Source organism: Balaenoptera ricei, chromosome 4 (assembly GCF_028023285.1).
Source record: "Balaenoptera ricei isolate mBalRic1 chromosome 4, mBalRic1.hap2, whole genome shotgun sequence".
Lineage (NCBI taxonomy): Eukaryota > Metazoa > Chordata > Mammalia > Artiodactyla > Balaenopteridae > Balaenoptera > Balaenoptera ricei.
The window spans coordinates 142,180,416-142,252,504 of NC_082642.1; the positions used below are offsets into that span (position 1 = coordinate 142,180,416).

General features: G+C 36.3%; 1 protein-coding gene and 1 non-coding gene across 2 annotated transcripts; one reads left to right on the plus strand and one right to left on the minus strand.

The window, feature by feature from the left end:
• The first annotated feature begins 27,956 nt into the window (after nt 1-27,956).
• Nucleotides 27,957-28,113, plus strand: LOC132365519 (large ribosomal subunit protein eL39-like). Its single transcript, XM_059922233.1, has one exon. The coding sequence runs from the start codon at nt 27,957-27,959 to the stop codon at nt 28,110-28,112; it is 156 nt and encodes a 51-aa protein (XP_059778216.1). The 3' UTR covers nt 28,113.
• Nucleotides 28,114-43,309: 15,196 nt separating this feature from the next.
• Nucleotides 43,310-43,416, minus strand: LOC132365662 (U6 spliceosomal RNA). The gene has a single exon (XR_009503185.1). It is a non-coding gene; the product is annotated as a U6 spliceosomal RNA (small nuclear RNA).
• Between the last annotated feature and the right edge of the window lie 28,673 nt (nt 43,417-72,089).

Genomic DNA, 72,089 nt, shown 5'->3' on the forward strand with positions numbered 1-72,089 from the left:
GTTCTGTTTCTCTGTGTACTTATGACTTAAACGGTGAGTTCAAAGATTCAGAAAATTAAAATAGAGGAAGACTTCTATAAGAAATATCCAAGGGTTTAGTAGTTTTTTCCTTCAGCTGACTTTTAAAAGATTTTTTCCCAGAAGTACATATTATGAGATGACTTCTTTTGTTCCATGTTTAGATGAACGAAAGCCTTCATTCAATAAAGCTGGAATAAACATCTTAGTAAAGCGAACAACAGATAAGCAAAATACCTTAACAATGTTAGAAAAACATTTCCTGCTGTGAAATAAGATTCATATTTTATGGCAAGACAAGAAAAATTTAAACAAAATATTGCCTCTGCCCTTTGGCTTCCTCTCTCATCACACTGTGCATTGTGTATCTGCATTAGGCATTGACCAAACCTTCCCCTTAGACAGAAATACCTGCTCAATCATAAAGAGCAACATTCTCCCAGCACCAACAAGACAACTCCTTAAAAGATAACTTTCCTTCTTGATCTTGCAAGGGTTCATATGGCACTTAGATCTGGATTAGGCAAATTGTCAATAATACGTCATTTGATGTAAAACCCTCCATCTCAAAAAACTTATATAACTGTGCTTTAACTTCTAACAGGCAGAACAGTTCTCAGAGCTTTCTGAGATACTCCTCCCAGGGTATAATCCTCAAATTTGGCTTGAATAAAATTTTCCATTTCTTCCTTAGATCGACTGATTAATTTTCCATGGACACTGCAGAATCCAAAAAGAGCTATACCCTGAAGCATTGTACTGAGTTTGGAGATATCTCCTTGATACAGAGCAGGACCCTGTGGGGCTCCTGGGCACAAAAACCTTTCTGTGTCCTCCATTTCTTGATTTAAAGAAATAGGCTTCGTTCAGCCTCCATGACCTTCCCTGAGTTCCAAGGGGCAGGTTCAAACAGTTGCTAATCAGGGAAGAGAGGGGATGTGGAGACAAGGGATGGGAAGTTAAAAGAAATAATAGTACAGCCTTGGGACAGGGTCCTGGCTCCCCATCAAGGGATACACATAATAATATCTTTGAGCTGTTTTGCTGATACTGAAACCCCCATCAGGTGGAAGAAACTAACGGTATGGTGCCCACAAGCACATGGACCCCAGACTGGCTGGAACCAGAAGGTTGATGATGCCGACTCCCACTTACCTCACCACCAACCAATCAAAAGAATGTCCAGGAGCTGATCACACCCTCTTTGAACCATTATTATAAATCTCCTCACTACCCCCTCCAGGTTGAGACACGCAGTTTTGAGGGCATTAGGCTGCTGTGACCCTCCCCCCCCCACCCTTTGCCTGGCAAAGCAATAAAGCTATTCTTTTCTACTTCACCCAAAACTCTGTCTCCTAGAATTAATTCGGTGTCAGAGTGCAGGGGCTGGACTCGGCTTCAACCTCACTTGAAGTTTAGATATTTTCAGTGTTCCACAATCAATTCACAGCTTTTGTGTCAGTAGATAGAAATTGGCTCTGGACCCAGTTGTATGAGTTCAGCATCCTTTTCTAGTGTACTGTATTTCCCTGACAGAATCAGAGAAAGGAAAGAACAGACAACACTTCTGATTAAAGTGTCATAAAAGCAGATTTTTATCTCAGTCTCCATTTCACTTTAAATTATGACTAAATAAGGTGATACAAAGTTTTGATGAGTGAAAGGCTTGGCCTCTTGTCATGGCAGGTAGGAACATGTCCTTTCCTTAGGTTCAGTTACATGACTATGTTATCAGAAAAAAGAACAGTCTTATAAAGAAACTTCTTTGATTTTCTAATTTGTCTATCTGAATAGAGCATCAATTTGTCTAACTGAATACTGCATTGTTAGTCTTGGTAAAACTAGACTTTTTTTCTTGGTATCAGATTGTTTTCTGAATCCAAATGGTCAGTACTAAATAATCCTATACCACTTAAGGACCAACTTATTTATAAAACTTGCAACTAATTGATTTTGGAAGGCCCACTTCAAGGCACCATAATCCATGTTCAATGTGTTAAGCAAGACAAACATTGGACCTGCCAAGGTCATAGCTCCTGGTCCTTGACCACAGTTTCCACACAAGGATTAGCCCTGGCTTTTCCTTTAGCATCTTTGGCCATGGATTACACCTGCCCTATCCAACCAGTGAATGGCACACTGGAGAGCATCTGGCTCAAGGACATACAAGGCTGTAGTGAGATCAAAAATGTTCACCCTCAAAAAGATATGTCCACATCCTAACTTCTGGAACCTCTGAATGTGACCTTATTTGGAAATAGGGTCTTTAGAGACATAATTAAAGATCTCAAGATGAGATGATCCAGGATTATCCAAGTGGAGCTTAAATTCTATGACAAGAGTCCTTATAAGAGACAAGAGAGAAGACATAGACCCAGAGGAGAAAGCCATGTGAAGACAGAGGCAAAGACTGACGTGATATAGCCACAAGCCCAGAACTACCTGGAGCCATCAGAAAGTGGAAATGGAAGGATTCTTTTCTAGAATCTTTGGAGGGATGGCAGCCCTGCCAACACTTTGATTTTGAACTCCTGGCTTTCAGAACTGTGAGAGAATAAATTTCTTCTGTTTTAAGCCTCCAATTTTATAGCAGTGTGTTAACAGGAGCCCTAGAAAACCAATACCAAAATGCAATCCGGAAAGTGGCTAAAAAGGTAACCCTCAATAAACACTCAACCCTACAGGGACATTGGTGATTAAATTATCCCAACAGGTCTTTCTCTGAGAGTTTGGGAATAAAATATGGAAAAGAGTCAAGATGCTCATAACTGGAGGAAAACTGAGAAGAAACACAAAGAGAAGAAGAGACAGAGAGAGAAGTTGAGTCGGGTTTGTGGAGAAACATAAAAGGAAGGGTGGAGTGAGGTGAAGAAAAATAAGCTCAGGGCACTGTCCTCCTCACAGCTTGCTGTGAGAAGCAGTTGTTACAATTCTCATTTCTAAGCATAACCTCCCACAGTTTTTAACCAAACAATTCGTACTAACACAAACATTCTCAGAAAGCAATATGGGGTTTGGCTGTGGTCAAAGTTTGTCAGTGGAGCTAACTAAACTTAAACATATCAAGTCATAATCAGCCCTGCTTTGTTCTCTAGAGCAGGACCGTGATGCTTCAAACTAGGCTTTACCAAGTTCAAGCGCATATGTAAAGCTGCTTAGAATTTCTTACAGCTACATGTGTGCCGAGGTAGGGTGGTCTGCCACCCCACCTAGTGAGAATACCAGTGAGTTATCTCAGCTCCATAAAGGCCCATGAGCAGAACCTCCTGCAGGTTGTAGAGTTCAAAGAACATCTGCTTATCAAAAGTGACCCCTCCTCAAAAAATTTAAAATTAAATTATAGCAGCTTTGTCCAGGAAATTATATTTCAGAAGATAATCCAGTATTAGTCATCTAATCTTTTTGGTTTTTCAAGGTCAATTTTAATTCAAATTTAATGATCAGCAGACTATACTCATTAGCTAGCCATTTTACTAAATTACATTTTCTTTTATGCTATTTTCCAAAAAATGGTAAGAAAATTCAAAAGAAAAGGCCATATGGAGAATACTTCAGGATAAGTTAAAATTGTTGAATATTATTTTTCCCCCATAGGTAAAGGCCTACATAAGTAATACCTAACAGAATTTGGTAGCAAAACAAATCTCCCCTTTCTTGAAGAAAGATCATGTTTACTCTTAATAAATCATGAAAATTACGTTTTTTTGTCATGTTTTCTCATTTTATCTTGGTTATCAGGAGGCCTGGATTTCAAGGTAATAACTATACTCACTATTTGAGTGTATTTCAAAGGGGCAGTACTTCAAGAGGGTATAGTGGTTATAAACACAGATTTTAGAATCTGTCATAGCTATGTTTAAATCCTGACTCTGCCATCTGACAGTTGCATGACCATGGGAAGGTCACTTAAGCTCTCTGAGCCTCAGTTTTCCCATCTATGAAGTGGAGACAAAAACAATACTTACTTCAAATGATTCTTGTGACGATTAAATGAGATTACATATAAAATACTTAGAAGTGGATCTGACACTTGTATCTCCATACCCCATTTATGTCTCTATTTTTGCCTTAATACCTTTATTCCAGATTACTTTTTATTCTGTTTGTAAAAAAGTAAAATATGAATATAACTATTAAATATAGGAAGGGAATACTTGATTTTTTTTTTTAAAAAAGGAACCCAAACAGTTTAAATAGGTTCATAAGAGTAATTGTAGAGTTGAAACAACTGTGCACTGAATTTCTGAGCTTTCTTTATATTCCCCTTTTGAAATATCTCTATTCATGTTTAGGTAAGTTAGAACAAATGCAGACAAAATGTGGCATTTGGGACCACCAAGTGATGTCTGGTCAAAAAGGTGACCCCTTTGGCAATTTCTCATTATTGATAGAGATGGGAATTAATCTTAGTAGTCAGTCAGAGGGGTGATATTTTCAGTGTGCACCGAAGTGCTGGTCTACTTCCCTTTGCTCCAGCATAAATCTCATTCTTAGAGAAAACTACAGCATGCTTACTCCAAATAGAGGAAGCATGAATTCAAAAGGTAAAGCAAACTTAGAGTGACGTGGAGATGCATTGCTAAAGAAGATGCAGTCGTGCATCAAACCTTAGTAAATCTAAATAATGATGCTTTGAACCAGGTTAGCAGACATCTAGCACACATGAATATTTGCGAATTACTAAAGAAAAGTACTAGCAAAAAAAACCAAACATTAGGAGGCAAACAATAGAAATATTTATGACATAAGAATGGTCTTCCATTCTAAAATACAACACTACATCAAATCGTGTTAGAACTAGGAAAAGTTTTGGGAAATTTTTAAAGCTTCATTTTTAGCTATCTTTTTAATTTCTTTAATTCAACATGGTGTGAAGAGCCAAAGATCCTGTTGTGTTAACATCTCTTCTAACAAAACTTCTAGCTCAAGAAGAAAATAAGAGTTGAGGGCTTCCCTGGTGGCGCAGTGGTTGAGAATCTGCCTGCCAATGCAGGGCACACGGGTTCAAGCCCTGGTCTGGGAGGATCCCACATGCCGCGGAGCAACTAAGCCCGTGAGCCACAATTACTGAGTCTGCGCGTCTGGAGCCTGTGCTCCGCAACAAGAGAGGCCGCGATAGTGAGAGGCCTGCGCACCACGATGAAGAGTGGCCCCCACTTGCCGCAACTAGAGAAAGCCCTCGCACAGAAAAAAAGACCCAACACAGCCATAAATAAATAAATAAATAAATTTATTTAAAAAAAAAAATAATAACAGTTGAAGAATTTAGAAATGCAGCGTGTCAAAGTCTTCAAATTCAGAATCTATAGGCATATGCAAATCTTTTTATGCCAGATAATTATTTCAGTATTAGCTGTATTGTCAATTAACTATACCTGTCAAGTACTCTGTTCTGTTGTCCTATCAAAATCTTTACTCAGGGTTTGTTCTGTTGATTGATACAGAAAGGTTATTAACAGTATTTATAAATTTACAAATATGAAGAGTAATTGATTTGTAACTCACAAAATTAAGCTTATATCCCAAAATCTCCTAAGCAAGGGCCACAAATTCTGATTTCCTTCTTTAATCCTATGAGCAGAGATTTTCATTATGTCTGGTGTCTTATAGATTAAAATAAAATGGCATAAATTCTATCTGGTTGCATTGGTCATTGCCTTTTTCCATATGTTAGTCACCATAACTTAGGTCAGAGTGGTAAAGAATCTTTCCTTAGTGTTCTTCCATTTGATTCAAAGTAAAAATCAAGGATTCCACCAAAAATATTCAATTATTCATGCAATGTGTATTTATTACATGTCTAATATATATTAAGTTCTTATAAATTTTATCTCATGAACAGTGCTTCCTCCGTCACTCTTCGCTTGGGAATTTGTATAGTGGAACAGTAAATTGGCATGACAGAAATTTTACTGATTTTCATATCAAGAGTTTCTCTAAACATAGAAAAAAATCACTGAGTGTAGTAGGCTGAAAAATGGCCTCCCAAAGACAACACAATCTTCAGAATCTGTGAATGTATTACCTTCTTGGCTAAAAAGGCTTCACAGATGTGACAAAGTTAAGGATCTTAAAATGGGGAGATTATCTAATTTTAATTAGATAATCTTTACATTCCTTTCCAGCTTTAACATTCCTTTCCAGCTTTAACATTCTGTGATTCTATTGAAGTTAGATATTAATATATGTAAATCCAGAATCTCTTAAGTTTATCTCTATATGGAACGTATTTAATAATGTGTGATTGTTGCATCAACTCAGGATCCCACTTTCTCTTCTGAAGAACATGGAACATAAAAACCTTTTGAAAACTACCTTCTCAAAGTATTGTTACCCTAAACATATAGGCATCGCCAACTGTGTTTACATTCTGAAATCATGTGTCTGTGTAAATAGACTCCATATGGTTTAATCTCTTAAGAAATATGGTTTCTTATATCACATTTGTGAAAGATCAATATAAGAATTTCTTCACTTGACATAGTATATTTCTGTATTTTTTCCAAATTATAAAGAATTCTATCTTATTTTTGTAGGATAAACCCTCAAGTAACTCAAAACCCTCGATGTGCTATATTACTTCACACACACACACACACACGCATACTCACACCCATGTGCATAGCAAAACCAAATTAAGAACTAAGCAAAACACTTCCACAAAATACCAGGAATCAGCACATATTTAGCTTCAGCTCATTATCTCAAATATACCAGTGACTGTAGTGAAAATCCATCTAAGGCCATAGAAGATCCTCAACCATAAAATGAAAAACATCAAGTAGTTTATGCACCAAATCTTCTAGGTTAGAAAAGTGAAATAAAATTCTCTGTAGTTTTTTTCAGATAAAGTCAAAACTATAAAAATATTTTATGACTAATCAGAAAACTCAAGAAACACAACCTCTAAATTTCTAAACACTCTGGCACAGAACTTGAAATATACAAATGCATTTAAGTTTGTATATTAATATTAAATTACATACAATTTAAAGTAAAAATGAGCTATTTGTTCAGAAGGACAAAACTTCCAGCAATAAAAGACCAAAAACAATTCTAGTTGAATCACTCATTGATATATTATTAAACCAAGGGCTCTTTTCTATATAACTGAGTGTTGTCAAGATCAAGTGACATTTTTCAGAGTTCAGCTGAGAATGATTTTGAATAACTTTTAAAGGGCCCTGGTGAAGCACCATAGGATAGTCTATGAGTTATTCAGCATTTGGACATGATCATGAATGTATTTACTGTCACATTGTCATGATCTCTTTAAAAATATTTTCAAAACATCTTGAGAGGTCTCAAAGGAACCATTTGAGGAAAGCTGTACTCCAAGCTATAGTTCTGTGGATGTGTGTACAGTTATTCTGAGACAAAGTGACCCTCAGCCATTAAAAAGAGAAATTTACCTGAGCAATGACCAGTAGTAGGTTTGCACATTATTTTCAATCAGCAATTTTTCTTGAAACGCTGTCACTGGAAAGGCTATGAAGCACAGCCCCTTTGATAGATTCTGTCATGAAGATAGAGAACACTTATTCCTCCAGGCAGAACATGCTAAAGGAGAATTGTGTGTAACTATAGCAAATCGCTGGTGGGAGAGAGTATTTTTGCAATGACTCAATGTTAGTGCAAACAAGAAAGACATATTTGTTCAAACGAGAAATAAATAACTGAGTCTGGTTTTATATTCTACTAAAATACAGTAAAAACTAAAATGTTGCCAGCATGAGACTATTTTAATTAAATAAATAAGATTAATTCTATGTACAAGAAACATTTAAACATATTTTATCAACCATCTAACCATATTCATACTCTCACTGTAGAAAGCAAATAAAATACCACTGTTTACCAAAAAGTTGCTACAGGTTATCTATCACTCAGATATCAAATTTTCAAAAATGTGAATCAGCTTCTCTTTTAAACTTATTAAATTTAGAACTTTCTGAACTGCACGTTCAGGTTGATGAGGAATTATGACATCTTCAGAAAGAATGACTAAAGCGTTTTGATATCAGAGGCTTGTCTTAAGTTTAAATAACATCTCACTTACAACTCCTAGATCAGTTCCAGGTCTAGAAGGTGAGTTCTCAGCAATACATGCTAATTAACTGGTTGATGTCATTAAAGGAAATTTTCAAGATGATTTGTAAAAAATCCTTAGACTGGAAAAAATTTTGAAACTTACTTCCCTCCCCTAAGTTCCATCCATCTTTAGAGATTTCTCTTGCAAAATCAGTTGTTTCTTTTAACAGAATATCTCTAAAAAACAAGTTACAATAGTATAAAACATGAACATGCAAACATAAGTTCTGCAGATGTTAAGGTTCATGTGACTCTATATAAAAGATGATGCTACAGCACCTATATACTAAGGGGGTTGCTACGTAACAAGACACAGCAGTAGTTGCCAAGAGTGTGTGTAGAGCAACTATGCTTATTTTGGTTTCTAGCAGTTTCTTTTTGTTGCAAGAGGTATATTTTCTCCTTTAAATTTTGCAGTTAAAAAAGACAGTGCTGGGGTGATAAGCCACGTCTGTCTGCTTGGGTGGAAATTGGAAATTGTTTTGGGGACAGTCTCCTCCTTAATATCAGAAGGAACCACCTGGGTAAGCACAATGAGTCAGGTGTTCGTAATATAGTCATTATTCATGGGGATGTCTTGAACCAATGCCAGGAGAAAGTCTTGTCAGCTCTTGAGATTGCTAGTTTAGACCCTAGGCAACATAATACTCTCATGTGGGTAGCATGCGTAGTGATTGAAGGAACAGATGCTTTCCAGAATCAGGAATTCAGGGACAGAATAAAAGAAGTAGGATTTGTTTGGGGATAGAAAATTTCATTTATTTATCTGAGTCTGAGGGTTGGAGCCTGGACTGCAAGGAATGACAAAATGGTTGAAAGGAGCTCCTGAAAGAGATAAGCATGGCTGCAGCATGGTAGAGGTGGAAAGGAAAAGGAGGAGGTAAGGGGAATCCAGAAGAAATCAGGAACCCTGTAAAGGAGAATGGGTACACTCAAAGGAGCAGTGATAACTGTTAACATTTTTTTCTTGCTTATCTTTATAATATTTTGCATTGCAATCCCATTCTGCTTGTTCGGGTTTCTTTTTGAATGCTACATGGCAGTTTTAGCTTTCTTAGCTTTTTGCTTTGAGGAATGGTGTCTCTGAGTATGTTACCAGGGAGGGTGGAGGTTCTGACCCTGCATGTGACATAACAGTGTACAGAGGATCATTTCCTAGAGAGAAGATTATGAGAGGGCAAACTCTGATTACCAGAGTGTTCAGAACAGGAATCTTAAAAAAGAGATGACAAGTAGCCACTTAGGCTGGATTTATTGGACATGTAAGGATCCCTGGGCTATTCAAACTTATAGCCAAGGACAGGGTCCCACAAAGGCAAGGATTTACTGCCATCAGGAGGAAGATGACCCAGGCTGTGTTACATGTTGGCTGCATTAAAAAGGAAAAGGTGATCACCAAAGACATGAGAATTTGGGGGCATTCAGGTTTCATCGTGGAAAGATGTTAACATTAGACAGAGCGAAACTCAGGCAACCATTTGTCCCCAGAGTCCTTCCATCATTTCCAGAATTTCCCAGAAATGTAAGTATCAGAGTCCCCTGTTCCTGCCGGAATTACTTTACTAAAGAACAATGAAAACCATTCACTTAATGTATAAATTCATTTATTTACTGACCAACACTCTAATTCAAAATACCATTTTGAATTTGTATTAGAAAAATTATGAATGGAGAAAAACTTTTAAAGCAAACTACCAATTTAAAACTTTGTGGTTGTACTTGTTTTTGAGTTTTCATAATGTTGTGAACTTTTTTTCTTTTCTTTTTTTCTTTTCTCAGAGTTAATATCAACATTAACAAATGACTTGATTTGAACTCCCACTGAAAGTGACTGACAGCTCAGGAAACATCCTCGGGTAAAGATAAGAAATTTCCTTTGTCTTACACAGAAACATGTAACTGTATGCCATTTATGTTTCTTATTGTTTTGGACTTAAAAAAAAATCCCTCTTTTACTCTGTGATTCTGCCTGGTAGCTCAGCTTTAGGTTCCAAATCCCTTTTTTCTTGACATTTTCACTGGTTCATGCTTCCCTGTAATGGGCAAGGAATATGAATAAAACTGAGAATGTGAGAACAATAGAAACCTGGGAATAAGCCATTGATAGCAAATCATGTTCTTATATATCAATGAAACAGTAAAGAGGTATGTTTCCAGGAAGGCAGGTTGTTATTTCTATTCAGTCTCAGAGAATGTCAAGTCACCTCAAAGAATAATTTTCCTTTAATAAACTGGAAAAAAACATAACCCACAATGCTTTTGATTTCTTTTGTTTACAAATTTCCTTATCCAGTAAACCATTGATTAGATGCTAATAAAGTGTTTAAAAACTTTCAATATGATTTGCTAATTAAGAGGCCAATCATCATGAAATATATACATACTTGTATACGCATATATATATATATATCTGTCTCTCATGTAACAGTGCATTTTAATATGGTTTCATTGAATATTTTGAAATGTACTATGTTTAATAGCCTTACCAAGGTAAAATTTGAAAACTGTTTCTGTATCACTGTTTAACTCCTTCATCTCCTCTTCATGTAGTAAGGAAATAACACACCCTCTTACTCTGTAAGAAAATACCAGAATAAATCCACTTAAAATATCTATATTTTTAACAATTTGGACTCTGCTTTGATTTCCTTTGCTTCAAAATGCTTATATTTTAAATTCTTTAAGGATCACGAAAAGAAAGATGCAATTTTACATCAATAGACTCTATACCTTGTTTGTTTGTTTGTCTGTTTGTTAGTTTGGGCCACACCCACGGTTTAGTTCCCCAACCAGGGATCAAACCCAGGCTCCCTGCAGTGGAAACACTGAGTTTAACCACTGGACCACCAGAGAATTCCCATTGTTTGTTTTTAATAGAACTATAGTTGATTTACAATGTTTCAGGTGTATAGCAAAGTGATTCAGTTATATATACATATATATATATTATTTTGCAGATTCTTTTCCATTATTGGTTATTACAAGATATTGAATATAATTCCCTGTGTTCTACAGTACGTCCATGTTGTTTATCTATTTTATATACTGTAGTGTGCATCTGTTAATCCCAAATTCCTAATTTATCCCCCCCACCTCACTTTCCCCTTTGGTAACCATAGTTTGTTACCTTGCTTGATTTTATTGTATTGACTTAAAAATTCACAGCAAATACAAAAGAACTAAAAATGTTAGCACTTGAGGGTAACAGGAAGTTTATCAGCAGTGATTTGCTATCTCTGTAAGTCTTTCCCCCATACTTTCCTGGCTAGCAGAGCAGCAGTATGGATCAAATGACCACTTCTGCCCTTTACTTCGTCATGCCCTGAAGGCGGTGACTCTATCCTCAGCCTGATCAAGTCTCTATTCGAAATTTCATTATCCTTGAGAATAATTTACCTACAAATTGACGCGTGATTTTTTTCTATTAAAAGAAGAAACATTTTAAGGAAGGCTTTGATTTAAAGAAAAAAAAAAAAAGAGGGTATTTGATAAGAATTCTTTTTCCTGTCCCTAAATAAGACTGAGGGGAAGTAAAGGCTGGCGCTGTGGCAGCCAAATTACAATTATGAGGGAACAAGCTTGAGGTTAAAACTGAAGTTCTGAGGACAGGTGAGCCTTTGGTAATATTGCTAAGCAGTTGAACTAACCAGCCCTGCAACTGTTCTCTCCCGGGCCTCATGTTCTGTAAGATAATAAACTCCACTTAGGCTATGTTAGACTTTTTTTCTGTTATTTGAAATGAACATCCTTGTGGAGACTTATATACATAAACATGTAAATGTACATAGAAACACATATAAATACAAATAAATGAAAAATATATAGTATTTATGTATAGACAAAATAAACATATATATAGTATATATTTCTCATGATTTAAAGGAAACCATATCTGGTTATGAATTGTATCGCTCCACTTCAAACTGTGATTAGAACAATTTACCAATGTTTGAAGCAAAGGTATCAAACGCAAATGTGCAGATAAATTTACTTTCTACCTTAAAGTTTAGCTCAAAAGCATATTTGTTGACCAAATCCCTGTTAGTGAACTGAAATATTCTGCAGACCACATTGAACTTCAGGTAGCACAGCTCAAAGTAAATGTTTGACTACACTGAAATACCAACTATACAGCTCCTATATAATTTGTAATGTCCTTCTGTTTCTGTTATAGTAGTTGTTTTTCTTTTTTTTTAAGTACAACATATTTCAAAATTGTCCTCTTCCTTCTGGGGTGTTTTCAGTGCAGTTCCATGTGTACATTGAAAATCAAGTGCGAGGAGAAAAATACGTGTGATTCAAAATTTTCCTGAAGATATACTTTAAATGATTAATGTACAATCATATTTATTAGACTCAAATACATGTTTTATATGTTCTAATAGTTTAACAATATCTTTTTAACTTTTTTCTTGGCAAAATTATAGGATATAGGAAATGATTTTACACTGAAATGAAAAGTTCAGAAGGGTTATTGATCTTTTTACATCACATCACAATCACATGGATTGTGGACCGGAAAAACTACTGGCAATCAAGAGCAAGTTCAGAGTAATCTAAGAAAATAGAAGTTGGTCTAAGTCTGCAAATGGAGAGAGTCAGAATTCCCGAAGAGGACTCTTAGATGTAACACCCTTGGAATGCAATTCCAGGAGCCATTAAACTTATAGACCTGACCCAGATGAGCACTCTTTGGAGGGTCAGTTCCATACACTGCAGCTTTGCCAATCCTTACTTTTAGTAGAGAGAGTTTTGCAGTTTCCTCACAAACTAAAACAAAGTCTCTTGCAAGAACCCGAGAAGATCATATTATTAGATATGCTATATTGTCTCATTTTTTGTAGATTAATAAATAATTCCGATGAGTCTCCTAACTTTCCTTAGAATCAAATGTTCTTGTTTCCTAAGATGAACTTAGAAAGAGCTGCCTCACCAGCTACTGAAGTTCCCAGATCTCAGGTTTCACATAGTGTTCAGAGGTCAACTAACAGTTGGCCATCAAGAACCCAGTGTTTAGAACACAGTGATATAAAGCAATCAAATTCCTATGATTATCTGACAAAAGGTAACATATTTACTTTGATTAATACCACCACTGCATGTTAAAAGACCTATCACACTTGACTTTCTGTAGACTTCATTCCTTCATTCACTCATAAGTCAGCAATATTTATTGACCTTTCCATGTGCCAGAAACCTGGAGTATACTAGTAGACAAGAAATATATAATCTCTGTCCTCAAAGTTTATTGTCCAATGAAGGGAATAAGAATTCACACTCATGTAAAGTCTATTACTGGTTTAGAGCAGGCACTGATCTAAGCTCTTTATACAAATCTTCTGCTTTATCCTTTCAGTCAACCTCTGTGTTATTATTATTAATCATATGTTCTTAATGAAAAAAAAAAACTGAAGCTTACAAACCTTAGATAAACAAGACAGATTCGTTAAGCCAACAAATCACAGAATTAAAACTTGAACCCTAGTCCATTTTACAATTATGTCTGTGCTCTTAAGCAAAAGCAATGGCTCCAATTATAAGGTCATCCATTCAGCAAACACTGAGCAACTAAAATAATTTCAGTGGGAGCTGGGAAAAGAGTAGAGGAAAAGACAAAGACCCTGCCCACATAAAGCCAACATTCTTGTAGAAAAGACAGACCATTGAACAAGAAAACCATTAAATAATTTAATTCAAAGTGGAAATAAGTGCTGTAAAGTATATAAAGCAAGATGAGTGCATAGAGAGGGCAGGGAATGGTTGTCAGGAAAGTCCTCTCCAAGGAAATGATGTAGGAGCAGAGACGTAAATGATCTGAAGGAGAAATCTATGCAAAGATCAGGGAGAAGCATCTAGATGTCCAGAAGATGGGAGAGCAAATGCAAAGGCCCTGAGATGAGGCCAAGCTTATTGTGTCTAAGGAGCATCAAACAAGGGTTGGAAAACTAGGTTCCATGTGCCAAATATAGCCCATGCTGGTTTTCTACAGTCCATGAGTTAAGAATGGTTTTTACATTTTAAGTGGTTGCAAAAAATATAAAAACATAATATTTTATGACACACATGCACAAAGAAAATGAAATTCAGTTTCACTCCCTAAAAGTAAAGTTTTATTGGAATCCAGCCATGCTCATTCATTTGTTTACATACTGTACATCATAGCTTGTATGTTACACTGGCAGAATGGAGGAGCTGCAACAAAGACCAAATGGCCTTAAAAGCCCAAAATATTTACTATCCGTACCTTGCAGAAAAATTTCTGGTGAAGAAAGCCAGCGTGAATGAGACTGATCGCATATGGAGGAAAGAGAGGGATGTGAGATGAGTGAGTGAGGTAGATGTGGGTCAGCTCCTGTGCGGCCTGGCAGGTCATGATTAAAGAGTTTAGATTTGACTGTTACTGAGAGAGGAGGCTTTGGAAGGCTTTGAATAGGGGTTCTGACTAAAATTTTGAAAAAGTCTACTTGGATGTTTTGTTGTGGGATGGAGCAATGGGGGAAGAGTAAGAATGAAAGCAGAGGAAACAGTCTGAGGTATTGCACTATTCAGGCAAGATATGATGGTGTCCTAAACTAGGGCAGGAACAGAGCTGTTGGGGAGAAGTGTCCATTCAGAATAAACACGATTTCTTGATGGACTGGAAATCAGATGTCAGAAAGAGAGAGAAAATAGGGAGAAGTCCCAAGTTTCTGGCCTTACCAATAAGACAACCCTTGTGGATCTTTTACCAGGATAGGGAAGACCTCAGAGTTGCTGGTTTGAAGGAGGGATCAGAAACTCTGTTTTGGACATAACAAATTTGGCATGCCTATTAAACCTCCAACAGTTAATGGTCCTTAGTCTAAAGAACCTAAGGGTCTGAAACTCAGCGAAGAGATCGGGGTTGCAAACCTGTGTTTTTGCATCACTCTGTTGAAATTCAAGCCCTGGGGCTAGGTGGGATCACTTGGTAATGTGTTATGTAAGTGGAACAGAGAAGATAGGAGTGCATTGGACCCAAAAGATGCTCCACTTAGAGTTCTAGAAGTCAAGAGCAACACTAAGTGACCAGTCAGGTAGGAAAGAAACCATGAAAGTATTTCATGAATAAGGAAATGTCAAATATTTCTTGGAAAATAGGGATATAAACTTTAAAACATTATACTGTTATTAATTATTGTTTTTTCATCATGATGATCTTGTTTTGCTTTTTCCTAACAAAGAAGACCCTAAATCAACTTTTTAAAAGTATTATATTTTAGTGAGCACAAAACTATTCAATAGGGTCAGATAATACTGTGCCATAATTTCAAGAGATTCAGAAATCTGCCTTTTAACTACCTTTACAGAGACCAAAAAAATAAATAAATACATAATGTATGTCTAGGTTTCATTCAATAATCAGATCTCCTCTTTTTTTTATTTTATCTATTTATTTTTTTAACAGCTTTACTGGAGTATAATTGTTTTACAATGGTGTGTTAGTTTCTGCTTTATAAGAAAGTGAATCAGCTATACATATACATATATCCCCATATCTCTTTCCTCTTGCGTCTCCCTCCCTCCCAACCTCAGATCTCCTTTTGATTAAATGACACTGTTTAGAAAACAGAAAAGAAAAACATGACTCAATTTGCTGTGCAAATGCAATAGTCTACAGATATGCCCATATCCAGCACATTTTTACTGGTACTTTGACAAGAATCCAAAAAATAAAGATGTAACTAAACAAAGACATGAAATCTGTGAATGTGCCCCTCTGCTATTTACAGTCTCTAATAGTCAATAACCTCAGTGTAGCTCCTAAGGGGTCCTGGTAAATGTTCTGCTCTTGTGTAATGAGCTAAGGGGACAGTAAAATAAATAACCCATGATTTCATGGAATTTGAAGAATTTAGCAACTCTGTATTTTGTAGCTGAGTTTAAAAATATGATCGTTTTTTCTTCATTGTAAATTTGATTGATTTTTATGGAGAAAAACACATTGATTTGTGGGGCTTTGCCCCATTTAGTTCTGAAAATTTATTCAGTTTTCAAGATCATTTAAATTACTAATTGTAAGTTTTGAGTGGCTTGCCATGTTAATTGACATTTTTGCTGCATTAAATAGTTTCTATCATTTATCAATATTTAAAGGAAGACAGACAGCTAGCTTTCATGGTTGCTTTACTATAGGCAAGAGAATGAACTATGTAACATTTAATGGTCCACTGTACTAAAAATAATGCCTGAAAGAAACTCCTCTCCTCAGTGTGTTTCACTCAGTACCTATCAAGTATAACACTGTATCAGATAAACGTTAGATTAGTTAAAAATAATCTCTTGTTAAATAATTGTCATTCAAGTGATTTTCCAGAAAAAATCAAAGGTATACTGTTATTAAGCAAAATAGAAAACTGTTGCTTAAATCAAGATAAATTCCATCTATTGTTTCTGTCTATCACAGGTAAAGAATTATATTCACTGGAGATCTCTGTTCTCTGCAGAACTTAATTTATTATTTTCTAGAACCTTCTGGTACATAGAGTGGAGCTCAGCATTCCAAACTGACTGACTAAATTCTAAAAGGCAAACTCTGTACTAGGTATTGACAAAGTTTCAGTTCCTGCCCTGGAAGAATTTACATTCCAGTAGGGAAAATGTGCAAGCAAGTAGGGTCACCTAACCCAGAATGGAAGGTAACACAATACTTTCCAAAAAGGGGGGTTGGAGCTGGTGCAGTGTTAGATGTACTCATCACAGTGGCTAAAGTAAACAAATAACTGCTCTTTATTGAGACTCTGTTGAAATGCCAGACACACAGACGCCTTGCCAAGTGTTTTATACACATTAGTACTACTCCACAAACCAGCTTTTGGTTTATGCATATGAGGTCCTAGAGGAATAAAATATTTAATATCTCACCCAAGGTTACATATATAGAATCATAGGCTAGGATTCAACATCCCTTTACAACATCACCCTATTCTCCATCCATGTCTGCCTGGTTTAAAACCACCCTCTCTCCACTAAAGCACAGTGTCCCCTTTTGCTTACTCAATTTATTTCAACCAACAAAAGCAATGGAAAATGATATAGCATAAATTTAACATTTGTCTGAGTATCTTTCTAAGTATTTAAGTCTCTGTCTTTTTTAGGATAACTATTAGTCTTTCATGAAAGCCCTTCTCCAGCTATCTTCTGACCATTATGAATACTCAAACACCCCAAGTAGGTGACATTTATAAAATGAGGAGGATTAATTTCAAAAGCAGTGTGTATTATAGTTAATCTTTAGACTAGAAATGTCTCCCTGTGATTTTAATTCTCCATAATTCTATCAAGACAACTTCCCATTCCTTGTTGGAGTTAAATAGCTTCATCTTTAAGTCAGTTTGTGGATTCATGTCACCACGATCAGGTCTGTGTCTCGAGTAGATCTGGGGCAATTGCATGGCCCTCCAGTAGATTACCCTGGGCCCCAGGTTTGCAAGGTGTTGAAGGCAAAGGGCATTGCAACTTCTATCTCCTCTCTGAATATCAGTAAAATTCAATTATGAAATTTATATATTTAATGATGCTCTATGGGGCCTTTGAAAGATGTGACCACACAGATCTTCACATATCACATTGATGATCATCTGGACAGCACCTTACACTGATTCAGGTACCCCGGCCTCTGAATATACCTCTAGATGCAAAGCAGGTCACAAATGTTCAAATGCCTGAGAACCTTCCAATTTTATTAAGATTCGAAGAAGAGATTTTGTTTTATTTATCTTTGTGTCCTTAAAGGACAATACAGAGTGTGACAGTAGATAATCAGTAACTGTTTGTTTAGTGAAAATTGATGAAATATCTTGATTTTTTTTAAATAAATTTATTTATTTATTTTTGGCTGTGTTCGGTCTTCATTTCTGTGTGAGGGCTTTCTCTAGCTGTGGCAAGCGGGGGCCACTCTTCATCACGGTGTGCGGGCCTCTCACTATCGCGGCCTCTCTTGTTGCGGAGCACAGGCTCCAGACGCATAGGCTCAGTAGTTGTGGCTCACGGGCCCAGTTGCTCCACGGCATGTGGGATCTTCCCAGACCAGGGCTCGAACCCGTGTCCCCTGCATTGGCAGACGGATTCTCAACCACTGCACCACCAGGGAAGCCCCACGATTTTTATTATTTAATTGCAGTGGCACTTATAGTAAGATTCAGAAAGAACAGGCCTTCTGGAATTCTAATATGTTGCCAACATCCTTTCTCGCCTAGAAATTTATGGATGTGAGTGACGATTCTCTACATTGGGGTTATCAAGAATAATAAAAAGTAATAATTATAACTTATTATATGCCAGGTACCTAATAACTCATGCAATCTTCATAATAGTATAAGAGGTAATATGATTCTAGTTATAGAGAAGAAGGAATGCAGCACAGGGCAGTTATGTAAACTCACTCAAGGTCCTACAGTGACAAAATGTGGAATCAGAATTTGAATTCAGCACCCTGGTTTTAGAATCTGCGGGAAGTTTAATTGGGAAATTTTTAAAAACTTTTCAAACATATAGGGGTCACATATAGAAAATGTCTCCCTCCATTACTGCAGGAAGATTTTTGGACAAGCCAGAAATGGAGAAGTATTATTATACAGTTGCAGAAATAGTTAAACCACTGAATATTAACTCTTCATTAATAAAATATTGATGCTATAGTTAAATAATGCCATACCTTTTAAATATTAATGTTTTTTCAGAAATATAACCTTTGTATTGTAATTTGATATAGTGTATATTTTATGTATTAGATATATGAAATACATCATTAAAAGAATAAAAAAGCTGAAGCACAGCCTTGAAGTCCAAATGCCTACTGATCTATAGTCTAAACTACACACAAAAGACTAACAGCTGAATTCATTCACAAAATACACAGCATGGTCCTTTTACTGCAGGCACTTTCACAATCAACAGTGAAAGGAAAAGCCCAATGTGGAAAAGACCCATCAATCAATCAGCCAGTTAATCAAAACACACAATGAAAGGTCTATCAAGTCAGGCTTCTGAAAGGAATTTAACTTTGATTATTTGAACGCTAAAGATGCCTGGGTTTTTTAAGTTGAGCTGCTTCCAAATAGAAGATAGAGTTATCTTTTTTCTCTATGAAATAGATTGCCCTACATTATTCAAAATGGGGTCAGCCAATCAATCAACTTTCTGAAAAGAAATTTGTTCTAAATGTTTACAAATAACCAAGCTTAGAAGGGAGATAGCAGTGCAATTAACAGTGTTCATTTTGTTCTTTTAAAATTTCTACAGAAATGTGTTACATGTAGAAAGATGAGAACTTTCAGTGACTATAAACCACTAAAGAGCAATTATATATCAAGGAAGAAATAAGATGAGACAAAATTGTGCCAGCCAACTTGACTTCTCTCTGTTGCTTCAGGCAACACAATGTGTGCTTTTATCTGAAGTCTCAAATTTTTGAGTGTTTCTCTCCTAAAGCAATCTCCAAAGCTTGACTACAAGCTGTACAGCTGGAACAAAAAAAATCATTTTGAACTTATCACCTCTTACAAACTCTCATCAGATAAATCATATATATATATATATATATATATAACAAAATCTTTGTTTTCAGTTAGTCAATAAGACCACAGACATTTATAAATATCTATATAAATAAGCTCTAAACTCCATTGCCCATCACTTCTAATACGGACAATTTGCATTCCTAAAATTAGCTGAATAAGTGTCCCCAAACTGAGGGATACTTAGAAACTAGATGTAAAGTTTGTTTAAAATGTTAAAAGGTAATTAATGTGAAAAACAAAATACATTCATCGCTAAACAATTCAATTCCACTTTTTAAAAAATGTTTGGATGACTTAATTTTTGCAGCTTAATTACACTAACCTGTGACAGTTTCTAATTCGTTTCTCAAAATAATCTTGCAAAGCTAGCTTCAGAATTAATCAAAAAAGAAAAGAAAAGAAAAGAAAACTGGAAATTTGGCTGTACGTGGGTAAATCTTCTCACCACACATTCTTTATGAGGAAGATAAAGTAGAGTTACATTTCAAAATCTATGCCCACTCTACAACCACTGCACTTTGTGGGGAATCACAGGTCCTCACCCAAAAGGTATTATTATCCCTTCCTTGAATGTTCTTTTATAAAAAGCACCTCTGTCCTCCAAATGGAAGGCAGTGAACAGTAAGCCTTGGAATGATTCTTTGCCCAGCCAAAAGCTATGCTTTCTTCAGTCTTATATTACATCTTGTAGGTTTCATGCTGCTCCTGGTATTCTGGTGATTGGGAGACCTTGGAGCTGATAGTGGAAACCCCAAGGATACCCATTTGTATTCCAGGGGTGTCTTTGAATACAAGAGTGTTCACATGGCATCAACGGCTACTTTCTCTCACCATTAAAAGGTCAGCCAGGAACAACAGCTCTGCTAGAAATGAGCGAGTGCAGAGGGCATTCTAAAAACTTACAAGAAGACATTCTACTGAGCCTTGTCCTTCTTCTATTTATTTTGGTGGGCACTTCTCTGCACATACTCTCTAATAGAGACCACTCTTATTTACCCCAGGTCACCAGACCAGATATAAAAGTTGGTATGTTCCTTCCTTCCCTTGGAAATTCCCAGACCATTCTTCCTCCACTACCATTCTCAGACTCATCTAGTTTGGTTCAGGCCAATGACTTGTTTGTAGACAACATCCATCAAGGGATAACTCTGGGAGTCCTTGGCTTTCAGGGAGCCTTTCTAGAATAGATTACAAAATAGGCCACGTATACCCAGCCACAAAGAGAGAGGCACACACAAGGCCTGTATACTAGCTTTTGTCTTGGTTTTTGCCCTAAGTACCCACCATTCATATATCTTGACTCATTCATCCTTGTGCACTCTGCTCTCACTGATTTTCACTTTTGTGACACATCTCTGTTCACTAGAACCTTCTGTCATTGTTAGATTCTGGCGCGTGTATACTAGTGGTCTTTCATGGCTTACTCCTTTAGCTGGGCACATGGGAAGGTGGCCCAGATCTTTCTCCACCTTGGCTTATGTACATGCACTCCCTCTCAGGACCCTCTTGACAATATGGTCCCAGGAGGGCAGCTCTCCAACTTCTCTGGATTTCCACTGAAGGGATAGGCTCCTGTGAGCTAGTCCTTCCTTTGGTTTTGGAATTCTTCTTCATCTGACAGTCTCCCTTTTAGGAATCCCTTGAAGTTTTAGATCATCTCTTCCTCTCCTTTGCTGTAGCACAGTGGTTCCCTAAAGGAGGAAATGAAGCAATGTTTTGCTAAATAAACAGCAAATGATTAGTATCTTATCCTTCATCAGTGATTTTACTTTCAACTCAAGTTATAAGCACTTGGCAAAGTTAGGAAAGTCAAGGCCACAGTCTACTTTATAGGTATCATTTAGAGAGCTAATAAATGTACAAATTGTAAGAAAGCAGTATTTTTGCCAAGTCAATCCACTTGTCAGGCTGGGTGCATACAATTTGGGAGTGAATTTTTTCCTGGATTTTCACTGTCTAATTTTATTACAGCATTAATTTTATGCATGGAATGGTTTGCATTCTCCAAAGTCCTAGGGATCATCACTCTCTGTAGGGAGGAGAGGAAATTGCCTGAATGTTCAGCTAGGGATTCTGACTCAGGCCTTGGAAGATGAGCATCTAGGGCCTGGGCTAACCCCAAGGTTATCAAGCTTACATTTTATCTTCTTTCCTGTTTCACAGAATGAAAAATAGGATGAAAGAAACAATAAGATATAAATTCTAGTGTAGTAAACAAAATCACTAAGGACCAAGCTCATTTCTCTGTATAAAACCAAGTGACTAAAAAGCCCTTGCTTAGAGCCTCTAGCTCCTGAGGGAAGAAGTTGGGGTGCCGTTCACTGAAGGACTGATTAGTGGCCTCTTGAGATAAAGCCTGAGGCACTATAGCCTTCCTCTGCCACATCTAATGCCTCCAAGAGAAGAGGAACCAATAGTCAAGCAAGGTTGTACTCAGCTACTCCCTGTCAGCCCCGTGCAGACACCCGCCCCTGCCAGTGGAGACTGGATCCATTCATTCTGTGCCATCATGATAGCACCTAGAGGAATTACTACAGGCTTCTCTAGTTCCCTTCCTATCAGGAGCAAGCCCCTCTCTCCTTGGTTCCTGTCAGCCTTGAGCACCTTCTCATTGGTTCCTCACTCAGCCACTTATGAGCTGGCCTGGCTTTGGACAAATTATTGACCTTCTCTGTGCCTCAGGGTCCCCAACAGCAAGACAAGAATAATACCACCAACTTCACAGACGATTTAATAACGTGTAAAGCATTTCAGATAGGAACACAGTATGAAAGATTCTAATACATATTAGGTATTGCTGGCTTACTGTTTTACCCTTTTCAAAGTGCCCTGCACACATTATTAATCTGATTGTCACTGCCACACTGTAACAAGCCAGTGAGGTGAGTATCTGCCCCACTGGTCATACTAAGAAACTGACTCAGAATTTAAGTGACTATGATTTGCCCAAGTTAGCGTAGCTACCAAATGGTGGAACCAAGACTGTCCCCAAGTCTTCTTATATTTGATTCAATGCTCTTTTTACATACTATGCTAAGTTCATTGAAACATTCCTGGAGTCACCTAGAACAGTCTGTGAGCATCCCCACATTTCACACCCCTGACTCGAGGGTATTGGGGCGCCAGGAATAGAAGAGGTATAAGTTCTCCAATACCTGGTTGTGGGTTGTTTGTATCGTGCTACTGCTTCCCCTGTTGATGACAATAAATACTAGTAACTATTACTCTCTATCGCTTAAGGAAAGCCAATAATTTCCAAGATTTCGTAAACATAAGAAATAACAAATGGTCATCTTTTCATGGCACTAAATTTTGATATGGTATTTTACACAGCAGTAGGTGACAGAAACAATCCCCATTATCTTCAATAGCCTTTGTAATCTTATGATAGTCTGGGAAGTAATTGTAGGTTTATGGGGAAAAAATGAATGAGACTGACCCATTCTTCCCAAATTCAGATCTCTATGTGACTCCATCCTACTCATTAACAAACATGGTTCACACTTTCCTGAGCCAATACCCAGTACCCGGCCCAGGCTAACATGAGGCAGAAAATGAGAACATGGGCACTCGGAGGCAGAAAGGAACGTGAGTCTCTACCCAGGAGAAAGCATAGGGCCTGCTCTGGATGATGAGAAGGGCAAGTTTATCCAGACCTCCTTTGTAGGCCTGAAACTTCCCTTGAAGAGCAGCCTAAGAGAAAGTAGGACTCTCATTTAGCAACTCATTGAGTTCACTAATGTGGGAGGCAGAATAATGTTGTGGTTGAAAGCGTGATCTCTAGAGTCAGAAGCTTGGGTCCTATGCCTGGCTTCTCCATTTACAAGCTGTGAAATCTTGGCCTAGTTACTTAAATTCTCTGTGCCTCTAAAAAAAAATGGAGATAATAATAGCTCCTATCTCATATAAATAATAAATAAGTTGAACTATGCAGCTCGCTTAGAAGAGTGCCCTCCACTTAGTAATGCTCAGGAAGTGTTGGCTGTTGATATTAATGCAGCTTTTCCAGCGGCCATTCTATGACCCTGCCTGCTCTACCACTGAGCAAATTGACTCAGCCTTACAACATCACACCAACTGTCCCACTAGAACTTGGGACTTGTTAAAGACCGATAATCCTAACCTGAGTTACATAACTCAGCCTACTCACCAAGCCATGTACTTAGCGTGTCCTCATCTATCCCCCAGCCCCCTGCCTCTATTATTCATAGTTTCCAAACATACTAAGGCAAATATGTACATACAAACATATATCCCTCCCTCCATCCTTTCTTCCAAAATTCATTTCTATATGTGACTCCATTCTACTCCTTAACAAACACGATCCACACTTTCCTGAGCCAATACCCAACCCCTATTAGTGCCCTGTTGACAATGTCCTATGGGGCTGCCACATAATAATGAATAAATTAACCTTTATCCTCCATTCTTTCTTAAATATCCATTTATTTTCTTACTCTCCCAAAAGACACCTTTACACACATTTCTCATCCTCGATCTTCCTGTCTGTTTCCTTCAATCAGATCACAAAACTGCTCACATCTGCACACCCTAAAAATATTCCCTCAAGTCTGATACCTTCTGTAGCTAATATTATACCATCCCATTTCTCAAATGCGTAGTCTACAATCCCTGCCTCTGCTTCTTCACCCACAAATACCTTTACATCTGACTTCTCTTTTAATAATATTTTGGATCATTTCTTTCAAACACACAAAGTATGAGACTATTGGTGGGAGAAGGGCATATGTGGGGGGGGGGGGAAACATGTGTGTTCATACCTATGTGTGTTCTTTCTTATTCCTCATCCTCCCAGGTCTCTATAACATCTGATGTTGTGGCCTCTGCTTTAACGTTTAGATGTTACTTGTATTTTATGACACTGAACTTTTCTCTCTGCCTCTCTTATTCAGACTCAAAGTGAATAGATTGCCTTCAGTTGGCTCATTTTCTTGTTTAAATGATTTGTTCTTTTGTCGCTACGTCTATTATCATTTTAGGTTATCATTTGTAACTGGCTTGATTTATCTATAGCTTTTGTTCCTAATCATTAAAAGTGTCTAATTTGATTGTGAGATGCGTTCTGTTTCCCCATTTATCACTCTCTTCAGTCTCCTTCTGCTGATAGGTGACCCATATGTGGTTATTGCATCACCTTGCTCTTCTTATCTTGGTCTGAGGGTCCACTGGGAGACATGACCCAGAACTGTTATAGCTCCGATCCTGAGTTCTTTTTTCTCAGCTTTATTGAGGTATAACTGACAAAAAAATGTACGTATTTAAAGTGTAGAATGTGAGGATTTAATATATGTATATGCTGTGTAATATTTATCACAATCAAGTTAATTAACATATCTCTCACATTGTGGGGGGTGAAGACTCTTAAGCTCTACTTTTTTAGCAAATTCTTAGCAAATTTCAAGGATACAATACCAAATTCTGTGACCTCACACCCAGAATCCTGGGTCTGGGCCCTAGCAGAGGTCCCCAAATAATGCTTCTTACAGGTTTTTGATAGCACACCTGGAGAATTGGTATGCGTGGTATGACCGCTAAAATATTCCATTTCCTGTGTTCTATGGAATCATGGATATTGCATTTTAATATACGTGGACTTGTAAAAGATTATGTAAACTGTCAATTTAGGTTTTTGTTAATACAATAGAAAAATACATATATAAATACATATTTACTACGTATTGACTGCAGAATTCTTGTAGAAACACAAAATCTTACTGCAATCTTAATGAGAAGCTACTGGGTCCAATTTTACAAAAGAGGAAGCATTTCCCAAGGTTCTACTCTGAGTTAATTTTCTACCTGAGACTTGCCTCTGTTTCATATGACTCAATTTCTTGTTCTCACTTCTAAACACAGTGGCTATCTTTAATATAAATATTGCAAGCTTTCTCAAGGATACATTTTATAACATTTTGAAATAATATGTTTCTTTCATGTAAAGATAGCATTGATATTTTAGCAAGCCAAAAGGAACTGCACTCAACACATGAATATTGACTCTGTACACCCTTTTTCAAAGTCATCTTTATTGAGGTATAATTTGGATACTATAAACAACACCTATTCTTAAAGAGATACAGCTTGGTGAATTTTAACAATTGTATACACCCATGTAATAGTTATTATCAGGGTACAGGACATTTCCATCCCACCCAGAAGTTGCCATGTACTCCTGTCATATTTAATTTAATCAAGAGATTTGTAGAAAAAAGAGGAAGAAAAGTGTGGGAGGAAACTTATTCATTGCAAGAGCTAGTTGAGTCAGCATGCAATAAAAAAAAAATCACAAAAATTTATTGAGCTTCCACTGTGAGTCATACACTGTAGCTGAAGAAAAGACCAACAAATGAGCATAAAGTTTACCTGAGTATCTTAGCAATCAACAGAAAGAGGAAAATGTCATTATCTAACAATAGAAAATATACCAATTCAATGTGAAAAATAACTTTTTAAACCCCTCCCCTTTTGTTTTTCTGAGTGGTATTAGTCCCTAGGAACAAAGTAATAAATGATATGGTCAACAGCAAGTTTCATTGAAATGCAGACATACGGCTTTTTCATAAATGGTTTTTTGGTAAAATATTAGGACATAATTTTGGGAAACGTGAAGCAGAGGCATAAAAGGAATGTCCAGTCGTGTAGCCTACTTATCAAACTTTGTGGGGCTATGAATTGAGACAAGGACGAAGCATCATCTTGAGTTTGTTTCTTTTAAATGAAGTGTTGCCTCAGTTGACTGTGTAACAGGGTGAGTTATGCACAGTGTAGCATCCAGGTTGCGAGGTGTGTGGGCAGGACTCTTCCCCAACCTCCATGGATGTGGGCAGTGGAAATATCTGAAAGGAAAGACTTTTCTCAGAAAGCAATTGTGCGTGTGCTCACACATGTATCTACTTCCCAGGAGCAGAAACAAAATGCTGCCCCATAAAGCATGGAAGAGGTGCTTCTGACCTTCCTATGACTGATGCCATTTTGAAGCAGAATGAATGTGTCTCAATGGGTGCTGGGGTGGAAGCCTGCAAGTCAGTGGCAAATGTTTGGTTCATTAACAGAGGCTGGACATCCCATGGTCAAATTCAATTGTCTTGGCTTCCTGGGCATCTGCATTATTAGCAGTAGCCATCCACAGCCAGACAGTCACATGTGTTCATTGGGTCCAGAGTACCACAGGTAAATTGTGGTTTAGGTAAGAAAACCAGTCACTTTATATATCCTTGAAAATTACTCCAGTTTACTATAAGAAATCCTGGTTAGCTATTAGAGAGATACTATCTGATTAGTAATGATACCAATGAGTTACAGTTAATAGAATTTTCACTGAAAATAGCCACTGACCTTGGATGCTGAGAGAAGCACTTAGTGGGTGGTAAAAGAGGGAACCACTGGCTTAAAAGCAACTATGTCTAAATAGATTGAAAAATATCTCTTGCACCCCCAGTGTTTGTCAGTCCACAAGAAAGAAATTAGACAATTTTTTCTTCGATTAAGTGGTTCCATGTTTTCATGTGTAATAAGTGCAAACATTAAAACAATGATATAAACAATTTTTCTAGTTAAGGAGTCTTTTCAAGCAAAGAAATAGCAACATGCATAGTACCATAGGCAATAATATTACTTTCTTACACTTTTCCAAGTTAGAATAATCACAATAGAAATAATGTTTTGTGTTTCAGTATTTATGTTCTTAAAATTGAAGCCTGATTAAGTCAGAAAATGAATCAAATTTGCAAATTATTTTCAGCTGTGCAATCTGGTTACTTAAGAGTCTATGAATAAACAAATCTGTGGCTCTACCTAAAACAGTAAATAAACCCTTGATATATTATGCTATTAAAACTGCAGTATGGAGAATAAAATCTAATCCTTAATATCAGACACTGAAACTCATAATAAAATAATTTTCTCCAGTAGCAATGTGGTTATAATTACAATAGTATTAATAATGCATGTTAACAGAAAAAGACTGTCCCCTAGCAGTGACCTCTACTTTAGGTTGGATGGAAATTTTTATGTCATTAAAAGGCAAATAATTTATTATTCAGATGAATAACATCAGAAATTCAAGTTGTAGAAAGATATTTTACTTAAAACTACTCACTTTTCAAAAAACTAGGGATTAGTAAATTTTGGTATATCCATTTTGAAACATTATAAAATTAGAAATTATTGTTACAATATACATAAGTGTTAAGTGACTTGAGTAATGTTTATTCTTTCTTTTTAAATAAAAACAGCTGTCTCTGCTCTTCTCTGCCATCCTATGAGCAGTTGCATTTGTTCCTTGCCATGTCTTGTCATAAGACTCTCAGGATCAAGAGATTCCCAGCCAAGAAACGAAAGAAGAATTGTCCCATTCCCCAAGGGATTCGAATGAAAACTGGTAATAAAATCAGGTACAACTCCAAGAGAAGACAATGGAGAAGAACCAAGCTGGGTCTATAAGGAGCCCTATGTGAGGTGGCACACATATTTATTCTGTGTCAGGGTCACTTAAGTCTTACCATACCACTCTGAAAACATCACTACTATCTGAAGAGCTGGATGTGTTTTATTGGGAAAATGATTTTTCTCTTTGTGTCAGTGTTTCTACACTAGTGCTTTGGCTCAGTAATAAATACGTGAGAGCTTTGTTGGAAAAAAATAAAAACAATATGAAAACTTTATATTAATAACAGCTAACTCTGGGAAAATTGGTATTTTTCTTTTCTTTTTTCTTTATGTTTGAACTCTACTAAAATAAACAGGTATTATTAATATAGTCAAAATTAAACCTATCAGTATAATGTAAAAGTTAAATACTTCGTATTTTGTACATGCACGTTTATTCCAGTTTCCAATTTATCCATCACCTATTTCTTTTCAGAAATCGTCTCTACATCTTTTAATCTGGAGATTACAATTTATATAGGACTGAACGTGCTGGGTCCCTGCAGAACGGTGCCCAGCTGAGGAGCACATGGCAGCAGAAATCTAGTGTGTGCTCTGCTAAAAATTTTGTGCAGCCACAGAGCTGTATCTACTCAAACGGAGGTATGTGTGTTCGTGTGGGGAGAGGAGAGTTCTAGTTTGCTCAAAGGAGCAACACATGTTAGCCGGGGTCTTAGGAACAAATGAGTTTTTGGTGTGAAGTGATATTTTCTTTCCAAGCAATTTAAATAAAACTAGTTCTGTAATTCAGAAGCCCATTTTTGTACTAGAATTTCTCATTCTGGGGGTAAGGAGGAGGATTGCAAATGAAGAGAGTGGCTATCTATGGTGAGTTTCAGGTTGTTTGACCTCTGGGTATGATGTTAGGTTTCTATGACTAAAGGCATCAGATGGAGCAAAAAAAAAAATTTTTTTGAGTAATTTAGCCAACTGCACAGACAAGACTAACTTGTGTGCTTAACTCACAGAACCAAACTCTAGGACAGTGATGGAAGGCACTCCAGAATGGGGCAAGTAAGGATGGGAGACAATCAGCAAAGACATAAAAGAAACACAGTCACCTAAAATCATACAAGTGTACAAAGCCTTAAAGAGTAGTTTTGTTACCCAGCCCAAGCTCATTCTGCTCGCAGCAAGACAGGCCGATAAATCGGGAGATGAGTTTTTGGGGCAAGGAATAATGACTTTAATCGGAAAGCTAGCAGACTGAGAAGATGGCACACTAGCATCTGAAAAAGACCATCTTGTCCCAGTCTGAATTCAGGTTCCTTTTATACAGAGGAGAGGCAAGAGGGAGGGGCCACTGCTGTGCGGACCAATGTCTGAGCAGGGCTGCTATAGGTTGCATCTGCCCCACCCCTCTTACAGTTTTAATTATACTTTGTGTTTACATAGAGGTGATGTTATTTGGAAGGAATTAATCTGTTTTTAAAGAATCCTACCTGCAGGGTTCAAAAATGTTTCTTCATATTGGCTAGCTTAAAATATAGAAAATAATATATACCTTTGATGACACATTTCAAAATATTTACATTTTCCAGATAATGACTGCAAATATTCAAAAAGAACATCATAAAATCCATTCGATAGGATATGAAATATAGATACGTTTTGGGAATGAATAAAGTCAAACTATTTTTTTTCTTCCTATAACTCTTCACTGATTTGGGAAGATGTGGCTTCATAATACATATAAAAATTCAGTATAAAATATTTGCATTTTTTCTCCAATACAAAAAATAAAGATGTTTCCAATGGTTGGCTATTTGTTTTAACATATTTTCTGGGGGGGGGGGGGGAAACCAGTTTTTTAAAAAACAACATTTAACGTAATGTACAGAATGTAAGGAAACTCAAACCTATGCCCACGCACAGCCATGGATTTAATGAAAATTATGTTTATAATGAGAATAATGTTAAATTATCTTCTTTATGTAAACTCTAACCAATATAACCTTTCTTAGTCATTTCTATGCTATCACAAGAATCCTTTCTTAATATTTTCAACCACAGCTTGATTGAAATTCTGAGATGGCAAACAGGTAGCAACATGCTTGTTTTCAATTTGTCAACCTTATCCTGTTTCTCTTCAGAACTTTCAGTTATTACAAGCATTACACAAGATGTTAGATGCCACCAAAGAGTGTATTGTAGTCTTCACTTACTAAAGCAGCATTTTTACAGTAGGTATAAATAAAAATTGATTAGAAAGTGTTTTACTTACCATCTGGAAGTTCATATCTGTCTTCATTGAATAACCTTCACTGTTTGTAGACTAAAACATTCTGACGTTCTATGATAGTATTCAAAAGGCAAAACCTAGTTATGTTTTTCCTCTGACTGCATAAAACTCTTGCAGTTTTTATTTCAATCGACCCGTAAAGTGTATAAAAAGTGAAAATATTGCAATGAGGTTTAACAAGTTAATGGTAAATTAATGCACTCTCTCCTCTATTAGGCAAATTTACAAGGCTGTGGAACATTTACCACTCTCTCCTGGATAGCAGTTGACATTTCATATGCAGACGAATCAACAGCTTTAGTGAACTTTTGCCTAACCTCTGCCTTAATATACATAGTAAGCAATGAAGATTTTCCAATTGCTTAAACAATCTGTACTCAGAGAAAAAGCCAATTCACTACATCATATGGAGCACCATTCCTACTCATGTCACTCAGCATGTGCCTACTCAAGGGTGAGCAAAGAAACGCTCATTTTGATTGTAAATTAACATGTTTAATGCATTCAATTAATTCTTCACATGAAAAGTGACTGTAAGATCCCAAGCAAACAAATGAGTATAGTTTTCCTGTCACAATTAATGGATAACACTTTCTCATCTTGCAATAGTTCCCCTTCATTCTCATTAATTCTGGCTGTGTCAAAAGACAAGAATCATTTTCTAATTTTTTAAAAGTTGAAATCAGCCAAACAGAAGTTATTGTTATTGCAGAAGAATTCATTTTTTAGCTAAATCTATTTTTCTTCTGGTTTATAGATCTTGATGCAGGATCATCTTGCATCTGGGAATCAATTTGCCATTTTATTTCTAAGTTGCCAGAAGACCCATAACTTTAACATTTTCTGCATTAATTCTATACTTAATTACTTAAACTTTAAAGTCAATCTTTTAAGTTAGTTTAAACAGCTTGAAAGTGTAATAAAACAGTATATGTAGTGTGGAGGTAAGAGAAACTGGAAAGTGTCATTTTTCAATAAAAGGTTAAAAGAAAAACAAAGGAAGGCAGAGAGAGAAGGAGGCAGGCATCATGCTCTTTCAATTCCATCCTCAGTAATAATGTTGTTTCAGTCAGGGACCCCATTTGCAAAAATAAAGTGAAAGACCCAATGCATATCCCCAATTCTTTTATCTGTTTGGCTTCATTCCTGTCTCACATCACATTTCCTTCTGCCCTTCATCACTGCAATAACTCTCTATTTTTCACCATTCCTCCCCCTTTCCCTCATTCTTGTTTCATAATTCTCCCAGATGGAAAACAGAGTGGAAAGCCTCCATATGTCACTTTGAATTTTTGACTGTCTTGTCAAACTCTATCACCATTTAATTAAGGAAAGAGAGGACAAGCAGAAAACAGCAACAAATGTTTAACAAAGTTCAGGAAAGTCGATGAGAGAAAACTCCCTGTTTTCAAAGCAGACCAAGGAAAGTGTTATTTTCCCAGAAGTCAAGCTAACACACAAAGCTTGAAAAATAAAAATCATATTTCACATTGTGTTAAATTGTTGGTATTGTTCATATGCGTTGAGTCATATGGACTCTGTATTTCCCTATGTTTACTATTGGCTTGATTTTCCTCACCATTAATAAAAATAAAATTTAGAAGTTCATACCAAATAACAATAATGAACTAAATTAAGAACAAAAGAGAATTACTTGGAATTACTAGCTATTATATAATGAGTTCACATATTTTTTAAAGCAAGACCAAATAAAGAATACAAACAAAATCCACCTTTTTTAAAATTTGAGATATTCTCTGATTCTAAACTATCCCAACACTGAAATGGTGATTTCTAAGAAACATTTTTAAAAGCCCATATCTTACAATATTTAACACAATGAAAATCCAGTCATAATGTATCTCATAGCTTGAAAAACACTTTGCTATTCCTTTGGGCATCTAGGCAAAGAGAAATGAAAACCAAGGGAAAAGAGTTGATGTGATGTACCAGAATGCATTATCAACACAGGGTCAGGAAGTAAGAGCTGAACTCTGACAAGGGCACACCTTTAAGGAAAGGCAGCCACCAGAGGGAAGTCCCATAGACAGTGAGGATTTGTCAGGAAGGACAGGATCCAAGGGTTACAGCTGAAAATGCTCAAAGAAAAATTCAGGGACAGAGTTGTCAGCAGCCCCAACTAAAAGCCAAGTTTCCTCATGTGTGAGTGAAGCTTGGTAATAGGGAAGCTAAAGGAGTCTGTATTTGAAGCAAGAGGCCAGCAGATAGGAACACTTTGAGATGGGTTTTATTTTCTAGAAGAAAGGTGAGAACAAGCAAGGCAGAATTCTCGTGCTCTGAGAAGAGCCAGAAAAAATTTATAAATACATATATATACCTACTTAATTTTTTACTGAAATTGGAATTAGGTATGATGACCCCTTTGAATGTCTGACTGCCTGATCAAACTATACCACAATCTAACTGAAGAAAGAGAAGACTGGAGAAAAGGAGGAAATATTCAAAAGTTCAGCCAAAGTTAACCTGAACAACAGTCCCCGCATATTAGAACCAGGGCATGTGATAAATAGTGATAAATATTAACAGGATAGGAAAAATGCAGAAAGGAGTGCTGAGAGTGAGCTTCAGTTTCAGAGAATAGAGGAGGAATACCAAGTCTTAAATCAAGGATGATCACTATTACAGTCTATTCAAGTAAGTCTCTGATACCAAACTCCCCTCACCATTGAGTCAGAAGCCTGTGGTTGCATACAAATTCCTGCCTACAATTATCTGGGTACTGGGTGGGCAAAGCTTAACAGAGATCACTGGGCACTTTTATTCTTTGACTACAACTATCTTTTTCAGAAGTGAATAAGTCGATATACAGAAGATTCCTGAAATAAGGATCTGGTCAAGACTAACATCATCCATAAGTCAAGATATAAGGCTAAAATTTCATTTGTGCCTCTTATTCTCTTCCTGGTAGCTTTGTGGATGCCTAAAGATTGTGACTATTCAATGTACTACTTTTGCACAAAGGAATAAATCAAAGATGGAAACACAAACTGCAGCAGGATCCTTGTTTCTGAAGGCATCGTGTCTTACTTCCATCTACTTTCTCGTAATTTGTAAAGCCTTGATAAAATTATGTCAGCCACCTTCTGTATTGGAGGAAAAGAACAATATTTCTAAGAAAAGAATGACAAAGATAAAATGAGAATTCTTAAGTTGTAATTCCAATGGGATATTTTTAAGAATTAGCCAATTTTCATCACATCCAGATCTAACTTCTTCTAAAACACTACAGTTTTTGGTAAAAAGCAATTATTCAGTGTAAAGAGGATTTCCCACAGTTTGTGAAATTGGGTTCATTTCACTGCAAATGATAGAAACCCTGACTAAAGCTGTCTTAAGCAAAAAGTAGTTTATTGATTTGTGTTACTGGCTGAATACTAATAATATATTCGGGCTCTGGTTTCTTACAATTTCTTGGGCAACCTCAGCATTACTCCTCAACCTCAGAAAGATCCTTCCCTTGTGGTTACATGGTAGCAGCCCATTAATTTCTAACCAACAGATAAGAAGGAAATTTCTTTCTGAGTGTTCCTATATAGGTCATACGATTCATACTTAAAGCTTAGTTTTGGTCATCTGCCCATCTCTAAACAAAATGGCTTTGGCCTAAGTCACTTTTCCAAACTTTGAAGATGAGAGTGGAGCCCCAGTTAGCCTACATAGAATGATGGATAGGGAAATCCCTGAAGCTAATTTTAGGGGTTGTTAAGGTAACAAAAAAAAGATATCACTTATTTATAATCATTAAATAATTCTGTTGAGGGCAAAGCCAGAGGAGCAGTAAAATACTTAGTTCTAACTATGTAAAAATTGCCAACATTTTAGATAATTTTTATCTAATTCTTTTATATTAATAATCAAAGATAACCCAAATATCAACTAAAATACTCATTTCACTTTGAAGTGGTTTTCAAAATTCTTAAATATCAGATTGTAACTTTTAATAAATGCACAAAGATTTACCCACTTTCACACTGTATGTTTAATGCAGTACATGGTCTAGGGATCAATAGGGAACATTGTTCATTTGTTGCTTTCATCTTGTTTATAAACTATACGCTAATGTACATTCACGCCAGTATCTGTATTCAGACATGGTGAGGAGAATCAGAAAGAAAGAAACCAGTATGGCATAGCTTTCATTTGAGCATCTAAAACTAAACCTAGGTTGGTACTCTAGGCATGTAGGAAACATTCACCTGCATTTCCATCATACAAGAAGCACTTGTGTCATTTGGAGAGACTGAGTTGGATGCTTAGGCATGTCTACAATTAAGCAGCAATGACTCTAGTTTGGGATAATTTTCAAGCCAGCTAGCTACATAGGACACTTGCCAATTTTTAAATGAGCAGTCAATCAGTCCTATACTCTTTCTCTTTTTAGTAACCTGTTTTGTTCCCTGGTTACCTTCCTGAAATGTACAAGCAGGAAGAAGGAACTTCCCACTTGCCTATGCCTCTGCATACGAAAAGTTGTCTCCTCTCAGGCACAATATTCTTCAGAGTATGCAAACAATAATTTAACATTTTTCCAATAGCACAAACATAACACCCTGAAGAGAAGTAACATTAAAATATAAGATGAAATTGTATCATTTTAGAAGCACTCATTACTGGATATGCCTGGAAGTCCCTGCGTTCACTCCATTGCTTTATTTATTATAGATGCTCTGTGCAGAGCTTTAAAATATAAAATAAAATGACACAGCTGAAAATGTAAGAAATCAATCATTAACTCATTCAACATGTGAAGTACACTTTATACAGATATATATAGATATGTATATAAACACAGACACATACATACAGCACACATATTGGATTCCATTTTCGCTCCATGATCACTATAGTATATATTTTTTTTAAAAAGTAACTGAAAATATCCATCCCCAAATATTAAAATTCTCCAGATTAAAAAATAATAATAAGGGCTTCCCTGGTGGCACACTGGTTAAGAATCTGCCTGCCAATGCAGGGGACACAGGTTCGAGCCCTGGTCCGGGAAGATCCCACATGCGGCGGAGCAACTAAGCCCGTGTGCCACAACTACTGAGCCTGCGCTCTAGAGCTCGCGTGCCACAACTACTGAGCCCGTGTGCCACAACTATTGAAGCCCGTGCGCCTAGAGCCCGTGCTCCTCAACAAGAGAAGCCACCGCAATGAGAAGCCCGTGCACCGCAACGAAGAGTAGCCCCTGCTCGTCGCAACTAGAGAAAGCCTGCACCCAGCAACGAAGACCCAACACAGCCAAAAATAAATAAATTGAATAAATAAATTTAAAAATAATAATAATAATTTTTTAAAAACATATAAAAAAACACAACTATATATACATGCATATACAGGCATATATATAACTATATGCATGTATATATACAGTATATAGTGTATATAGTATATATATAGTGTATATGTATGTGTATAAAATTTATTTTCTCTTATGTGCATGCCAATACATAACATTCCTAGTAAATCAATTACAGGTTAACTTGACTTTTCCATTTTCATTTGTTTTAGATCAAATGGCTACTTTAGCTAAACAGAAAATGTTCCATACTAGACTGCTTTTGGTACCCACATGAATTTAGCCATTTATTCCAACTAGATATGTCCTGTCTAAATATGATTGCTTTTTATAGGAAGGATGCTGTGATTTTAAATGTTTTCATACCACACAAGCTAAAAGCCACTTACATTCATTAATTCCATTTTTAATAGATTTATTGAGATATAATTCACATGCCATACAATTCATCCATTTAAGGTGTACAGTTCAATGGTTTTTAGTGTATTAACATAGTTAATACATAGTTTTGTATGTGCATATGTTTCTATTTCTCTTGATATATACCTAGGAGTGGAATTGCTGGTTCATATGGTAACTCCGTACTTAACATTCGGAGGATCTTCTAAACTGTTTTCCAAAGACGCTGTGCTATTTTACATTCCTACCAGCAGTGTATGAGGGCTGTGGTTTCTCCACATTCTCACCAACAATTATAACCTGGCATTTTTGTTATAGCCATCCTACTTGGTGTGAAGTAGTATCTTATTGTGCTTTTTTTGCATTTCTCTGATGGCTAAAGATATTGAGCATCTTTTCATGTGTTTACTGGCCATTTGTATCTATTCTTTGAAGGAATATTTATCCACATCGTTTGTCCATTTTTAATTGAGTAATTTTCCTTTTTATTGTTGCTTTGTAAGAGTTCTTTACATATTCTAGATACAAGTCCTCTATCAAACATATGATTTGCAAATATTTTCTCTCATTCTGTTGACTTTTTAATTTCTTCACAGTATCCTTTGAAGTACAAAATTAATTTTTATAAAATCTAATTATTTCTTTTTTCTTCTATTGTTTGCACTTTTGATGTCCTATTTAAGAAACCATTGACTAATTCAAAATCACAAAGATTTATGCCTATGTTTTCTCCTAAGAGTTTTAGAGTTTTAGTTCTTACACCTAGTTCTTTGATCCATTTTTATTTAACTTACATATATGATATCAAGTAGGGTTTCAACTTGATTATTTTGTGTATGGATATCCAGTTGTCCCAGGACCATTTGTTAAAAGACTATTCTTTCCCCCACTGAAGGATCTTGGCATTGTTGTAAAAAATTAGTTGGGCATAAATGTGAGGGTTTATTCTGGACTCTCAATTCTGTTTTAATGTTCTGTATATCTATCCTTATGCCAGTCTTGATTACTATAGCTTTGTTGTAAGCTTTAAAGTCTGAAAGTGTGAGTCTCTACATTTGTTATTTTTGTTTGAAGATCATTTTGGCTATTCTAGATCCCTTGAATTTCCGTATGAATTTTAGGAGCAGTTTGTAATTTTCTGCAAAGTAGCTAGCTGTAATTTTGAAAAGGATTGCATTAAATCTGTAGATGAATTTGGGAATATTGCCAAATATTGCCATCTTAACAATAGTAAGACTTCCAATCCATGAAAAATAGAATGTTTTTCCATTTATTGTTTTCTGTTAACTATGCTATACAGTATTTAGAGCATAAGTTTTGTATTTCTTTTGTTTAATTTTGATGTGTGTACTATTCTTTTTGATACCATTATAAATAAAATTGTTTTCTTAATTTCATTTTTGGAATCTTCTTTGCAAATATATAGAGATACAATTTTTCAATATATTGATCTTGAATCCTGCAAACTTGCTGAACTTTATTAGTTCTAATAGTTTTTTTAGTGAATTCCTTAGGATTTTCTATAATAAGATCATGCCATCTGCAAATTAAGGATAGTTTTAATTCTTCCTTTCCAATCTGTCTGCCTTTATTTTTCCCATTTTATTGCCTAATTATCCTACCTAGAACCCCCAGTACAATGTTGAATAGAAGTGGTGAGAGTGGACATCCTTGTCTTGCTCTGGATCTTAGGAAAAAGCATTTAGTCTTTCACCATTAAGTGTAATGTTGCCTGTAGGGTTTTTGTAGGTGTCCTTTGCCAAGTTGAGGAAGCTCATTAATTCTTAATGAAGGTAAAATATATGCTAAGGGACAAGGGTCCAGCTGGTAGCTCTCTAGTTCAAATGACAGAATAAGTGAACCAATGTATCCTAAATCTAACAAAGTTGAGATTTTTCTTCACATGTACTCAGTGAAACCTCACACTGTGTCTCATGTCTTAACAGACAAATAAAACAACTCTCAGGAAATTTGTGTAACTTACCCCAAATCATGAACACTATAGCAATGCCAGGATTTGACCCAAAGGCACTCAGGGTCCAGGAAAAACACAGACTAGTATGAAATAGTGATATTAGGCTTGGCTAAAAATGCTTTTGGTGAAAAAAGCTGAAAGGATTCTTCCTACTGAACCAGACAATTTAAAGATAATTGGCTCCTTTTGCTATTGTTCTTTCAGGACCCTGAACTTTTTTCCACTAAACCACAACTTTCTTAAAATACAGCTTTAACTTACACTACTGTTATAGTATAGATATGCAAAATTTTTTAATCAACTGCTTCATGTCGTTCTGCTCCAAACAAACAGTGATATTCAGTTGTGGGTTTAATAGACAAAAATATATGTTTTCTACAAAAAAAAAAAAAATTTTACTTACAATGATATGTTCTTTAACAGTTGTTGTTTTTTTCTTTTTTCTCCTCTAGTTAGAAGATAGAATTAATCTTAGGAGTTCTGGCAATTTCTGAGCATTATTAACACACACACACATCTAGTTATTTGACAATGGTCTTCTTGAATTCAGATACACTTTCAGACAGAAGACAGTGCTGAAAACCATTTTGGGGGAAAAAATGAGTTTCCTCCTATTAAAAGGATAATTTTAAGTCAGTGCATTTAAAGCCATGCTATTATGTGCATCTTTAAAAAGTGGGAGAATGTAATCTAAGGCCAGAGCTGATAAATTGGAGGGTCGTCTGTCTGATAGGGCAAATAGAATTTTTTCAAAATTGAATTTGGAAAATGAGCAAAATATTTGGAATTCAGCTCCATCCAAAGGTGACAAATATTCTCCAAAGGAATAACTGCAAATAGAGGGAAGGAAAGGCAATCTGCTTGTGCTCATTTTTAGCTGCCAGCTCATTATGCTGCATGACAAAATCACATGGAGATTTCAATCTGGCATACACACTCACTCTGTATTTGGCAGTGTGTCCCTTGCCAGGCGTTTTCTGAGCAGAATTCTGATGTGATGGGGCTTCCTTACTACCATGTAACACAAAAGGGAAGAAAAGAAAGAGAGAGAGAGAGAGAGGGAGGGAGGGGAAGGAAGAAAGAAAGGGAAAGAGAGAGAGAAAGGAAGGAAGAGAAAGAAAGAAAGAGAGAGAGCGAGAAAGAGAGAGAGAGAAAGAAAGAAAGAGGAAGGAGGGAGGGAAGGAGGGAGGGAGGGAGGAAGAAAAAAATATATAGAGAGATATAATATTTCACCGTGAGTGGGTATCACCACATTAAATGAGACGTCGGCACCCCAATATCTGATAAGACTACAAATATATCTCAGAATTCACTTCTTTATGCTTTCAATTTCTATTGACTAAGCGGCAAAACATCAGATTCACTTAAAACACACATTTCAGGAAACAAACTTTGATTTATGTTCTTGAAATTACATTTCCTTTCTATCTCTTAAATCGAGTTTTGAGTTTCTTTCTTAAGTTTACCCTGCACTGAGCATCCATCATATTCTCTCAAAGCTACATCCACAGTCTTTTATGGTGATTCAAAGTGACTAGCAAAAACCTCCCACGTATTGACTCTGTTTAACCAATATTAACGGCATATTCAGGGAATCGGTCAATTTCCAGTTGATGTATGTCTAGAAAATATGAAACACTTTCTTTTCCTTACTTCTCAGAATTGAATTCTACAGGATAGCTCTTGTGAGAAGAGCATAAATCATAATTATTATATAGAAAGACTAGCACAGGGCACCATATGGGACATAATCCCAAGTATTGGGAATTTTCTGCTAGCTGTGAGGAAATTCCAGAGCTAATTGTAATACCCAGGGTAACTGGGCCTCAACTCACATGGTTACAGTACCTGTACCTAGATGGAGTCAGATATGTCATAGACAATAAATAAACGTTTGTTGAATTGAGCTGAAGTAGCTCAGGGTTACTTCCTTCCCTTTCTCTGGTGATTCCCAGTGCTAAAAATGGTATTTAGAGCAACAAAACTAGGGTAGTGTGTGGTATTTAGATTGACCTCAGTGAGTTATGCTGAAAAATGCATTGTTGCTTTTCACGAACACAGGTGAAATCTTCCCCGATAAAAACTAACTCTGAAAATGCAATAACCAGAGAATGCAGAAGTCAAATTTGAATATATGCAGAGGCTTTGTCATTCCAAGAAATTATCTCCACTCTGCAATTTTATTTATCCATCACCATAATCCTCTTAACTGAAGGAGCAAGGTAAGTGAATAATGTTTGAGAAAATGTTGCATTTTGCACAGAGTACTGAGGAATATGCAACACAATAACCAATATTAGAATGAAAGTGAGAATGGAAATTGTCACTAATCTAAGGCCCTAACTGAACAGCTTTAAAATAGATTGTTCTTGCAAAGTGTACAATTTGAAAATATTACCAAAAGTTTTTAAAATTTCCTTATGGTTGTATTGAGTAACATCACTTATAGGAATTTATCCTAAAAATGATTTCTGATTCACCCAAAGACATTTTACAAAGATCTTCTTCCTAACAGCAGGAAATTAAAAGCAACCTAAATGCTGAATAATAAATTATTTATTTCTGTGTAATCTTATAACCATTAGGATCAGTATGTTTAAATGTACAAATAGATACTAAGTGAAAAGAGATATATATATTTTTTAAAGTGTGCTTTTTATTTATTTTATTTTATTTTATTTTTTTATTTTTGGCTGTGTTGGGTCTTCGTTTCTGTGCGAGGGCTTTCTCTAGTTGTGGCGAGCGGGGGCCACTCTTCATCGCGGTGCGCAGGCCTCTCACTGTCGCGGCCTCTCTTGTTGCGGAGCGCAGGCTCAGTAATTGTAGCTCACCGGCCTAGTTGCTCCGCGGCATGAGGGATCTTCCCAGACCAGGGCTCGATCCCGTGTCCCCTGCATTGGCAGGCAGATTCTCAACCACTGTGCCACCAGGGAAGCCCGAAAAGCAATATTTTAATATAGTTATATAATTAGAAAGATAAAACAATGTTTACAGTTGTTTAGGCAGTAGAGTTATGGGTAGTTTCACATACCATATCTATAATCAGAAAATTTTTAATAAAATATCATTTTACAGTGCAAACCAAGTTGCATAAGAAACTTACCATCTGAAAGCATATGTAGTAATTTATTTTTGAAACATATACTCCATGAGACCAAGAGTTTCAGTGTGTTCATATTTGCATCCCAAGCTCCTAGCACTGTGCTCAGCCCATAGGAGGTGTTTAATAAATGTTGTTTGAGTGAACATAATCTATTGATCAATCAGAGATAAAATGAAGCTCTCTTTCTCTCTCCTGGAATTGTGCGGAATTCCAACAATTAGCTTTCCTTGTTTCAATAGTGCTGTCATTTCACAAATCACCCCTCCTCTCTAGTGGGGAAAAAATAAACACTATGGGCCTCCAATTCCTACTTATTTAAATTTTAATCCTTCCAAAATATAAAAGCAATGCACTTCATCTTAGTCTAATTTCTTTTCAGAAATGATATTTTGTGAAAAATTGTATCTCAGTCAAGGATGAACAAAAACATTTTGATTATATTGGATTTATCATTATGGGTTCATCTCTTCAGCTGCCCTTACTAAAAATAACAATCATAGTCTGTCCATATCTGCATGACCTTAGATGGTAATTTGAAAAATTTATCCAATGGCCATCTCTCTCTAAATATAAAAGTAATAAATTCTCCTTAAACTAACATCATGTAATGAAATAAGCCTTTTTGAAGCAACACCTCTGCCCTCCCCCACAACACACACAATCTCTCCTGAGTGGCTTGGAAGAAAAATAGAAACTGTTATTATTATCCCAATAAAATAACATAAGTAGTATTGTATATGTTATTATAACACCAAGTATATGTTCAGCAAAATTACCTTGCCCTGAAGGACTTCCCTTCAAGGAATATACTTTAATAACATTTATCTCATTGTAATACTTTCCTTTCAAAAGAGACTGCTCAATGTATTCATTACTTCTACAATTTGAAACACTGTCTCCAAGAACAAAAGGAAACATGAATACAATCTATGGCAAAATGATAAGTAAAGGAAATTGACCTAGTTATGTCTGAATTATCACACAGGCTGCTCTTCGCGCAGGAGTTGCCATCCCTGTGAAAGCCACAACTCTTAGTTGCAGGCACAGGGGGACGTCCACCAAAGCACAGTTTAAGCCAAGAAGCTTTGTGTGATAAGCAAAAGCCTGTAGATGAAACGTACCCAGTGCTCCAAGTTATTTCAGAAATGTGTGTGTCAACGTCTCCAAAGGGAGAAATGCATAAGGAAACAACAGTTCTTAAACTGTAGTCTATTTTAGTTCACTACAGTGCAGAAGAGAGCTTTCTTTGATGCCTGATTCTGTAAGCTCAATACCATCCACAGGGATTTCCAAGAAAAGAGGAGAAAAATCACAATTCTTTTGAGAAAAGGAATGTCCCCTTTCCTTAATAAACTTCAAAGACATCTGAGAAAAAATAAGAAATGGAGTATAGTTCCTATTGTCTCAATATGGCACTCATCTCTCTCTCTCTCTGTGTCAGACTCCTTTTACATTTATTCTTAAAAACAAGAATTAGAATCTTACCAGCTCTGGACATAGAATCTGTAAATTAAAAATATATAGGATCTAAAACTTTGTATTTTCTTCAAGAGCAAGGGAAGTCCCTCTTTCACATCTCTATTTACCAGAGGACAGAAGCTGCTAAGTTCAAGCAGTCAGTATTATTATACCTTATTTTGAAACTTTCTGATTCAGTGATTCACTCATTTATTCATTCAACAAATTTTTACAGAGTGTCTATATATATTGTGAAACGTGTTCTTTACTGGGGATACAGTAGTTTTAAAAATTGCTTGCTCTTATGTATCTTACATAGTAAAATAAACTAAAAAATAACATAAAAATAAGTTAATTGCATAGTTGTTAGAAGGAAGTACTATTTTTAAAAAACAGGAACAGAACAGAGAGCCCAGAAGTAGATCCACTTAAATATAGTCAACTGATCTTTGACAAAGAAACAAAAGCAATACAATGGAGCAAAGATAATCTTTTCAACAAATGTTGCTGGAACAACTGGACATCCACAGGCAAAAAAAAGAAATGAACCTAGACACAAACCTTACACCCTGCACAAAAATTAACTCAAAATGGATAACAAACCTAAATGTAAAACAGCACAAAACTTTAAAACCCCTAAAAGATAACATAGGAGAAAATGTAGATGAACTTTGCTGTGGTGATAACTTTCTATTTTTTTATTTTTATTTTTTTAAACATGGAACACTTCACGAATTTTCACGTCATCCTTACACAGGGGCCATGCTAATCTTCTCTGTATCGTTCCAATTTTAGTACATGTGCTGCTGAAGTGAGCATGGCAATAACTTTTTAGATACAACGCCAAAGGCACACTCCATGAAAAGAAATAATTGATAAGTTGTACTTCATTAAAATTAAAAAATTCTGCTCTGTGAAAGACAATGTCAAGAAAATAAGAAGACAAACCACAGCCTGGGAAAAACTATTTGCAAAGGACACACCTGATGAAGGACTGTTATACAAAATAGGCAAAGAACTTTTAAAACTCAACAGGAAGAAAACAAACAAGCTGATTAAAAAATAGGCCAAAGACCTTAACAGAAACCTCACTAAAGAAGATATACAGGGGCTTCTCTGGTGGCGCAGTGGTTAAGAATCTGTCTGCCAATGCAGGGGACACGGGTTCGAGCCCTGGTCCAGGAAGATCCCACATGCTGCGGAGCAACTAAGCCCGTGCGCCACAACTACTGAGCCTGCGCTCTAGAGCCTGCAAGCCACAACTACTGAGCCAACGAGCCACAACTACTGAAGCCCGCGTGCCTAGAGCCCGTGCTTCACAACAAGAGAAGCCATCACAATGAGAAGCCTGCGCACCACAACAAAGAGTAGCCCCCGCTCACCACAATTAGAGAAAGCCTACGCGCAGCAACAAAGACCCAACGCAGCCATAAATAAATAAATAAATAAGGGCTTCTCTGGTGGCACAGTGGTTGAGAATCTGCCTGCCAGTGCAGGGGACGCGGGTTGTCACTATGTCACTTTTTTAAAATTTTAGTGAATTTCTCAAGGGTGTAAAATAAACATTTTTAACTTAGTATTAGTACTATCAAATATTTTTACACCATTCATGTATAATTCCATTTCCTCTTTCCCACCTTTTGAACTATTTTCCATACATTTTACTTCTACATATGTCATAAACTCAGAGTACTTTATTACAATTTTTCTTTAAAATCGATTATCTTTTAAAGAGTTTAATGTTAAATTTCCATCAGATTTCATACTTCTGTCTAAGGAATTTCTTTGCATGTGTCTTGTATTACAGGTCTCTGGCAATAAATTCTCTTGGTATTTGTTTGAAAAAGTATTTATTATGCCTCCATTTTTGAAAGATATTTTCACTAGATATAGAAATCCGGTTGACACTATTGTTTGTTTCAGCATTTTAAGCATTCCCATTCAACTGTCTTCTGTCCCGTAAAATTTTTCATGAAAAATCTGAGTATTTCTTACCTTTGGTCCTCTCTACATAATGCTTCACTCCCCGCCCCCCACATAGGCTCCCTTTAAGTTTTCTTTTTATCTTTGGTTTTTAGAAGATTGACTATGATGTGTCTGTGTGAAGTTGTTTTCATTGTTGTTGTTTGTTTTATTTTGTTTTGATATCTGTATTGCTTAGGGCTATCTGGGCTTCTTGGATCTGGGGTTGCCTGTCTTTCATTAATGCTGGAAAATGTAACATATTATATCACCTTGTCCCTCCCCTGCCCTCTTTGATTTATTGCCTGTCTTTGGATCAATTTTCTGGGCTCAAATCCTTATTTCTTATAGTACAGGCCCAAGAATAGATTTAAAAATCTAAATTCAGCCTCTACTTAGGTACTCCAACCTCACCCTTCTTAGTATCACTGATTTTTGAGTCTCAGTTAGTGCATGTGATGCACAGGTTCCCAGATTCTTTAGCTCTGAAATGAGAATCATGTCTATATGTTAATGTTTCTGGGGAAAAAAATTAAGTTCTTCAATATTTATTAGATGACATAGTCTTTTGCACAAGACCTGCTAATTCTATTTATTTGAACTGGCCCAAGCTCTTTGGGTAGAATTCCACACAACTGCTATTCTATAAAAGCCATTGAATAAAAAATTAAGTTCTTATCCTGTGAATATGTTGATTTTACTAAATATTTGCATCCATCAGGAGAGTCAGGGTTATGCTTTGCAATACTCCAAATTCAGTGACTTAGAATTATAACCGTTTTGCTATACCTTGCTCTGCTGTACTTCATCTTATTCAGGACACCACACTGCAACTCAGTTGCTTCCACAATTGCCAAGACTGAAAAAAGGGGCATGGTGAATCATGCACTAGACATTAAATCTCCCACCTGCAAGTGACACCCATTACTTCCACCCATTTCAACGATCAACTAAGTCACATGACCACACCTAACTTCAAAAAAAGCCAGGAGGAGAAATTTTTGTTTAAAAGCACTAATAAAAACCAAAACATTAATTGCTGTTTTTCTACAAGTTAAAAAAACTAATCGTTAAAATTTTCATCATTATCCTAATCTGATAGCAATAATTAGTAAGTATATGCAATATTATTTTTGATATTTAGTCAGATAGCATTATAGTAACTATTATGCCCATATCCCTTTCAAAATAAAAATTAGTTTCCTTGTTTTCTGTATATTTCAGGGTTTCATAGGGAATTTAGTTATCTCTGGGATCTGCATTTTTTTGTCCATAATTTTTTTTTTCTTTGGGTGGTCAGAAATAAATGCCATCTGGACCTAGCCTTTATCATCAGATATTTTAATTTCTTAATCATCTAATTTCTTAATCATCTGTTCTGGGAAAATACAGTTTTCCTTTAGTGTTTATTTTTCCTGCCCTGAGAACTGTTTGTTTCTAGCATCTGTTCCTCTGCCTTCCTCTGTCAACACAGAAGCAGGCAAAGCTTTGGGGATTTGGCAACGCCTTCATCTGCTGCAAATCCATTGCTCTTGCCATGTTTTATTGCTACAGTCCCTGGAAAATGGTTGTTAAAGCAATGCACTGACTGGAATTGGACGACGTCCAAAGGGTAAACTTAACATTTTCTCAGCAAACCAGAAAGTGCTGCTCTGTGTTGGAGAAGAAGATGCATCATTTGACCACTGGAACCTATTTTGACAGGCCCCTCCTTCCAGAAGAGAGTGTCAGAATTGAAAAGTTTGCTGAGGATATGTGCACTTCAGTTTGTCTTTAAGTACTGTGAGATTTAAGATTTATTAGGCTTCTTTCTTCAACCTTCATCTTGGATTCCATTTGAGCATTTGCAGGGCTTATAATAAATTAACCAGGGACTTCCCTGGTGGCACAGTGGTTAAGAATCCACCTGCCAATGCAGGGGACACAGGTTCGAGCCCTGGTCCAGGAAGATCCCACATGCCGTGGAGCAACTAAGCCAGCGCACCACAACTACTGAGCCTGTGCTCTAGAGCCCACAAGCCACAACTACTGAACCCACGAGCCATAACTACTGAACCCACGTGCCACAACTACTGAAGCCCGAGTGCCTAGAGCCCGTGCTCCGCAACAGGAGAAGCTACCGCAATGAGAAGCCTGTGCACCACAACGAAAAGTAGCCCCCGCTCGCCACAACTAGAAAAAGCCCGTGCGCAGCAATGAAGACCCAACACAGCCAAAAATAAAATTAAATAATCTTTTTAATTAAAAAAATAAATTAATTAACCAACTCTTCACTACATACCCACCTCAATTCAAATATGCTTGCCATCTACTCTGCCTCTTGTATATGTGCCATTCATCTCCTTCACGCTATTAGCACTTTTCATTTGGTGACTTATGACTCCCAGTCCAGTGTTTTTCCACTACTGTATAGGCAGAGGGCAACCTTAACCTTTGGGAATTATTTAACATCATTTATCTTGTCATACTTCCCATTTCCTTCCTGTGTATTTACTCCACATCATTTGGTTTTCTATTTCAAACCAAAGGAACACATGACACTTTTATTTTTTAGCTGCTTCTCAAGAGGGCATTTTAACTGATTTTGCAGAGATTTGAGAATAGTTGACAGCAGAGTAGTATATTCATCCTGAGACCCAAAGTAATCTAATGGTTTGGTTTTGTATTTTTATTGTTTTCATAATGGGATGAAACAGAAAAACTTCAAAACGTTATTCCTAAAGATAGGTACAATAATATTGATGAAAGATGAACAAAAATTCAGAGTAAATATACAAGGTACATGTGCATTATTTTAACAATGCATTTCACTCTAATTTTTTTATAACTATTACATCATATTTTTTAGCTTTTATCCTCAGAAGTGCTTGGAAACCACTAGAGAATTTCATACCAACTTTGACTCCTCCTAGAACAATGGTTCATCTTATAAGAATATATGCAAAGCCATTTCACTGGCTTATTCCTTTTCTACAAGCATGACTTCATTAAAGCGCTGCATTGTGGGAACATCGTCCCCGACTTCACAGCTAGAGAACTGTGGCTTCTACATCATGCAGGGACTCATGAAATCATCCTTCTTCCAACAAGCTTTTTTCAATGATAAGCGAAGAGCATGCGGCCTCCCTCCATCACACTGAACCAGCATATGGGTTTCGAAGGGATTTTTGGCTGGCAGTTCCCTCTGTCTTGCTATCCATATAGATCATTCCTTTTTCCTTTAAGGATTTACTCAAAATTCATCTTCTCAGGGACACCTCTCTTACCGTGCTTTAAAGTTGCTAACCTCCATTTCCCATATGGTAAACCCAACCCCTTACCACATTATGCTGCCATTTTTTTAATTATATTTATCACCATCTGTGTCAGATCATGTCTTTCTGGAAGCAGGCACGAAGACAGAGTTAGAAGCACAAGTAATTCAATTGGCGGTATTTCTGTGAAAGATAAAGGAGAAAAGGAGCAGGTGTAGGTAGGCCACAATGCAGGTCTGACAGGTATTGGAGAAGAGGGAGGGAAAGAGAGGGTTAAACAGAGCTTTAGACTAAAGTGCAACCCTGAGAAGTTCTTGACCAGCCCAACAGAGAGCTCCAGAGCAAAGATGGCTTGTTAGAGGAGAGTTGTGATGGGCGAAAGTGGATATGCCCTACTCCCCCAACTGCCCGGTCATTGGCTGGTGCTGTCCACTCACGGCTCCAGGGTGGAAGCAGATTCCAAGGGCATTGTTTCTGGAAGCTGTAGGCCGACTGCACTTTTTGCAGCAGATTTTCTCTTGAAGGGAGATACTGGTGACACACATCCAGGGCTGCCACATCTTCTGAGTATATATTACGTATTTATTAAATTTTTGTCTGTCTTTCTCACTAGAACCTAATAGGTACTCAAATATATATATATATACATATATATATATATATGTATATACACACATATATGTTAAACAAATATGCAAATGAATGAATAAAATGAGTCTGGTAGATAGTCATTATTAGTGAAATAAGTCACACAGTAAAATGATGCAATGCATCATGATTCATTTAACTTTTAGTTATTTTTATAAATAAAATAAATGTTGAAAAAAAATGACCATTAATGAAATAGATTTTGTTTCCTTAAGACAGATATTCAATCATTATTTCTGTATTTCTACACATCGCTTGATATAAACTCTATAAAGTTTAACAAATGTGGAAACTAAAAAATGATATTTCAATATTGCAATGAAAATATCACCTCCTTTTTAAAGATGCAAGTGCCAGCTGTAACTTTGCAGGCTTCAACTCCTGCATCATATTTATTTTCATGAGTAATACCAGAAGATTTCACAGCTTCAGGTATATTGTATACTGGATCAATGGTGGAAGTCGTCTCTCCAAAAGAGCTGTCATACTACATCTTATCTACACATGTAACTGAAGAGCAAAGGAGCCCTTTCCCTCTTAGAGGAAAATGAAATCTCTGGAGACTAATGTACTTAGACAAAACTTAGGAAGTGGCTTAAATCACACTGCATGTGGATTACACAGTAAAGAAGGATTGCTGATGGGATTCAAAGTCTCATACCTTTGAGCCAGCTGTGTTCAATTAAACTGGGCTTCTTGAGATCGGAAAGTGATATCAGTAAGATGCCTATGGGGAGGTTTAGCTGTCACAGTGCCTCGAGAATTCACTGATAAATAGTGCACTGGTCTTAACAAATGAGATAAGGATTAAGAGTGGACCTGAAAGCTGAATTGTACATTCGTAGGCCGAGCATTGCAAAGTTCAGCTATACAGAGGACCGTGTGTAAGAACAGATATGCCAAAAACAAACGGTGTAGAGCAAGACTCTAGAGCTCCAGGCTCTGAGACTAACAGGGAACTCATCACCATAAGGAAGGGATAAACTAATCACTTCTAAAGTACATTGTTTTCCTGCATTTACAGTGAATAATGAAGAAAGTGAGAATGCAAGTGAATAAGTTTATTGACATTTCCCAATCTCCTATAAATAGTTCTTTAGACAGTTAATCAACCTTTAACCTGTATATTAGGTTCTAGAGAGAAACAGAACTAATAGAATATATATAGATATATATAAGGTGGGATTTATTATAGGAATTGGCTCATATGATTACAAAGGCTGAGAAGTTCCATGGTCTGCCATCTGCAAGCTGGAGAACCAGGAAAGCCAGTGGTATAGTTCCGGTCCAAAACGAAAGCCCCAAGAACCAGGGGAGCCAATGGCATGCATCCTCGTCTGAGTCTGAAAGCCAGAAAACTAGGAGCACAGATGTTAGAGGTCAGAAGATAGATGTCTCAGCTCAAGCAAAAAGCAAATTCTCCCTTCCTCTGCTTTCTTGTGTTCTATTCAGGCCCTCAATGGGTTGTATGATGCCCACCCGCATTGGGGAGGGTCATCCTTAGTCTACAGATTCAAGTGCTAATCTCTGCTGGAAGCACCCTCACAGACACACCCAGAAATAATGTTATACCAGCTATCTGGGCATCACTTAGCCCAGCCAAGTTGACACGTAATCATAACTTGTAAGATGTTATTTTCTTGATGACCCAAATGTTCTAAGACTTAGGGTTTATAATGAAAGCATGTAATTTTTTCCACTTGATTGCTTATATTAATTAACTTAAATGCTCATTTAAGAAATTCACTTCTGGGCTTCCCTGGTGGCGCAGTGGTTGAGAATCTGCCTGCTAATGCAGGGGACATGGGTTCGAGCCCTGGTCTGGGAAGATCCCACATGCCGCGGAGCAGCTGGGCCCGTGGGCCACAATTGCTGAGCCTGCGCGTCTGGAGCCTGTGCTCCGCAACAGGAGAGGCCGCGATAGTGAGAGGCCCACGCACCGTGATGAAGAGTGGCCCCCACTTGCCGCAACTAGAGGAAGCCCTCGCACAGAAACGAAGACCCAACACAGCCAAAAATAAATGAATAAATAAATAAATAAATAAATAAAAAGAAGGTGGTGCTCTTTAAAAAAAAAAAGAAATACAGCCCACTATGATACACGGCTTAAGAACATTCTGGCACATTTCTAAAAAAAAAAAAGAAATTCACTCAAAAAGTTTTAAAACATTGATGTGTTCTTTTAAATTGAGACTACGGAAATTTACAGACCAGATTTTACTATCTATAAGTATGACTTTTTCTTAAAAATAAAGCACTCATATAAAGTTTTCCCTCAAACCTAAAGACAAAATAATTTCAATTCAGATTATTTGCATTTTGTAATGGCTTTAGTCATTTAGAAAGCCTAAAATTGGAAAACTTCTTCCCTCATTAAACGAACTTTTTCTCAAGACACATTTAATATACTATTTAAGGAATACAACTTCAATTTTTAGCTTTGTCTACCATGAATAATAGTACCAGCTGAATTCAGTTCCATCTCCGCCTCAGGCACACTGTAAATTTGAAGTCCTTACAATTTCTCATTCTCTTTAAGTTAAAAATGGACTTGAAATGTCATAAGAATTTCAAACCTAGGTAGAAACTGTCTTGCCTAGCATCTACAGTGCCACTATGTCCTGTGAAAGATTCATCTGTAGAATTCTTACAAATGATACTATAAATCTGGGTTTAAGATAGCACACTTTAAAAGAATAAAAATTAACAATTAAATTAAGCAGAATTGCAGAAAATCTTTCGTACGCATTTGTAGATACTAATTTAACCAGTCTTCATTTGGGGGAGATGGAAGATAAACAAATCCATTATATTGTATATATTAGTTTGAAAATCTTGCTATTATAAATACTTTATAAAATTGTTATCTTGAAATAACAACCAAAAAGTTAACTATAGAGGCAATACTTGTATTTAAAATGTTACCAGTAGGCTAATATTTTATCATATAAAAAGTTTAAAAGAATTGAAAGGAAGTATCTAAGATATCCATGTGTAAATGAGCAAAAAACATTGATACAAAGTAAGATATATATATTAAAACAAAATTTGTGGGGTATATTTAGTATCACTAAAGTTATGTAAATGGAAATGAGAGCAATTATGATGTCATATTTTGCTAACATAATTAGGAAGAGTCAAAACTCTGGGCCCAAAAATCAAATGCCAATGAAGATAAAAATCACTACACTTCCAGGAAATTAGTATACTTATTTTGTAGCCAACCAAGTGGAAAAATTAGCAAACTATATCGTATCTACTCTAAGGAAAATAAAAATAGTTTTTAAAGCACACATGTATACATGTGTGACAAAATTGGATTTGATAAAAAGAAAAATATCAAGTGGTTATAATGGTTATTCTAGTTTGGTGGAATTAATATGCCTCTTTTTAAAAAAACATGCATATATTTGTTACATGAATATATTTGTTATTTAATGTTAACTAAAATATAATTTGAAGTTTGTAAAAATATGATCAAGGGAGGTAGGGTATCTTAATTTAAAAAAGTAGTCTTACCAAATGTAAAATAGATAGCTAATGGGAAGCAGCCACATACCACAGGGAGATCAGTTCAGTGCTTTGTGACCACCTCGAGAGGTGGGATAGGGAGTGTGGGAGGGAGACACAAAAGGGAGGAGGTAGGGGGATATATGTATATGTATAGCTGATTCACTTTAACAAACACATGAAAGAATGCTCAACATCATTAATCATTAGAGAAATGCAGATCAAAACTACAATGAGATATCATCTCACACCAGTCAGAATGGCCATCATCAAAAAATCTAGAAACAATAAATGCTGGAGAGGGTGTGGAGAAAAGGGAACCCTCTTGCACTCTTGGTGCGAATGTAAATTTATACAGCCACTATGGAGAACAGTATGGAGATTCCTTAAAAATCTAAAAACAGAACTACCATACGACCCAGCAATCCCACTACTGGGCATATACACTGAGAAAACCATAATTCAAAAAGAGTCATGTACCATAATGTTCATTGCAGCTCTATTTACAATAGCCAGGATATGGAAGCAACCTAAGTGTCCATCATCCGATGAATGGATAAAGAAGATGTGGCACACATATACAATGGAATATTACTCAGCGATATGAAGAAACGAAATTGAGTTATTTGTAGTGAGGTGGACGGAGTTAGAGTCTGTCATACAGAGTGAAGTAAGTCAGAAAGAGAAAAACAAATACAGTATGCTAACACATATATATGGAATCTAAGGGAAAAAAAAAAGTCATGAAGAACCTAGTGACAAGACGGGAATAAAGACACAGACCTACTAGAGAATGAACTTGAGGATATGGGGAGGGGGAAGGGTAAGCTGTGACAAAGTGAGAGAGTGGCATGGACATATATACACTACCAAATGTAAAATAGATAGCTAGTGGGAAGCAACCGCATAGCACAGGGAGATCAGCTCTGTGCTTTGTGACCACCTAGAGGGGTGGGATAGGGAGGGTGGGAGGGAGGGAGATGCAAGAGGGAAGAGATATGGGAACATATGTATATGTATAGCTGATTCACTTTGTTATAAAGCAGAAACTAACACACCATTGTAAAGCAATTATACTCCAATAAAGATGTTAAAAATAAAAAAGTAGTCTTATTAAGATTTTGGAAACAAGGGTTTTTATTATTTTTAATTGACTTTACTGTTGTTATAATATCTTTTAAATGAGAAATTACATTGATAAACATATTTTTCCTACCTGCTATGTTTTTATATGATTTATTGACAAATGTATATATATTTTAGTAGATTCACCCAAATCCTGTCATGAGTAAGGTTTCTGTGTGCTAGTGTTATTTGACTCTGTAAGAACTAATTTATTTTTAATTTTATAGATTTCATTATTCCACATGCCTTTGACTTGTGAAATGTGCAGCATGAAATTTTGGGGGGTAAGATTTCTCTATTTAAATTATATATTTTTCAGGAAAGCAAAAGGTTTACTTTTTTTTTCAAAAGTTGTAATGTTTTAGAGAAAGCAAAAGGTAGTGCAGAAAGACTGAATTAAAAAATGTTGATTCACTAATATTTGAAGCAAAACACGGCCTACACTGGATGTTGGCTGCTGATCTGGGGTAAGCTTTATTGCACCCCAATTTCAAATACTTCGGTTACTTCATAGCAACAAGAAGCATTTATTGAGCCTTCTTCTGTGCCTGGCACTTTACAGCTCTTCTCACATTTAATCCTCATCCCAGCCCTATGAGGTGAGTCTATTTTGATTCCCATTTCATATACGAAGAAACTTAGCATCCAAGAGATTTAGTGATTTGTCTAGGAATGTGCAGGAGGGGAACAAAGGACCTGAGGGGCAAATGCAAGTCAATCTGAGCCTGGAGCTGGAGTCTTCACTGAAAACTCCCTCTCTTTACATTTCCATGTCACTTCTCTTTGCCCGGGTATGATGTGCTTCACCCAATCCCTCATCCCATAACTATCATTCAGTAACTATCATGCCTATGATGTACCCTCAAAAGAGCGCCCACTCTCTTACTCCTCAACAGATAATCAATGAGCATCTTAATTTAAAGTGGAGGCTCCTCCCTTCCTCGGTCTTGAGGTCACTCCTAGCTTGAAAGATTCTTTTGGGGAAGAGACTTGTGAGCATATTCTCTTGCCCCAATTTACTTTTCTACTGGCCTCCGCCTTAATTTACCGGCTTAGATTCTGACCCATATAGGGTCAGGCACAGGATGTGAGAGGATTAGAGGAGAGTGGGTACGATTTTAGGGGACTGGTGCTGTCCGGCTCTATAAGAGTGTCCTCTGGGTTTGGCAAACACTCAAGTCTGAATCTTCCTTCTCAAAGGCTGGGGGAGTTTCTCAGTTCTCCCATTGCACTTCGCTTAAAGCAGTAGTGCGCCCTCTACTGGCTTCTCTCTGTTTCTGCCTCGGCTTCTGGGCGTTGTTGCTTATTCCTCCAGAGGATGCCCTTGGAGGCTGTCTCAGGGTGGCCACAGAAAACACAGACATTCACTTCACCAAGTTATCCCCAACGCAATGCACCCTGTCTCTTTCTACTCACTCTCTTGACAGATCTAGACACACCTCCCACTGCAGGCTTAGGCTCCACAAACCTAGGAGACGCATACAAACTCCTCAACTCTCCTGGTGAGTTTCTTCATCACCTCTCTCTTAGAATCAGATGGGAGAATACCTCCTTCTTACTCATGCTGGGGGCTGAGGGCAGCGACAGAGAGGGGCACACGCATTTCAACAACTCTGCAAATAATTCTATTACTAAATATTCCTTTTAATGCTTTTACTGCTAGTAGTTGGTAATCCCTGACCCAGGCCCCTCCTTATGATAAGTGAGTGCTCTGGACCTATTGTATTGTTCTTCCTTTTGTGACTCAAGGGACACGGAGATCCTAAGAGTTCCATTTTAACAATTTAATGCATACCACAACCTATTTCTTTCCAGTAACCCTCTCCTGTCCTGTATCAGTTTGCTGTATGACTCCAGGTCCTGACTTTTCTGCTCTCAAACCCTTCCCTGCACTTGGAATTAACAGCACAAAGGTGGGATTTTTTAATGTATTCTCAGTGCCTGGTCCAGGACTTTTTACATTCTCAGTAATTGTTGGAATGAAAGAATGAGTCCCTTGCAAAAACAAGGGGGGTTAACTCAATTTCCCCCTAGTCAGCTTCCTCTAACCTCTAGCTCACGTCCTCCACATCCTAATGGTCTCAAACATCTACTTATAAACGTTAAAATGCATTAATAGGCTCAGTCTTCTAATATTACCTTGAGAAATTATAGAAAAATGTATACCATCACAGCTATCCAGAAGTGGAAATTATGTCTTCATTACCAACGAGGTATCTGTTGCTAGATATCTTTTTTTTTTTTTCTTTTTTGCTGAGTTGGGTCTTTGTTGCTGCACACAGGCTTTCTCTAGTTGTGGTGAGCGGGGGCTACTCTTCGTTGCGGTGCACGGGCTTCTCATTGTGGTGGCTTCTCTTGTTGCCGAGCACAGGTTCTAGGTGCGCGAACTTCAGTAGTTGTGGCACGTGGGCTCTAGAGCGCAGGCTCAGTAGTTGTGGTGCCCAGACTTAGTTGCTCCACGGCATGTGGGATCTTCCCGGACCAGGGCTCGAACCCGCATCCCCTGCATTGACAGGCGGATTCTTAACCACTGCGCCACCAGGGAAGCCCTGTTGCTAGATATCTTTAATCAGGGTTTAATAATCGTATGTGAACTATACTTTAGAACTAAATGATTCTGTAAGACTATAAAAATATTACTTATTTTCGATAGTCTCAACTGGATTGAGAAATGAATTAATACATATATGGTAGGTAACCTAAAAAATGGCCTTCAATAGCTCCTGCTTCCTGGTATTCATTCTCTTCCTTGTGTAATGGGGGGGGGGGGGTCCCTAATGACCTTCTTCCAAAAAATAGGATATGACAAAAGTGTCTGGATGTTAGTCCTGAGATTAGGTTACAAAAAGAATGGGGCTTCCATCTTGGGCTCTCTTTCTCACTCTTGTTTGCTCACTCTGAGGGAAACCATCTGCTATGTCGTGAGCTGCCCTAAGGAGGGGTCTACATGGCAAGGAACTAAGGGTGGCCTCTGGGAAGGAATAAGTAAGGAAATGGGGCCCTCTGTCCCATAACCTGTTAGTAACTAAATGCTGCCAACAACAACTCGAGTGAATTTAGAAGGAAATCCTGCTGCCCCACTCTCATCCCCCTGGTGGAGCCTTTCTGAGGAAAGCAGAGCTCCATCCTATGCCTTGATTGCAACCCCTTGAGAGACCCTGAGGGGTCCCCAGCTAAGCTACACCCAGATCCCTAACCCACAGAAATTGTGAGACAATAAATATTGTCTCAAGCTGCAACACTTTGAGGTGATAGCTAGGCAGCAATAAAAAGTAATAAAAATTTATACACAAATATATAAATAAACTGTGATCCATGTAGTTTGCTTAGTCAATAGAACATATACATTTCCATCCTAATTTATTAAGATTTGTATTTTAAGAAGTGCTGAAATCAAAAAGATTTTATATTTCATTTTCAGTCTACCAAAAACTTGCTATAAACAAAACATCCAATTAAATGAATATTTTGAATAATAGGTTGTTTAATCAGCAAGGAATTAGTAATATGAATAATTTCATAAATGTATCTAGTATTCTGTGGTCTCCAAATGTTTATATCATAGAGTATTTTTTCTAATCCTTTAATAGTTCTATAATGAAGATGTTATTTTGTTTATTTACAGGCAAGAATAAATCTCAAAGATTGTGATTGCATGCTTTCATGACTCACACATTTTGTTTCTTTACCTGGAAAGCTCTGCACACCACCTTTATCCAACAAACTCCTCCTCATGCTTCAAAACCCAGTTTTACTCTGTCTTCCTCTTGAAGTGTCCCCTGACTACCACAGAATTAAATTCTCCCATCATCTTCATGCACATATTTCTGCTAGAGCTTTCACAGTATCATAATTTCTTTTGCATGGTGGAATCTTCTTTACTGACTGTAAAAGTCTGTTGGTCAAGAGCATTATCATTTTCATATCCTTAACACATAGTACAATATCTGATATAGATCAGGTGCTTAATAAATGATTCTTACATTATTGAAAAGTATAAATTGTGCACTCTCAATGGGAATGATATCACTGCCAACAGGGACAAAAATTGGCTCTTGGGGAATGACTAAAAAAAAACTCATATACTATATACATAACATACAATTATGGATGTACTATAGTACACAAGCAGATAAACAGTGTATCTGTGAAATGAACATTTCAGTGAAGATGGGCTAATTAAGATAAAATGTTTAATAAGTCTCCTTGGAAGAGCAATAATGAGAAAAAGTTGAAAAACACTGTATTAAATGAATTGGGTAAACTTACAGAGTCAGGACTCCAAAGCAGATTTTCTGATTGAATTCAATCTTCTTTCTTTCACGGCATAGCCACTTCAGCAGTTAAAAGAAAAAAACAGAGAGAAATTTTACAAACATACCTTCTTTGAAAACCAAGGTAACACATAAGATTTACTTACATGAGGATATTTCTGTGTATTTTATTTTCTTGTTATTTGGTTTCACTATTTAAAACATCACTCAAAATTTACTAACCGTGTTGTATATTTTGAACTCACAGACACACACAGACACACACACACACACACACAGCCCTTATCTACATGAATCCTAATGACTTGGCTAATCCATTTTAAATACATGACAAGCAAGCTCATATAAAGTTTATTTTTATTTTTATATAAACACAGTTTTAAGCACAATCATATAAGCCAGGGTTTTACAATGTAGGGAGTTGACAGTGGTAATTATTTGATTTGCTCTGGCAAAGATAGCCTCTGCCTAGTATTTCCAGCCCATTAACAACACCGACAGTCCACAGTGCAGACGGATCTCCTTCTGTCAAGTCGGATTAACACTTTCCTTAGCCTTTTTGAATCATTCCATGACAAAAAATCGATCGGTAGAACTTCACTACAGCTGCCTGTCATCCATCTGAATCAGGTTCATTATGACCATTTGTCAAAACTAGCGCCAAAGACCTTAGGACATTTTTCAAAATAATGGTAAATGTTGTTCAACATTCAGTGTACAAGAGATTTGTGCAGCAGTCACCATCATAAAGAAATCAGCACCATTGAATATGTACTGTGAATTATTATTGGCAGAAGGCAGAACTGAGTACTCACTATCTGGATTCTAAAACTGCATGTGATCCTGAGCTAAACAATAAGAAAAAACACTTAGATCCAATTTATAGGAGCTGGAGGTCCAGCCTGTTTCAACAAAGGCAAGTGAAATCACAAGCTTGTAAGAATTAACTATTTAAGTCTATTCTTTAAACTTAAACTTTATTTAAAAATCACTTGGGTTCCTTCTTAAGTCCACAACAGATTAAAAAACAAACAAACAAACAACAAAACAAACTAACTCTATCAAGGTAATTCCTAGGCAGTTTCAAATGTCCAATGGAGTTTTACACTTCCTATGCATATTGTTAATGATTGATAAATACTTTTGAGCAATGTATCATTTTCATCAAACATGTCTGTATTTAAGTTTACTCTTTCCTTTGAAACTGACATCTTCTGGCTGAAAAGCTCAAGAATTAGTAACATCTCATTTTAATACTCTAAGAAGTTCTTGTCCAGTGCCTAAAAAGAAGTGTCAAAATTTAAAGGAAGTGAAAATCAGTGCTTTAAGTATTTCAGGAGTGAGTGTAGCCTTATGCAAGAAAGTACAATTTATTCTTGCATTTCACACTAAAAGTCCCAGTTTACTGACATCACTTTTCCTCCCATACCAGTCCACTGTCAGAGAGGCAAGTTCAAATACATCCTCTGTGTTGTGCGGTACTATAAAATTTCAAAAATATTAACCAATATGCTTTGCGTGGTAGTGATTTATTTTCTTTAAAATTCCTTTTATCCCTGTCCCTTCCTCGCTGTCTAGGATGTTTTTGTCTCCAAGAAAGGATGACATAGCAAACAGAAGAGACAAACATTTTCCTTGCTTTCAATTTATAAATTCACTCTTCAGGAAGACGCCAAAAGACTACAGTGTATGAATAATACATGGAAGGGAGAAACTATGGAAGCATGTGAAAGAATCTGGACTCCACAGACGCAATAAATGTTCCCTGGTCTGGAGTGGAGGAAAGATAGAAGAAAAGTGAAGGATGAGTAGATGGTGTGGGTCCCTGAGAAAGGCCCACCCAACCTTCTAACCCGAGCATGGGCGGGAGCTTGGCAGAAAGTGTTATGGGTATTTGAGAGTGGAAAGTACCTTTCTCTATTGGCCCCCTTTCCTGAATAGAACTCTGGGAAGCAATAAAATCCCACAGCAGAAATGCCTGGGGAATGTATTAAGGCAGATGGGAGTGAGGCAGCCTCAGAGAATTCCTCATGCCTCAGCAGGGCCTGCAAAAGCAAAAGATTTCCCCTGCACCTGAGAGCAGCATGACACAGGTGCAGACTTTAGATAGTGCCACACAGGGACCTGAAGCCCAGAGTGGGGCAAAGGAGCAGTAGAATGATCTCCTTGAACCAACAAGGAGTCCAGAGAGAACTTACAGGGTTATGAGAATAGAAAAGAAGAAAAATACAGTAGTGACCTTCGTGGTACCGCGTTCATCATCTAGATGGCATAATGGGTGTCCAAAGGATTCGAGAAAGGACAGGCTATGGTAGAGGACTCAATGGCCCATCTGCACCCTTTGCCTGTCCCTGTCTCCCTTCCTTGCCAATCACCAACTGATCTCTTCTTTCACAAGAATTTTCACAATTGTTTCACAATCTTTTCTTTCCTTCTTTTGACAAGAGTAAACCCGTGGGCTTTTTCCTCTCTTGTTCAATCCCTATGTGAGTGGGGAGGAGCAGATCCAACTGATCTCATTTATAACAATATTCTAGGCTTTAATGTCGAAATCTTACCTCCATGACAAGAGCTATAACCAGAGAGAGAGTCTAGGGACAAAAACGCAATTGTTTGGTTTAGACTTGAAACTTTTCTTGAGTAGTTTATGTAAATTTCCAGAGGGAAAAAATTTTAATGTAGCCTTCTTACGGGAGAAAAAAGGCCTTTTTGCTTAACAGGAAAAAAATATGCATATGTGGCTTGAAACAAATATTATAACTTGTAGGTAATATGAGCTTCCAACAGCCATTTTACACATTTGCTATTTTGCATGGAGAAGCTTATTTGCTAATTAGCAAGGTGGAAGTAATTTTTCTTCCCATTGCATTGTTGGGTCTCATCATGTAATTTTATATTTTAACAATTAAGTTGTTTAGTAAAAATAATTTTTGTTTCTGATAGAAGGAATAATAATTTGCTTCGCATTTTAAAAAGTCAAGAAAGAATGGGATTCTTCTGGGCTGTGAAAAAACAGAACTCAGAAAGATGTAAATGTCACATCAGTAGACCATGGAGTCTTAACAAACACAACTGACAATAGCTCACAGATACCCACACGTGAGCAAGGGTTTCATTTCCTTTATTTCTTTCTGTCTCCTTAATAGAATTTTTCATTCATCTATGTGATCCAATACCATGCCATCTCTGGCTGGGTCCCTACAGTAAATTCATCACATAATCCATTATGCTCCAATGGGTGTAAAATATTTCACATTTTTGTTCACCCAAGAAAGGCTGGAGCATTCCACAGATTTCTCTGTTTACTTCCTTGGACACCCCCCCCCCCCTTATCCATTCCTGGAAAAATGTGTCTGACCTTAAACCAATTTTTACTTTCTATCCTTTGTTCTATGTAGATAAGGGCCCAGTTTACAATAAAATGTGCTTCCCTTTCACTACTCAGAAGTACCCACATTGAGTGTCACATGTGGAACATGTGCTGTCATCATGCCAACATTCTTCTGCAGCAAAGTGCAGAGTGGAGCTGAGCCATATGCTAAGACTCACCCGACCCAAAAGGGAGGGTCCATTCTCTCTCAGAATCCTTTGTAGTTTATACCTTTGATGCATTGCTCTCTCCAAATGTTTTTAAAGTATGTTAAGAAAATGACTGTGTGTTTCTTTCTGGCCAGTTAAAAAAATCTCTAGTACATTTTTTATTTGCTCAACTTAGGTTTTCAATACCTACAGTCAGAAACTTCCAGGCTTTAGTTCTAAATTAGTGTTGTGTATTTTTTTTAATATGGTAGCAGAATTTAATAGGCCATATGAAGGATTTTGATGATAATAGGTTTTTTATGTGAAATTTTTGGAAAGCTTTATTATATTACAGAGAATTTTTCAATGAATAAGTTGATAAAATATAACCAGAAACATGAATTCAGTTACTCTAGAACCAACTGGACAGATAAAGATTGAGTTCAAGAAGCAGCAAATAGTAATTAACATTTATTGAGCACATTTAATTTATGCCTCCCACTCTTCCTAAAGGTAAAAATGTATTAACTCATTTAGTCTTCACAATAAACCTAATATTATAGGTACTATTATTTTCTTATTTTATTGATGAGGTGAAACAGAGAAACAGACAAACTTCTTTGCACAGTTAGTAAGAGGCAGAGCCTGGACTCAAATCCCTATTATCTTGCTTCAGAGACCCTATGCTTAACTAGAGTGTCTCACATATAGAGCAAGTCAGGGTCATCAGCTGATGCATAAGTAAGACCAATAAAACAAAAAAACAGAAAATGGTTGGATAGATAGAAAGAAAGAGAGAGAGATAATAGATAGATGATGGATGGATGGGCAGACGAGTGGCTGGAGAGAGATGATAGATGATTAATGATAGATAGATATATAGATAGATAGATTATAGATAGATCTAATCCCTGTTCCCAAGGCTGTATTCAAACTGGTCCACATTTCAAACTTCACATCAGTCTCAGGTATATATTTTTTTGTTTGAAATTATCTTCAGTTTATTAAGCCAGGAGCCCAGGATTCAGAGATGACCAAGATTCAGATCCCTGTCTCTAAGGAGTTCATAGTCTAGAAAGGAGGACATAAAAGAAAATAAATTATTATAAAACCACAAAAGAAATATAACAGAAATAAGCCAAAGCTGAAAAAGAGGAGGAGGAAAAATATCAGGTTTCTATAATGTTGCTATTATAAAATATCACTTAAAATACACTTAAATCTGTATATCTGATATTCCAAGGCTGATTGATTAGGAAGTTTCCTTTTCAGTCTTTTAGTCAGGCTGGGGACAGTGGACCTGGAGGTGAGGAAAGAGCACAGTGTTCCGGGAAGTCACTTTCATGAAGCATGTTATCTTGGTTACTCTCACCTCTGGCATTTAACAACCTTTGGGGAAGTTAAAGGGTTTGGGGAAGTTAATTGTAGTTCAGTAAGCACGTGCTGATGCGGACCTAAATTTTATTCCCAACTTGAAATACATACAGCTTCTTTTAAAAACTGGATATTATTTTTTCTATCAAATGCCTGTTATATCTCAATTATAACTAATATTTTTGAGTGTTTCTAGGTACCTGACATTGTTTAAGTATTTCACAAAGCACTTTCTCATTTAAGATTCATAAAACCTAAGTCAGATTTCCACTTCTCTCTTGAGGAAATTAAGCCACTGAGAGGTAAAGTCAAATGCCCAACGTCCCAGAGCTAATATACAGTGAAGTTGGATTAAAACCCAGATGGCCAGACTAGAGAGTCTACCCTTAAAGCCACCTCACTCTAGCGCCCCTAGTACTTTACATCTATGTTAATGCATTTTACTGTATATTAGATTAAGTATTTGCTGCACAAGTGACATTTGAAAGCCTGGGCCACTTCTAAGCTTGGCTGTTTCTAAAGAAATGCTTTTCAAAGCAAATAGTCTGAAGTTGTTTCTCCTGTTCAGACAACTGAAATAATTCCTGTATAAGAGAGGCTCAGCAGATGCATGTCCAACGAATAGTAAAGAAAGAATTCTCTCCCAGAACTTGCTGGCTGATTTAATGGCACTTAAGTTTGTGTGGATCTCAATTTTACTTGGCTTTAATAGTCTATCAGGAGGAATGATGTTCAAACCCTGAAAAATAAATGTTTGTAATATACACATGGACAGATTATCTCACTAATCCCTAATTTTCTTATCTGTTACTACCACCCACGTCCTTCCTTCAAAATTTTTTTTATTGAAGCAAAATTTTTATGTCAAGAAAGTTGTTTTATTTTTATAATGTTTAGGATATTTGTATAATTTATTTGTTTCACATAGATATTATCATATGATCAATGTCACTCCTAATAATGTAATCAAAGTTATAATAGTATTTTATGTTAAGGCAGTTTAGTTCGTAATATTTGCTAATATTTTCTTTTGAATTGCACTTCCTGTTTGTTCTAAGGCATAGCACAACACTGTCTTAATATCCTTAATCAACCAAAAAATGAATAAACAAGTGGTGTTATATCCATACAACAAAATATCACTCAGTGATAGAAAAGAGATGAACTAGACACAAGAACATGGATAAATTTCATAAACATTTAATGAGATGCTCTCAAAAAGCATTTACTGAAGTAATACACACACACACACACGTCCATACTGCATGACACATTTACAGGACTTCCAAGTGTATGATGATGGAAGTCAGAAATTGTACCTCTGTGGGTAGAGGAAATTGACTGGAAGAACACATAGGAGATTTTTTTGAAGTGATGAAAATGTTTTCTGTGTTATTTTTGGTGGTGGCTACATGGATGTATCCATTTGTCAGAGTTAATGAAACAAACTTTAAGATTGCTGCTTTCTCATTGTTTATGCTTTTTGCCACAATAAAAAATGAATGAATAAAAAGTAAATCTGCAAAAGCATTTCTGCTATGAATTCATCCATGCATAATGATAATATACATTTATCTGTCTATTGACATCAGAGCTTCTCCACCTTGGCACTATTGGCATTTTAGACTATATAAGTCTTTGCTGGGGAGCCAAGGAAGGCTGTCCTATGCATTGTATGATGTTTATAAGCATCCCTGGCCCCAACCCACAAGATTTCAGTAGCATCCTCCAGTTGTGACAAACAAAAATTCCTTCAGATATTGGCAAATATCTCCTGGGCTGGGAGAGGTAGGTAAAACGACCTGGTTGAGAATCATTGATCTATATGTACACACATACACAAGAAATGGTATCTGAAGGAATGTTTACCAAAATAAGTGTAGTGGTTACCTTTGAACAGTGGGAATGCCAATAATTTACTTTCTTCTTTGCAAATTGATATTAGTATGTAATCACTATGCATGAATAGGTTTATATTATACACGTTTTTGCAGACCTACTTTTTTTTTTTTAATTGAGGTAAAAAGCACAAATAATAAAAAGCATACATCTTAAAAGTTTGGTTTAATTAGTATTGACAATATGCACACACACACGCAAACAGCATATATCATATTACCCAAAGCTATTTTAAAATCTAATTGTCTTACGGGGAGGGGGAAGGGTAAGCTGGGATGAAGTGAGAGAGTGGTATGGTCATATATACACTACCAAATGTAAAATAGATAGCTAGTGGGAAGCAGCTGCATACCACAGGGAGATCAGCTTGGTGCTTTGTGTCCACCTAGAGGGGTGGGATAGGGAGGGTGGGAGGGAGATGCAAGAGGGAGGGGATATGGAGATGTATGTATACATATAGCTGATTCATTTTGTTATACAGCAGAAACTAACACACCATTGTAAAGCAATTATACTCCAATAAAGACATTAAAAAAAAACTAATGGTCTTAAAAACTAAGCTGATTGCATGTGGAAAAATTCAAACTTAGTCCATTCCTCCACATTGTTCTTTTGTCACTCTCATGTCTCTTCCTGACCTCCACCTGCTTCTCCATGGACGAATATGATGGTGAGAAGGGCTGGCTGGAGGCACAATTCTGTGGGACTGAAGCTGAAGCTGGCAGTCCTCACAGCAAGCAGAAGTGGCAAAAACAAGAGAACAAAGCCAGGAAGAGTGCAACTCTCATGAAGCACTGGAGATGGAGAGAAGGTCTGGTGTATCCCAAAGTAAGAGGGCTCAGAAGTGGGTTGTAAAGCTGGAATTTGGAGTCGTGGTCTGGGAGATGAGAACAAGTCAGGAACAAATAGGGAAGAGAGAAGGTAGCCCAATGTGAATTGCTAAGAATAATTGTTACCTTTGAGGTTTGTTCTTTTAAGAGATAGCTAAGCACTTAGAAAATGATTTATTTCTACACTACAGAAAAGAAATATCGTGAAATGAGCCTGGGGCCCTCTAAATTCATTCAGCACTATTTTGGACTTTGCTTTGCTCAGGGTTCTCTGTCATCTTGTTCTGTCTCAGTATCCAGCCAACTCCTGAACCTTTTATGTTCATCTCACCTTTCTCGCTCTGAGCTCAAACTTAAGACATACACTACTTGACTTAGGGTGTTCCTTCCAACATGCCTGCCCTCCTCCTCTGGCACTTTCCTGCTCTGATCCTTTTAAATAACCATTTCACTGACCCAATTTAATCTCCTGTGACCCACTCATATCAGCCTGAATGAAGGTGCATCATGTGACAGAGACAATGTACCACAGAGATCCCCCATGTATAATATAGTACATGGTAACCAAGTAAATATGTCCAGAAAACCTAAAGCCAGAAAGCAGATTGTTAGTTTATTAGGTGAGAAAATCTGATAATCAGCCTGTAAAAGTATCTTAGCAAAGATGGTTGAATTTAGACATTTTATTTTCAGTGCAATTCAGGTTCCTAGAAAGTCAGCAGTCCTTGAAGACCAAGAGCCTGCTATCGGATAAGACCTATGATGGGTGGTTGTAGTTGATTCGAGTTGCTGCTCCAAAGCAGACCTATGTGGGAACCAAGAGTCAAGATCCAGTGGCCTCTGATTCTCCAACAGAGCAACAGGAGCTCCCAAACTGGGCGAGTATTTCCAGCCCTTTGGAATTAGGAGAACTTGGCTGCTTCAGTTGAATCCCTGAAAAGGTAACTTCTAAAAGGCAATAATGATAATGAAGATGAAAATAATATTAATATCAGCTACCTTTTATTGACCATGTACTGGCATTTAATAGGCATTATCTCATTTCATCTACCCAACAACAGGGTGAGGTAGATATTAGGGAAAACCTTCATGATGATCCACTTCCACTTAATGAACAGTAAATAAGCATCATGTCATACAGTTAATAAACTTATCTGTTATTTAAAAAAAAGTAAGCAGTAAGTTGAAATGTCATAATTTCTGATGACAGTACCCTGTGTTCTTCGTCTTTAGACTCCATAATAATTACTGCAATTATTTGGACATAATAGAAACACAAAGAAGGATTGTTTATTTTAATTACCTATAAGGCAAGTTTACATAAATGGTACAGAAAATTTAACCTTCCATTTCCTATCTTAACCTACCCAAGTAAACACACAGAATCACAAAATGAATCTCCAATTCTCCCCTCAATCCCAATGATCAACATCAACAATTTTTAATTGGGTAATTTCTCATTTGCAGATGTTTCAGCTGTTCATTTCATTAACTCAAATGGTCTTATCTAGCTGATCTAATTCATAAAAGTGTTATTTTTAACAATAAATAGGAATTTGGCAATAGTTTAATGTAATGATCCCAATATTAATTTTAAAATCTAATCTAAAGAGAATTCTAAATTTACTCTTTTCTGTTTTCAACAAATACAGTGGTTAAATTGACAAATACTTGTATTCTCTTACTCCAGTTTCAAATCCATCATTTTGTTTTTCTCTTTACTATCAAAATCAAAACTGTATTCTTCATTTACTGAATACCTTATCATCAAAATTACACACACAAAAGCTATCAAGGGTTTAAAGTTATAATGTAACTGTACTAAAGCATTATTTGTGATCTTTAAAAAATAAGTCCTTTACATGTCAAAAGAAACTTGGAATTGGAAATATGAATGGAAATCTTTTTTTTTTCCCCCGAATGAGAAATTGGTTATAAGGAAGATAAATATAAATGCTAATGCAAATGTAAAGCTTTTGCTTTTTAAAATCTCATTGAATACTGGGTATTTAGGAAAGATGATTTAATATTTCTTGAAATATGTGCTTTAAATGAATTAGTTCATATTGTATGTGTTCACTATTTATCATATCAAAGTGAAGTAAAGATCTATGACCTTCAAAATAATTCTTTGCTCCATTAAATCCCAACTATATGGAATGATTGCTATTTGGACAACATTCATTTTCTTTCTATGATAGTACATGATGCTCTACAATTCATATGACATATTTATCCTGGTCAAACATTTACTCTAAGCTCTATGCATTTCTGAACTCTTAAAACTCCTAGCACAACTAATATTACCAATATTCATTTCATAAATTCCAAATGGAAATCTAATTACTGCCAAAGATGATTACAACTAGGAAAATACAATCATGGAGAATTGAAAGGTCAAACTGCTTGATCTTCTAAAGAGTTGTATGCTTTCTAGAAAAAAGAATGTATTCCATTTATTTTCATTATATGATCCTTGAAAATCTGTGGTAGAAAATGTGTTACACTATGTCACAAAGCCCCATCAAACTATTTCAAATGGTTTCAAGTGGCTTGACTAGTATTAAGATAGGAGAGAATTATTAGATAAGACTTTGTAAACTGAAAGATGATATACAAATAATAAAAATAGAAGTAATTATTATCAATAGAATATAGCTGAAATATAAAATCTTCTGAAAGAGCATTTTCTTGTTGTTCACTATATTTTCTCAATTTCATCAGCAAATACATTTTATTTTGTAAAACCTTAAAAAAAAAAAGAATGTATTCCATTTAAGGACAAAAAGATAATCACATTTAGATTTGTTTCTTTATATTTCTAATACAAATTAATACTTAGGTTTTTAAAAATATAATGGCTTCAATACAGTTATACATATTTTTTATGTGAAACTAAATATGTCATAATACATTTTTTATTGCCACTAGAGACTCATTTGATATACTGATTTGTAGAACAGCATTTTATCTGTACACTTTTTTCAAAGCTTTTCATCTATGATATTTTGTTTAAAAAAGTAACTTGCAATATACTTAAGAATGATATTAATACCATATTTCATTTCTTTAAAATGTAAGCATAGCTTTTGAAGCACTCTGACAAAGATAGACTGAATGACACAAGGTTACCCTTATATCTATAAAAATTATAGAATAATATTTTCCCAAGATTAAAAAAATAGACCCAGACAGGACAAATTCTCTGGAATTCACTTCAAAATAATCCAGAAGTAAGGGAGAGAGTTGGGAAGGTAATAGATGAAACAAGACTAACCATGAGTGGATCATTTTTAAGGTCAGGAGTTGAATTCATGGTGGAGGGTGGGGTGCAGAAGGGGGGGGGGTCATTATATTATTTGATCTACTTTTGTATATGTTTGAAACAAAAAGTTTTAAAAATGAATACAAATTATATGCAATCCATGTTCTTGCATTATTTTTAAATTTTAAATAATATACATATGTATATTTACTTTAAGAGCAAATTTATCAAAAAATGTGTTATGTGACCAAAGTAATCCTCATTTTCCTTGATTTAGCAGAAGTAATGTCTTTTGGAGAGTTTCTCTACTCACAAATGTGCCTCTTTTAGCTACTTACATTTGGCCAATTTTTCTTCACAAAGGAATCAGATCTGTCTAAGGAAATGTTTCAATAAAACATTTGCCTCAAAATGATCTTTTCTTCCATATCGAATAGATCTTTCTGGTCAAAACTTGTAATTACTACTTAATCAATATGTTCAGCCTCCTCGTATATCTCTGTATGATCGGTGAACGGCATAGGACTGCATTCAAATAACAAATAGGTTGATTGCAAACAAGAATCCCAGGATATACATAGCCAGAATGAGAATTCCATGGAGAAGTAATTTTTTTGGCTCACATGCACAGTCTACCAAAGCAGATAGGAACACTGTGGGTTGAATTAGTAACTTAATAAGAGCTCTAAGAGCAAACATTTATAAGTCATAACACTGGTTATGACTGTAGACAAAGAAAGGAAGGGTCAGAGGAGTTATGTACCCCAGGGTTCACCATAACGAGTGAATCCAGAAATAAAATTCTGATCTATCTAAAATCCACATTCTTATATACTATAAATTGTCACATTATTGATCATTAACATTTCCTTTTTTAAAAGAATAAATTGTTAGACTATTTATCCTTTTTTGCCTCAAAAACAAATAATATAGAAGGAAATTGCATAATTCAGGATGATATTCATGTAAACAAGGTATATATGTATATAAATAATGTTAGTGTTTACTGAGCACCACTTTCATGTTTTCATTTTTTCATTCATTCAATAACTATCTATTTCAGTCCCTTTTACATAAACTAGTGTGCCATATTATAAGGAGTAAAAAGATATCATAGTTCTCCCTTAAATTCTTGTCTTCAAGACCGGAAAATTAAGTACTTATTTCACTGATTTCTAAACAAAATGTAACCTAACCTCTGTTTCAGAACTAGTATTATTATTTGTTTTATCATTGCCTCACTTGAAACCATTGCTGTTGTTTTCATAATAGCAAAGTTATGAGAAGTTGACTTAATTTTATCATATCTAATGACTGAACAGTAAATTAATCACCAAAGTGGATGTAATTTGGTTGTTGGGTGATTTGGGACATTCAAAAGACATTATTTATAATGACTTTAAGTGCACATTTTGTGTTTCCCTCTGCGCCTTTAAAATGTATTCACCCCTAGGGTAAAAATTTAGCATGTCCCATGACTTTTCTGCTCACTCAACCAAAACAGTCACAAAAACATTCTCAATTCAGCTATGTCCAGCCTAAATTAATAATTGAAAATCTGATCTTGATTTAGTGTTTTCTCTCCTCACCAAATTCAGGCTTGCTTCAGGCTGGAAGCCTGCAATGGTTTTTCTCTCTATTTATCTCTATTATATTTCTTCTATTCCCCATCCCATGCCAACCTTGCTAGTAGTTTTGCACTTTTTCACACAACCCAGCAATCCCACTCCTAGATATTCACACAAGTGAATTGAAAACTTATGTTCACATAAAATTTTACACAAATGTTTATAGAAGCATCATTCATAATCAGCCAAAACTGGAAACAACCTAGATGACCTTCAACAGGTGAATAGATAAATTGTGATATGTTCCTACAATGTAATACTATTCAGAAATAAAGAGGAATGAAGTAGATTCACACAAAAATATAGATGAATTTTTAATGTGTTTTGCTAAGTAAAAAACACCAGATGAAAAATGTTTACATGTGGTATGACTCTATCGATGTGACATTTCAGAAAATTTGAAACAATATGAACAAAAAACAGATTGGTGGTTGTCAAGGGCTGGAGATTGTGGAAAGGGGACCACTTTCTTAAGGTGATGGAACAGTTCTGTATGGTGCTGGGATGGTGGATACATGACTTTATGCTTTCATGAAACACATAGAACTGTATGTCACAAATAGTGAATTTCACTGTAAACAAATTTTTAAAATATCTATCAATCAGAATATCAGGGGAACACTAGAAAGAATGCATACTGTGACAGATGCACATAACTGTATGCATGACATAACCTCACTGAAGGGGTAGAGAATAACATTTCCTAAGTTACTTTGGAAAAAATAGTGTTTTGATTTTTATACTATAAGTCTGAAAACAAAAAGAACTATACACAAACACTGTACTCTTGTTGGTAAATTATTTCTCACAAGAGTACACATTAAAAATTCTGAAACAACTTCATATTGTCAATTTCTGAGAGCTATTTTTACCACTGTAGGAGAAAGAACTTACAAGTAAGAAAACTGGGAATGTTAAAAGAAAATCATGCTGCCAGATTGAAGTTGTATATAAAAACATGAATTCATGTTTATTTTAATAAATATGTAGATAGATACAGGAGTAAACATAGATATAAGCCTATACATGGGTTGGCAAACATATAACACTTCCTAGCTTTATCTGCCCAAAGGACCCAGAAGCAGTGGCACTCCAGTAGCAATGAGCACACCTAGCTCCAGGTATTGGTTTATTAAATATCATTCTCCAAGAAAAGGAACCAGTGCTCCTTGGAGAAATGGCTGACTCTAGCACTGGGTCAGGAAAAGCACAAGATGCACCTGGAGAATCTTGTGGTGTCAGAAACTAAGGAAGTGCTCGAAACACAAAAGGATAAGCACAGGTCAAAGGGACACAGGAGCCAACCTAGAAGAGCTCCCAATGGCAAAATAACAATATGAGCAATAAAATAAAGAAAAAATATTGGATTATTTCTCAAGGAATAAAAAAAATATCCAAGATGCCATATTGATATAAAGAAACAATTGGAATTATAAATAAATAAAGAAGAGACGACTTTTCCTTACAAAAGAATTTCAATTAATAAATGTAGAAGGAATAAGGGAAATAGAAAATCATTATAACACAATATAGAGGTAGGGGCATAAGAGTTACATAATACTAGGTATGAAATAAGCTACAATAATATATTGTACAACACAGGGAATATAGCCAATATTTTATAATAACTATAAATGGAGTATAATTTTTAAAAATTGTGAATCACTATATTGTACATCTGTAACTTATATAATATTGTACAGCAACTGTACTTCAATTGAAAAAAATAATTGCATCAGGCAAGATCCACTGCCAAATGCTAAAATTAGTAGAAGAAACTTTAAGAAAAGTGGATATCTGTATAGCCTCAAAGTATCTCCCCCAAAATATTTATTAACTTCTGGATGGTTCTAACTTATGTCCACAGATTCTTTGATATTTCTCCTTCCAAGAAGTATAGTTTAATTCCCCTCCCCCCTAAGTGTGGCTTGACTTAATGACTCCCTTTTAGTGAAAAAAACAGGGGTCAGCTACTTTTATTAGAACACACATTGGAACATTATGTGTTGTCTATGTCTGCTTTTCTGTTGCATAGCACAGTTAAGTCATTGTGACAGACACCATATGGCCCACAAAGCCTAAAATATTTACTAACTGGCTTTTTTCCCAGAACTCTGGAATAGAGTATGGAAAGAGGGAAATAGTAACTTTACAAGGGATAATCCTGACAGACACCACCTTACCCAAGTGATCAAGGTTGGCAT

What these genes read in the sequence shown, in the direction of transcription:
- LOC132365519 (XM_059922233.1), top strand. Translation starts at nt 27,957, where the DNA reads ATGTCTTGTCATAAGACTCTCAGGATCAAGAGATTCCCAGCCAAGAAA.